The sequence below is a fragment of the Ipomoea nil genome, unplaced genomic scaffold (genome assembly GCF_001879475.1).
Source record: "Ipomoea nil cultivar Tokyo-kokei standard unplaced genomic scaffold, Asagao_1.1 scaffold2759, whole genome shotgun sequence".
In the NCBI taxonomy this organism is placed as follows: Eukaryota; Viridiplantae; Streptophyta; class Magnoliopsida; order Solanales; family Convolvulaceae; genus Ipomoea; species Ipomoea nil.
Genome location: NW_017619187.1, coordinates 1,201,098 through 1,273,186, shown reverse-complemented (window position 1 = coordinate 1,273,186; position 72,089 = coordinate 1,201,098). Strand labels below are relative to the sequence as shown.

Genomic DNA, 72,089 nt, shown 5'->3' with positions numbered 1-72,089 from the left:
TTTAATTTTGTTAAATAGAAAGACATTCTGATCTTTAATTTTTAAGAGCGAAATGCTCTTGTATTTAACGCAATTTCAATGATTTTTTTGATAGAGGACCAAAATTGGTCATGTCACAATAATATTAGGACCAAAAAAGGATACTCCATATTTTTTATAAAAAAAAAAAATTAAAAGTGGATTTTCACATATAAATCTAGGACCAAAATGGAATTAACTCTAATTCTTAAAGTAGACACATTTGAGTTGGAAAAAGAATGTGGAAAAGCTTTAAAGAAGTTTTTGTCCCAGTGGGAAGTGGGTTGACACCACTATTTATACAAGAGTCTTTCTAAAGTTTATTGAATTGTATAGTATATAGGCTCTCTCGTGCTCGCAGGTTGTTTTGTTGCGGCTCGACCCCGGTAACCATAATTGTGGGTGAGCCGTTCCCCGGCTCACACTCAACTAGAGTCGTTCAAATCTCGGGACAATTTGTCAGTTCTGGCCGATCATTGAGTCTTAATTTAGCAATTATTGAATTAATTCTAATTTTAAATTTTCGAATTAACTGACTTTATATCAGTTTTAAATGCCATAAATTAAATGCTATTATTTCTTCAACTCGTATATAAGTTGATTGTAGAGCAACAAATTTTACAACGAATTACACTACAAAAAAAAAAAAAAAAAAAAAAATCATCTTTTCTCTCTTGAAACTCTGCTTCTACTCTTTTCTTAGCATCCTGTGTTCATCCCACGCTATTGTTCGTTGGGTTCATTTGTTTGGTTGCTCAAACATTGAAACATAATACTTTTTATCCTGAGAAACCTAGGCTACAACACTCCTAACACTTTTGAAGAGTAACAAATAAAATTTTAAGAAAATAGAATTTTGCTCAACTCGTGCTAACCACTTGCACCGTATCCATTCGTCCTTCTTATAATTTCTTGTTTTTTCATAAAATAATAATCATTTTCCTAGAATTATTATTGGTTTTCTCAACCTTATTTGCAACAAGACTCATATAAAGACACATGGTACACCAACTACACTAAAATATATAAAGGTCTGGACTAGAACAGAAGATGATCATACAGGTTTACGATCCACACAGCTATGTGGATCACGGTCCAAAACGACATTGCTGAATTTTATGAGTTAAAATAATGTACATTATGAGTTAGAATAATATACATTATGTGTTAAAATAATGAAACTTTTAGGGTAAGATAATTTACATTATATTATGGGTTAGAATAATGTACTTTATGTGTTAGAATAATGTACATTATGAATTAAAATAATGAAATTTCTGAGGTAAGATAATGTATATTATGTGTTAAAATAATGTACATTATAAATTATAAAATTGTATATTGCAGCGGGTCGCGTGAAAAAAAAAAAAAAGAATTTATATTACGCGAAACAACGTCGTTTTTGGACCATGATCCACACAGTTGTGCTATTGGGTTTACCTACACCTATACTCATTTAGCTTTTTATAATCTTTTATCGGCTAGAGTTCACGTGACAAGTTTTATTTAAAACACACGGTAACGATTGAAGACTTTCTTATAGAATGAAAGAAAATCACATTATTATTTGATCCACGCCCTTAGATTGTGACAATAAACTTTAATTTCTATGGTTGAGAGTCATATAAGGACACATGGTACACCAACTAGACTAAAAAATATATAAAGGTGTTGACTAAATCCTCAAACCTAACGATTCCTCCACTGCCGGACTGCCGCCCGGCCTCTCACAAATCACATATATTATATTCTGTGTACCATTTTAAGCGTTTTTCATGTTTTATAATTACAGCCCACTTTCTGTCTTTAGAAGTGCATGAATTCTCACTATGATATGCTTTGACAAAGCCAAATTAATTAATGGTGTGGCGTAGTGGCCGCCATGATTCACACCTTTTATGGGAATATGGATTTTGTGATAAGGTGTAAAATCAAGAAGAAGAATATATATTTAGGTGGCCCCACCACAAATAATTACACAAAGAATATATATAATTAATTGTCATTCTTCCAAATATAATCAATGACAATCATGATTCATGAAGTGACGAGTCACTTTAGGCCAATTCCTGTATCTCTCGAAGTGAACGTAAATTAGTCGGATTAATTTAGACTCTAAGACATGAATGGAGAAAGATTCAGAACACTTCGTAGTTTATATAAAAAAAAAAATTGTCATGATTCATTAGAATTGATGTACACACTGATCAGTTCAATATTTGTCATTTAATTTTCTAGTGTGACATATTAGCAGCCACTACACAAATTTTTTTATGCTTATTGGGATCATTTGATCACTTCTATTACTCAAGTGTTATGTAATTTTATCATAATAAATTATAATTATAAGGATATCCTATTTTAGTTTGCTTAATTTTGGGCAATTAATTTGTCAGCCTCGACACCTGTTACGTGGTTGGCAAATGTTTTTAAGTCAAGATACTTAACTCGATTAGTCAAAATGTTAATATTACAACTTCATCTATCTTGCTAAATGTTAAGTACGTAATTTTGGTGAATTTTTTATTTTATTTTAGTATGAATAAGTAATTTAATATCGTGTATTTAATTGGTATATCATGTACTTTGGGGCATATATATATATATATATATATATATATATATATATATATATATATATATATATATATATATATATATATATATATATATATATATATATATATATATATACTAGTATTTCTTATGCGCGATGTGCAAAAAATAGGTGCCCAATATTAATGTTTTATATTAAAATTTCAAATTTATTTAAATTTTAGATAGTTAAATTATTGTAAATAATAATAATAATAATAATAATAATAATAATAATAATAATAATAACAACAACAACAATAATAATAATAATAATAATAATAATAATAATAATGTAAAACATTTTTATAAATTTAATATTTATATTTTAAGAAATAACTTACATATAACCCCAATATATAATGTGTATATTATTATTATTATTATTGAAAATAAGAAAATATATGGTGGATGCATGTGCATGGTAGCAATAGTGGAAAAGATAACGGAAGTTATAACGGTAGGGGTATGTTTGTCCAAAATATTGTATAGTACAACATTTATAGCATAATGTATCATAAAAAATAACAGAAAAAACGGACATAAATGAAGGGTATAACCTTTATTCACACTTATTATGTTTTTAGGTATTAAAAATAAAAAATAAAAAAGCAATATAATGCTCTCATTTTTTTTTTTCTAGAAAGTGACATTATAGTAAAAGGCATCTATTTTAAAAATCATCACTTATAATATTGTAGTCAATAATTTTGAAAAATAAAATAAAATAAAATTATAGCTGCCAAAGAAAGAAATTGAAAAACCATGCAGCGTAGCGTTTTGTTTACTAATAAAGTAAAATACTTTAATAAATTTGACATTACCCTTTTGAAATATATTGTTATAAGTTTTGAGACTATTATTTGTTCACATAATATATTTTCAATTAAAAACTGAATTAATGTTAAAAATTAAGGTAATGTAAGATTACTCAACCAACTTGGTTAGACTCAGTAACCATAATATTACAAGTTTGACTCCAAGCACTAGTAGTCTGTTGGCCTTCTTGATTTGAGTTGGTTAATGATGTTTTACCAATAGGATCACAAAGTATGGTTTACACAATGCACAAGATCAGGTAGTGGTTACTGTTTTGCCACACACAAACGGGTGAAATATGATTTTTGTACTAAAAATCACAAGTTTGAGTCTGTATACCTTCGAAGAGTGAATGATTTTTTTCTAACGAGAGACATCCGCTGTCATTACCCGATAATGTACTATTGCTCTTGTATAATAGTCTATAAACCACACAAGAGAACTAAACAACACTAAAAATATCTTATGTAATAGAATCAACTAAAAAAGTATTAACAAAAAATTGAATTTATAATCTTTAAGAGTAAAATGACGACTTTAATTTATTGGGAGGCCGGAGAGAGTAATAGTCAACAAGATCAAATCGGTGACGTCCAAATTTTGCTAAGAAATACGACGTCGGCATTGTGGATGGTTTGGTTTATGTTTGGTCATTTTCCTTTTGGAGAGCGTAGCCTAAGCTCTACGCCAAAGAAAATATAATGATAGTGACAGGAGCGTCAGGTGGTTTGATTTACTTGTTGCCCACTTTCCATGCCTAATTAATTATTTTGCCGAAGATGGTGGACGGTCGTGTTTCATGGGTCCATCCTCCAGCCTCAACCAAACCCCTCTTGTAGAAAAACCTTTTATATATATAAACTTATGACTCCATGACAACACATCCCAAAGAAAAGTTTAAGATCCATTCCAATTTTACATTTATAAAAATTAGAAAGATCAAATCAGATTTTAAAAAAATGCGGGATGATATTTTTATAATTATCTTTAATTTCACTTTGTGAACTTTAACACTTAAATATACATTCTTTAACAACTAAATATGTATTACTTAATAATTTTTTAAAAAATCAATGAAAAAACTAATTTTTAAATCTATATCGTGTTGCAGAATATATAAACAACATTTAAATCTATATCGTGTTGCAGAATATATAAACGAGATTATTTTCGAAAGAGCTCATGGGTTGCTCTCTAATTTTAGGTTGTGGAAACGACATGAATAAATTAGACACTTTTTTCTAATTTTTCTAGTAACTAAATTAGTACTTCATATTTGTGAAGTTATACCTCTTATTTTTGTACTGATTTTACACGCGCATTGTGCGAATTGGTTAATGTTTAATGTTTATATTTAAATAAATATTTGAAAGTATATCAATACAAGATTATATATGGGAAGTTCATACATAAGTAATTGAATGTCGAATTTGTTTATTTAAATATGTAACTCAAAGTATATGAATATGAATGCAAGATAATATAGAAAATTTATTATAATTGTCACTAAAATAAATGTTTGCATCTTTGTAAAATTAATAGTCTAAATACTTCGTCTAAAAACGATAGTCTAAATAAATATTAGTTTTGGTTTGAATTTTTCTAAGTATTCTTAATTCTATTTTGAGTTATATTGTCATTGTCTTCATCTTCACTATTTGTCCTCTTCCTTTTTGTTCGTGGTGTATTATTTGTAATTGGGTTACTGGTACCATAGATGACAACATCATGCAATGAGATTAGGATATAAGAACCTGTGAATTTTCCTTGTTGTGTATATGAATGAGATTTTAGTTGTATTATGAACTCTTGATCTTGCAAGTGTATGTTGATATTTTACAGTGGTAGTTTGTTCCCCGACATGATTCATGTGGAAGTATTGAACAAAATATTACGGTGTGTTTTTTTTTTTTTTTTTTTTTAAAACAAATTATTGAATTGATATTAACCTTCGAGTTAAATTGATTTCCACTTTGTGAATAAACTTTTTTTAAATAGTGACTACATCTTATATACCAAGTATTTTTTGTTGTGAATGTTGATGTTGATTTTGCTTGTAACCTAAGCAGGTTGAGTTTAGAAGATGAAATAAATTGTAAATTTAATTATATTAGTTCTAATATATATTTAATGAATGCACAATAAGTATTTTACATATAGGATAAATGAATGAATCAACGGTGACTATTTTGAAATTTCTTTATTTTTCTAGGTTTGCCAAATTGATTGCAGCATTGTTGTAGTCTCAGTATCTTTTCAATGCATCAAGTGTGTTACGATGTTTTGTTATCATACATTGACAGTTTTAATAATGAGTTTTAAATGTATCTACATAAGATAATGATATAATTAACATTTACATATTATTATCAACATAAAAAAAATACCAGTCCTTTAGGTGTACGTTCTGATCGGGGTTCATTTGATTCAACCATTATTGTTGAATGAGTTATTGTGGATAAAGAAATCCCTAGTTTAAGGAATAAGATGAGATAAAGTAGTAGAATTTTGGACATTTTAAATATGATGTATTCCAAAGATATTACGAGGTAGTTTCCCGTTCCAATTTGTTGGGTTATTTGAATACTCTTTTTGAAAATTAAAATCTGAATAATCTGCAGAACCATTCATTTCATTTAATAATGTGGCAGACATCTTTTTTCTACCTAGTATAGGCCTAATTTTATTGGTTCTTATTAGTATAGTAGATAGATAGTAGATAGTAGATAGATAGATTATTAAAAAGGGAAAGAGAAGATTAAATAATTTCAAGCGTATAGTTTTTCTCTTTAGAATATAATAATATAGAAAATTCTTAATTAATATTTTATGATGGGAAAATAATTTCTAATCCAAGGGCTAGTCCACCATATCATATTTGTTAATGTTTTACTTGATCAACAAAACTTTAAAATATAAATAATATATCCTTGCCCGTAGCAAGCTTCAAATGTTGATTATTACTTGGTCGTATTTGTTTAGTAATTACTCCACATCTAGAGGTGCTTTAATTTGTCAATTTTCACAAGAAATGAATCAGCTTTGAAAGGATAAGTATTAGTAGAGGTTATGTTGTTTGTCTATACGACATTTTTTTTTTTTAAATTATATTAACTTTATTATAATGTAATATCTGTTCATAACTACTTTATCTATTTGTTCATAACTATTTTCTCAACCTACTGAAGCACAGAGAGTCAATAACACATCCACTGAGTCTCAAACCCATAACCTTCCAGTGTCTATACATATTGGATGCGGTTTCTTGCCTAGTCTCCTGAAACTAAAATGAAAGTGAACCCATTCGTTTTCACTTTTATACTATATTTAATTTTTGTCAAGATTCAAATTCAAAGTTTAATAATTAATAAATAGTAGACTATTATCTTTTTTTTTTTATTACTACTGACTCTGTTAGTATGTTATAATGTAGTATATGTTTATAACTATGTTCTTAATCTACTGAAGTACAAATAGTCTCGGTGCCACTAGATCACAAGGTCATGAGCTAGTAGACTATTATCCTATTTTTTTGGAAATAATGTTATTCTCTTCTTCTTTTTTTTTAATCCAAATTCTCGATCTCGTGGCTAAAGTACGTGGCGGTAGGTCATAATATATAGATATTATTAGTTCAAAACATTTGAATATTACTTCATATTATTCTTCATTTAGGATTCAGGAAATTGTTGTAACTTTTGATGATATGTATGATGATGTTGGAAGGCGGATTATCTTTCCCGAATCAATTATAAGCCTTCTATTCCATTTAGTCCGAAAAAATAAAAATGACAAAGAAAAGTCTGGTTATTAGTTACTTTGTTGCGAGTTTGTGCTCGTTTCTTTGTGGATTAGATTTATTATTTATGTCTCTTTAATCTTTTTGTTTATTGTAGTGATTGCAATAAATTCCTTTAATGATTTTTTTTTTTTTTGAAAAAAAAAAAAAGTATAACTTGTTTAAATCTAATCACAACCTGCACTATTCAATTTTGGATCGATAAACTAACAAAACTGAAATAATTGCACCAGTCGATCAATGATCAAATTAATTTAGCCGGGTGGTTGATTTCACTGAATTAATCAAAACATTTATGTATTTAATGGAGTTAACCAAAATACACTATTAATTTTATAACCGGACTAAATTAATTGGAAAAAAAAAAAACAATTATCAGGTCGAATTCCAAAATAAATATTTTGCTTTTGTCATCCACTTCACCAAACTAAAAAATCCATTATATTGCTAATTGCTGCAAATCATGATAACTCAATACTGGCTAGATCTTTGTTTATTACGCACAAGGAGCACCCTCACTTTGAAAGATTGCTCTTATACTGTCGCTGGTGAGACTTGGTCCCCAATCATTGTTATTAAACTTCACTCCTATGAGCAATTGAACTGCCAATGTGACAAATGAGGATTTCAATTAACTAAATTAATCAAATGAATACCATTTTTACTCTCCAAACACCATTTGACAATTTACCATTGGAGCAATTTAGGATTTCAATTAATAAAATTTATAATTAGAAGAATAATGAAGTGGTCAAGTAGCTTGTAACTCAATGCCATCTATGTGACTCTTTCAAATGGGGATCACATGTTTAAATTTCAGTGATAATATTAATTCATTATACGTTAATAGATTAAAAAATATATATATAAACAAATACTGCATTATAATTGAGTCAAAAGTACTAAAAAAATGGTGAGAATGATTTCCCATCATTGTCCTTATGATAGGCTAAAGTTTTGAAATGTTGAGATAAGCCCCATATTTAAGTAGTCAGTTAATCATAGCCACCGGAATCGAAAGTAGAAGAGATTTAGTGGATGGTGAGGTCAGCAATTAGCAACGGAAAACCAATCGTTAAAAGCTAAATGAAATCAAACTTATTTATTATCTTACTCCAACACATAATGTCTACATATATTATTACCATTGAAGAATATATAATAAAAGATATTATGTATACACTTTAGGGGTGGAGTCAGAATTTTATTTCAGTAGAAGCGGAACACTACAAAAGAGATAGTTTGAAAAAAATAGAATACAAATATAACAATAAATATTATTGGATATGGGCTAAAAATAAAACATATCAAAACTTTATATGAAATTGTGTTGAAGCAATAGACTCACTATTAATAATAGTAAAAAGCCATAAAAACTATGCTTAGGCCTATAAAGATTTGAACCCCAAACCTCATCCAATGTCAAACACACCTAACCAGCTGAACTAAGTCATCTATTATTAACATTTGTTTTTTTTGAAAGGTCAACCCATGGGTTGTATTTATAGATAAGCTGAAATAGCGTCGGGTGGGATATCATTCCAATACATAGCTGTATCAAAATGGAAAGCCGAAGCTGCTAAACTATGTGCTAAATAATTCTGCGATCTAGAAATAAATTGAACATGACAAAAAGTAAAATTAAGAATATGGTTCCTGCATCCATCAAGGGCATAACCAATATACGATCTTGCCAATTGATATGGTGGTGTCAAATATTTATGTAGCGTCTGGCAATCCGTAAAGACCTCAACAGATTGTACTCCACGGTCACGTAGCCAAGATAGGGCCTCCTTGCATGCATATGCTTCTGCCATTAGTGGGGAATAACAATATGGTAGTGGCGCTGCAAATGCTGCGACAAAATGACCGTCCTCTCCCATAAGTACCGCATCTACCGAAGCTGAATTGGTACCATCGTGATATGTTGCGTCTATGTAACATTTGCTGTGTGGATTTTGTTGTCCCAGTGACTGATTTGGAAGGTGTCGCACGGCAGTATTGGGTGCAACGTTTTGATTGGCAGGTTGAGGTATTGTTGCCACGGCATTTGGATTGCTTAAATAGATTTGGCGCCATGCATTGACAGCAGCTTGGATTGTAGCCAGCATTCTCCTCAGGTGAGTGACACAACCGTCCCATATCGCTCCGTTCCGGCCTCTCCATAGGTAGTATAATATTGCAGCTGCGTAGAGAATTCCATCCGAGTCTAGAATATTCAACAATTCACCAAACCATTCATAAAAAATATTTGTTATAATATTTGGTAATGGTAGGTTTGATTGTGTCCAAATGGCTCTAGCATAATCACACAAAACCAATGCATGCATAATATCTTCATTATCCACCCCACACACGGCACACAATGGACTAACATCCACCCTTTTAATACGCAAGTTAATGGTAGTGGGGAGAATATCACTTATGGCTCTCCATAAAAAAGTTCTCCACTTAGGCGGTATTTTTTGCTTCCACAAAGTGAGCCATTTATTAAATCCCGTGTTCATACTATTCTCATAATTTCCAACAATACGCCTGTACCCATTCTTAACCGTATAGCAACCATTGGGGTCCCCATGCCAATACCATAGGTCCTCATATTCCTGAGACACAGGTACTTTCAAAATTCTTGTCACATCATCAGGCTCAAAAATATCAGTAAGTAAATGATAATCCCATGTTCCTGTCTCCTGGTCAATTAAGTTAATTACTTTAGCATTAGCCAGCTGGGGTGGCATTTCTGTTTGGATCATGGGATCCTCCTTATCTTGTAATCAAGGATGCTTCCACACAGAGGTGGAATTTCCATTCCCAATTCTTCTTCTCACACCACTACAGACAAGGCTTTTTGCCGCCATAATACTTCGCCAACAATGACTGGGATTATTCCCCAGGTCTGCTTCCATAAACGAAGTTCTAGGATAGTATCTTGCTTTATAAATTTTTGAGACCAATGATTCCGTGTTGGTTAGCAATCTCCATGCCTGTTTTCCCAATAATGCCACATTAAAAGCTTTAAGATCTTTAAAGCCCAGTCCACCATACTTCTTAGGGAGACATAACTTATCCCAAGCTTTCCAATGTATTTTCTGATCAGTTCCAGAACCCCACCAATACCGATTCATAAGACGCTCAATGGCAGCACAGACAGATATTTGTAATAAAAAAAAAAAAAAAAACACTCATTGAGAAGGTAGGCATAGCTTGAGCCACACTTTTCAATAAGATCTCTTTACCTGCCTGTGATAATAATTTCTTATTCCAAGATCCTATTCTCTGCCGGATCTTATCCTCAATATAAGCAAAGGCTGCTTTCTTGTTTCTCCCAATAAATGCTGGCAAACCAAGATATTTTCCAAAGTTAGGAGCCTGCATTACTTCCAACACCTGTGCCACATTATCCCTTTCCTCATTAACCGTATTCCTGCTAAAACAAATACTAGATTTCTGAAAATTGACAACTTGCCCCGACAATTTTTCATATAATGATAGACAGTTCTTTATCTCAATAGCCTCTTGAATGGTCGCTTTAAAAAATAGTAAACTATCGTCAGCAAAGAAAAGATGTGAAACAGCGGGCACCTCGTGCTACCCTGCATCCATGTATAAGGCCCCTATCTTGTGCTTTCTGCAATAATAATGAGAGACCTTCTGCACAAATGATAAACAGAAAGGGAGACAGTGGATCACCTTGCCGTAATCCTCTAGTTGGTATAATTGCCTCACTCCTCGTTCCATTCACTAAAAAGCTATATGAAACAGTAAAGACACACATCATAATAAGTTCAATCCACTTCTCATGGAAACCCAGCGCCACAAGCATACCTCTCAAGAAAGGCCATTCCATACGATCATAGGCTTTTGCCATATCCAATTTCAGAGCACTCCAACCCACTACTCCACACTGTTTCCTGTTTAAATAGTGCCCTATTTCCGAGGCAACCAAGATATTATCCGTAATCAATCTACCATATATGAATGCACTTTGTGACTCAGATATAATACCATCCATCAGGGGTTTCATTCTCTGCGTCATCATCTTGGCCATAACTCTATATATTACATTACTGAGCGCAATCGGTCTAAGATCAGAGACCAACTCTGGGGCATCTTTTTTTGGTATTAACACCACATTAGTGTCATTAAGTCCATGGGGAAATGAGCATGTATTCAAACAATTAACAACAAAATTCGAGACATCCCCACCTACAATATCTCAAAAATTCTGATAAAAACCTGGATTCATTCCATCCGGGCCGGGTGCCTTATCAGGAAACATTGAAAAAAGGGAGACTTTACTTCTTCAACTTCGAATGGCCGAATTAGCCATTCATTATGTGATTGAGTGATCCGTGGCGTAACATTACCAAAAATAAGGTTTCCATTCGTAGGATTATTTGTCGCAAAGATTTGCTTGAAATAGTCCAACACTACACCTATCATATCATCACCCTCCACCCACTCCCCATCACCATTCATAAGTCTATGCAAAGTATTTTTCCTTTTTCGATGAGAGGCGTACCTGTGATAGAATTTGGTGTTCGCATCTGCATTCTTGAGCCAGTGTTGCTTGGTCCTTTGCCTCCAGTATACGTCCTCCTGAATCTCTAGTCTAGACAAGGACTCCTCCAGCCGATTGTATTCAGCTAGGGAAATTGGATCAGTACATCCCCGCAATTGCTCCTGCCCCTTATTAACATTTGTTTGTTTTCTTATACTTGTACTATATATACATATATATACATACAAGGGTTATATATGGGGCGAGGGTGGGGGAGGGAGGGCAGCTGCCCCTATGCTGCCTCCGCCCATGTATACATGTGCATGGTAATAATAATTAAAAAAAAAAAACAAAAGTTATAACGATAGAAATATTTTTGTCTAAAACAACTTATAGTACAACTTTTATAGCATAATGTATAAAAAATAAACAGAAAAAAAAAAAGAACATAAATCAAGGGTATAACTTGAGTTTGAGACTTATTATGTTTTTAGATAATTTGACTTTTATGAGGCATTTGGTTGCAAGAAGGAAATTAGAGGAAAAAAATTGCAATGTCATGGAAGATGAATGGTGTGGGAATAGAATTACTAGGAATTTTAATTCAACTGTTTGGTATCCAAGTGAATTGAAACTTGAAAGGGAATATAATTATTTGGCGTGGGATAAATCCTACTATTTGATTTGTAGGAATAAAATTACTAGGAATTTTAATTCAAAGTGTTCGGTATCCATGTGAATTGACAGGGAATCTACATCTATCTACAAATCTAATAATCTACATCTACAAATCTAATAAGAGCCAATAAAGTTAGGCCTTTGAAGGGAACAAAAAAAAAAATGTTGGTGTAATTGTTAGTTAAATTGAATGGTTCATATTATTTTGATTATAGTATCTTTTTATGATTTTTCTTATTTACCTTCTATTATATTATTTTATTCCCTTAAATAATAATGCATTCTGTTAGAATAAACTTTAGTAATGGAATATTTCGTTAACTATTTATTGTTCTTAACTTACTCATTAACTTATATATAAAAAAAATATCTTAGGTTCGAATCGCATCCCAATCAGAGTTGGCATAATTGTTAAACATATACTACGAATATGTTTTAAAAATACAATATAAACTTTGGTCAAATAATTAGTCCGACTAAATACATTGCATTCAAAGTTGAGCAAGATTATAAATTAGGAACCTTGAAAATCATTTTCTTACATTAAAAAAATAAACAAATTTAGGTTAAGTTTTTTATTCTTTTTTTCGCTTAATTAATCTTCTTTTGATTATTTAGAACAAGACTCAATATCTCAATTATGTTTTGCATTATTAAATGATTTAGGTCATTATGGTATTAATATTTTTTTGTATGTATTTCTATAATGGTGCAATTGTATATTACTTTACAAAAATTTTACTATTATTTTTTTATCAGATAAAATTGTTCTTACATCATTGTCAGACTTGCGCGACCTAACTACAAAGTTGTTGATCAGAAGTACAACTACACCTAGACTCTAAAACGGTAGGACCATTTTACAAAGAATTGACATTGTTGACATCTCATTGGCTCCAATTGAACAAGTTTACACATATATCATTCTTAGCATTTTATCAATGCATGAAAATTTCTGAAGAAATTTTTAAGTTAATTTTTACTATATCATTATAACAATATTTATTGTAACAATATATTTCGAATTATTTATTATCATCCTCTATTGACAGCAATTGTAGCAATTATCGTTGACAAACTCCCAAAATAATTTGTCTCAACAACGAATAGAAATAAAAAAAAAAAAAAAAAAAAAAAAACAATCAACGGCTTGATTGTTGCGGATGAAATGTAAGTACCCCACTTTATTAAAATTTATTCATTATAAAAAAATATATTATTTCATTAGTTATATTATCTTTATTTTCTACAATTCTAAGATTCCTTACCAATTCATTAATTAATTATTAATTATAGGATGAAATGTAAGTACCCCACTTTATTAAAATTTATTCATGATAAAAAAATATATTATTTCATTAGTTATATTATCTTTATTTTCTACAATTCTAAGATTCCTTACCAATTCATTAATTAATTATTAATTATATTCACTACATTGTTCATGAGTTATACCAACTATATTAATAACACACACCTAGTGGGACTCGAACCCACAATCGCTTGATTAGAAGTCAAGCGCCTTATCCATTACGCCATAGGTGCTAATTCATAAATTAAAGTATGACAAAGTAAAATGTTTAGTAGTGTAATAACTCATTGAACCAAAATTAATATTTATTTAGACTATCGTTTTTAGACTAAGTATTTAGACTAGCGTTATTACAAAGTTGTAAACATTTATTTTAGTGACCAATTATAATCAATCTCTCATATATTATCTTGCATTTATACACTTTGAATTACTGATTTAAATAAATAAATTCATCATTCAACTACATATGCATGAACATCTCCTGTATAATATTGCATTGTTATACTTTGAATTACTTATTTATAAATAATCATTGAGTATTATCTCATTCACGCAATTCGCGTAAAGAATTAATAAGTAGTATAAATACCAAAATATCCATACTTATTATAACACTAGTTTTACACGCGCGTTACATGATTAATTTAATGCCTAATATTTATATTTAAATAAGTAATTCAAAGTATATCAATGCAATAAGCTTATTACATATAAAATAATTTTTTTCAAAAGCTGATAAAAAAACTGCTTTGAGCAGCTTTTTAAATTTTAACATTTTAAAGCAATAAGCTTTTACAAAAAAACTAATTAATCAGACACGTATATTGATTGTTTAACCAAATCAAACTGCTAATAATGATTAAGTAAGTCAAAATTAATTGATAAATTAATTATATTACTAAACATGTTGATTAAGTACATTGTGATTTTTTTGAAAGCAAGTAAATTGTGATTAAAACAATTAAAATGGTTTACTATTTAATAAAAAATTAAAAATAACATTAAAAAAGTAGTATGATTTTAATTGTAGGACCTTGTCAAATTAAATAGAGGCTAATGAATGGGTGAGGGCAAAATCGTGCAGGCAAGGAATTGGAGGACAGAAAAGAAAGGGACACGTCACACTATGGAGTATGGACTGTACAAAATCTGGAGAGGTGGTGGACCAACTATTTGGTGCGGTACGGTCAAATTAGATTTGGTATTTTCTATTTAAAAAAAAAAAAAGATTTGGTATTTTCTATTTTTTTTTAAAGATGATTTAGATGGTAAGATTTGCAAAAATTGTAAGCATTACAAATTTGACAAATGCAGTAGTGGATAGAGAAAGTGCAAGCTTTATGGCTTTAATCTAACTTTTTTTAATTAATTAAAATATTATTATATTATATTATATTTTGAATGTGAGGTGAAATGATATAAAATTCTTATTATAGATCAAGATCCACCTTACATTGTGTGTTATGGTCTAAAAATTATATGTCTACAGTTAATATATTATGTGTCTTTAGTTAATAAATTATGTTTAATAAATTATGTATACGTAAATAAATTAGAGACGCACAATTTGTTAACTACATATATATAATATGTTAACTGTAGACAGATAATATGCAATTAACATATTATGTGTCAATAGTTAACAAATTATGTGCCTTGAATTTATTTACAGTCCCATAATGTGTTAATTGCAAACATATAATATATTAACTATAGACACATGATCTGAATGTCATTTTAGACTAGGATCCACAATGTAAGTTAGACTCTGGTCATGGTATAATTTGCCGGAATAGTAGGGTTGTAAAGAATATTGTGGTGTATATGAAGATTTTGTTACAAATGAAGAGAATCAGTATATTTTTTGAAGGTCAATCTTGCGATTGTATTAATGAATCAAAGCCGAAATAGCGTCAGGTGGGATAGCATCCCAGTACATAGCTTGATCCTGTGTAAATGCTAACGAAGCTAAAGTATGCGCATGTAAATTAACCTGTCTAGAGATGTAATCCAAAGTAATACGATTAAATAAAGACATAAGCGTTGTGCATTGGTCAATTGTGACCCCAACGTAGGAATGGATCTGCGTGTGATGGTGCCGGACAATCGTAGTCAATTCCATGCAATCCGTGAGTAAACTTACTGATGTGTTGTTCCGTTCAAGTAACCAGGACAGTGCTTCCTTGTATGCCTGGGCCTCCGCCATAAGTGGTGAAAAGTAAATCGGTAATTTGCCATTTCTTGCTGCTACAAAAGAGCCATCTGGCGCTATTATTAACATGTCGTACGTAGCCTCGCCTGTGTCGTGTCGGAAACCCGTGTCCACATAGCATCGTAGACCACCCTCCCCTGGTTCGGTTAAATGCTCCGATGCCGCTGCCGGCTCGGTACAGCTGGCCTGGGCAGCGCCGTACGCCTGTAGTGCTACGGTTGCTGCTCTGGCTAATTGAGAATCAGTATATAAGAAGGTTTTGTTGAGGGAATTTGAGAAAATTTAAAGCGTAATGTTAATGTTTAGATACACTCCAATGGCCAAAATGCGTGTCAAACTCAATTATTATAAATAAAAATGACTATGACGTCCCTAAATAATTTGAAATTTTAAAATGCATTATTAATATTAACATAAATTATTAGTGGTGAACTAAAATTGCTACTTTACATATTATTAAATGAAAATTTGTGTACAATAATAATTCATGAACTGAGTCTATATTATATGTATAATTAATAGACTAAAACTGTTATTTCTCTTTAATATAATATAGATATAGATTATGTGGTTTGTGTTATTTATTTATTTTTATTTTTACAAGTATAATATAATATAATTACAATTTTAACATTAAATATCAATATTTGGCACAGAATTCTTCACATCGCGCCTATATATATATATATATATATATATATATATATATATATATATATATATATATATATATAATTTATTTATAGTGTGTAAATACTAAATACTCCGTATAAAGTAACAAGACGTCCGTGATGACGATGAATCTGATCCCCAGAATCGTCTCAAGCCACGCGCCTCAGTCGCCATCACTTTCTCTCTCTCTCTCTGTTTTTCTCTCTCTAACTTGTCTCCCTATATAAGCCTTCCAATCTTTCTATGCTCTCTCCTCATCTCAACGGTAACCAACGTTTCTCTTATACGACGTCGTTCGTAAAAAGGAAAATCAGTCTTACTTTAGTTTTGGTTCTGTAATAATGGAAGCTATGAGTTTCAAAAAGAGAGTTCGCGATGACTCGGACGAGTTGGCTTTTAACTCGCCCGAGGTGAAGCGGCTCAGGGAGAACCTCTTGGACGACCTCGACGATTCGGAGTTTAGCGCCGCGAGTCAGGATCTGTATTCGTTCATGAAGAGCTTCGAAGATGAGATTACGGCTTCGCCGTTGCCGGCGGCGGAGTCAGTTTCCTTGGCGGATGATCTGACGGCGGGACCCGGCTTGTCCCGGCCGGATCTCGGCTTCCTGTTGGAGGCTTCCGATAACGAGCTTGGCCTGCCGCCTCCGACGGCGTCGCCGAGTCGGGTGGAGAACGAGTTGAAGACTCAGTTGGTCGGAGTTCCATTGGAATCTATAGAATTCGGTGGCGGTGGTTCGTGGGGACTGGAAGAGCAGATACCGAGTTGTGACTCGTTCGAGTTGGGAATCCTCGACTCGGAGAATTTTGATTTCAGCGGCGGTGAATATGTAGCGCTAGACGGTTTGTTTGATCATTCGGATCTTGCTTTCGGGTCATCGGATTTTCTAAGATGACCCGGTAGCTTACCAACCCAATAGAGCAGCTGCTACTAGAAATTTGTAAAATATTAATTATTTTACTTCAAAAAATGTAGTGTATACTATAAGATAAATATACAGGGCCGGATTTTAGGCTGTGCAAGCTGGGCGACCGAACAGGGCCGCCAATTTTAGAGGGGCCCGAAATTTTAGAGGCCAAATATTTAATATTTACCTAGCTAGTTTAGAAATAAAAATTAAAAGTTTTTAATTAAACTAAAAAGGTATTTTAAAGAGATGATAGTAATGTGTATTTATTATATTTTAATTTGGAGGTCAAAAGTTCAAAACTCGCATATGTTAGTTTTAAAAATTATGATTTTAGAGGGCCCCAATTATTTACCAGAACAGGGCCACAAAAACCTAAAATCCGGTCATGTAAATATACTAAACAAATACTCCGTATTTGATAAAAAAAGAAGACTTTAAATTTGAACATAAATCAATATCTATGGATATATTATTCAATTCTTAAATCATGAATGACGATTGACGTTTAAACAACTTACAATTAACACATAACACAAAGACACATATACATGCTTTACCATTAAAAAACATGTAACGTGAACTGAATAATAAACGGTCATCATTAAAATTAAAATTCAAAAACAATGTCCTATACTCGTATATGACCAAGCTCCACGATATAAGGATTCAATCATTTCGCTGTGAGCACGTGCTCACCTTGCATGGTGCACATGAATCTATATCCATAATTTCTATACCGTAGATTCATAATTTTTAAACTCTCGGTTTAAAATTTATACTTTAAGATTCATAATTTTTAAAATCGTAAGATCCATAATTTAAATAAGTAGATTCATAATTTCTATACTGCACTGATTTGTGAAAATATGGTTCAACAATTAGAATCTAAAGTATAAATTTTAACTCAGCAAAATTCTAGAAATTATGAATCTACACCATAAAAATTATATGAATCTATAATATAAAAATTATGGATATAAATTCGTGCCCACGTGCTCACAGCATAATTTGTCATAATCAATCGTTATGCTGTGCATCCGTATGCACCATGCATGGTGCATACGGATGCCTCGTTTTATTAAAAAACGCGCGTCTCCCCTTTAAAAAAAATTCAGGTTCGATTCCCAGCAACAACATTATATTGTTCATTCATTCTGGAATTTTAGTTCATACATTATGGAATTATAGTTCATTGATTATGGAATTATAGTTCATCGATTATGGAATTGTAGTTCATTGATTCTGAAATTTTAGTTTATAGATTATGGAATTTTAGTTCATTCATTCTGAAATTTTTAGTTCATAGATTAGATTATGGAATTATAGCTCATCGATTATGGAATTATAGTTCATCGATTATGGAATTATAGTTCATCGATTATGGAATTTTAGTTCATATGTTGTTGTTGGGAATCGAACCTGATTTTTTTTTTTAAGGGGAGACGCGCGTTTTATTAAAACGACGTCGTTTTTGCATCCGTATGCACCATGCATGGTGCATACGGATGCACAACATAATTTGCCCTTCTTTGACAATGAGTGGTTAGCAAATAACGGATTAACGATATCGAATTGCTTTAACGATTTTAATCAATAGATTGTATCATCAGTTTGTAAAAAGATATTTGATAAAATTAATTGTTTAAGATTAATAATTAACATATAAAATGACTTATAAAGACATACTAATTATTATTATTATTATTATTATTATTGTTATTATTATTATTATTATTATTATTAAAATACTTTTAAAAAATAAAACATAAGGAGAGTTGCGTTGACTCCGTGGGAGAAATAGTAAGGGAGCCTTGAGACTCCTCTAAAAGTAGGGTTGTTAACGAACCGAACATAAACGAACGAAGGTTGTTCGTATTCGTTTATTAAGAATTTTGGAGTGTTCCTGTTCGTGTTCGTTTGTTAAGACTTTTGAAAATCCTGTTTGTGTTCATTTGTCAAGCATTCATTAGTGTTTGTTAACGTTCGCGAACGTGTTTGTCAACGTTAACAAACACGTTCACGAACATGTTGGTTTACGTTCATTAGCACGTTCGTGAACCTTTAATAACCAAACACTTGTACATGTTTATGATCACAATTCGTTCGTGATCAAGAAATAATCTACGTTCATGTTCGTGAACATTATTAAACGAAAACTAAACGAGTTTGTTCACGAACATTATTAAATGAATACAAACGAGCTTGTTCACGAACATTATTAAACGAACACAAACGAGCTTGTTCACGAACATTATTAAACGAACACAAACGAACTTGTTCACGAATATTATTAAACGAACACAAACGAGCTTGTTCACGATCTCTTAGCAAACGAGCATACAACTGTTCAAGCTATGTTCGTTTATTAACCGAGCTCTAATTTTTGTTTGTTAATGGTTCGTTTACCTTAACAAACGAATATAAACAAACGCTAAACGAACACGAACACGAGTATTTAGTCGAAAGCTCGATTCTCTAACACCCCTATATAAAAGGAACCTCAAGGCTCCGAAATTTAATTGCTTCAATTGCTTGCCCATCTTTTGATGGGCAAGCATTGAGGAGCTTAATGGCTCCTCATTAAAAGAGCCTTGATGGCTCCTCCACTTAACAATTTCACACTTGCCAATCTCTCTATGTAACATCAACTTAACTACAACACACTATATATGGGCTTGTTTGGTTATCAGCGGTTAGCGGTTAGCGGTAGCGAATTGTATTAGCGGGTTTGACCATCGAATTATATTAGCGATTTGTAAAAAACGTTTGATAAAATTAACTGTTTAGATTAGCGGTTAACATTAAAATGACCAAAAGAGTAATAATAATAATAATAATAATAATAATAATAATAATAATAATAATAATAATAATAATAATAATAATAATAATAATAATAATAATAATAAAATTAAAAATTTAAAAAAAAAAACTAAAACTAAACATCGAAATGTAAAGTAAATGGCGGCGTTGAGTAATAAAAGGGGAGCTCAACGCCCCTTATTCATTTCAGACCATCTGATGTCCCACATCATATCGGATGGGCAGGAAAAAAGTAGCCTGAGGCTTCTTTATTTAGAAGCATGAGGCTTCTGTTAAAATTATTAAAGAGTAAATACTCAAAATGGTCCCTCGACTATAGCTAAATTCACAAATTGGTCCTCGACTTTCAATTTCAACCAATTAAGTCCTTAACTTTGCAATTTTGACATGATTTGGTCCTCCATCTATTTGACTGTTTGTTGACAGTGATTGATGATCTCCAGAAGAACCTTCAGCTCTCGTCGGAGCACGTGGAGGCCTCCAGGTTAATGTTGCACTGGTTCGGAAACACGCCGTCTTCTTCGCTCTGGTACGAACTCAACTACATTGAATCCAAAGGGAGGATGAAGAAAGGCGACCGGATTTGGTAGATTGCTTTTGGCAGTGGATTCAAATGTAACAGTGCAGTCTGGAAATTCAACCGGAACCTTAAAAAACCGACGATGGACCATGAAATTAGATATATATCCTCAAAAATCACAGTCAACAAACGGTCAAATAGATGGAGGACCAAATCGTGTCAAAATTACAAAGTTAAGGACTTAATTGGTTGAAATTGAAAGTCGAGGACCAATTTGTGAATTTAGCTATAGTCGAGGGACCATTTTGGGTATTTACTCATTATTAAACAAAAAGTTAAAAAGAAAATATAGAATTAAGGGTGTTTTGGGCAAATTCGCTGCTACAAACTGCCATTTACCAAACATAGTTTTTAGCGTGTCAAAACGCTGAAAACAACGGATCCGCCAATAACCAAACAAGGCCTATATATCTATTGTCTGTTAAGTTTTATTTTTGTAAAAGGTTTTCATACGCTTCCATATATTCTGATTCACTTTTTTTTTTTTTTAAGGAAGGGGATACCCTACATATACATACTATATGCCTCAAATGAGATTCGAACCTATCACCTTCCATATATTCTGATTCACTTTACTTATATGCAGGGCCGGATTTTAGCCTGTGCAAGCTGGGCTACCGCACAGGGCCCCCAATTTTAGAGGGGCCCCAAATTTTAGAAATCCAATATTTAATTTTTACCTAGCTAGTTTAGAAATAAATATTAAAAGTTTTCAATTGAATTTAAAAGGTTTAATGAAGAGATGGTAAGAATGTGTATTTATTGTATTTTAACTTAGAGGTCAAAGGTTCGAAACTTGCATACATTAATTTTAAAATTTGTGATTTTGGTAGGGCCACATTTATTTAATAGAACAGGACCACATAAATTTAAAATACGGCCCTGCTTATATGTATGTATTGAATTATTGATTAACAAAAATCATACAAGTTATATATATATATGTGATGGGCCTGAGTCAATGCCCAAGGTGATTAGGGCTTAGGGCTTTGTTAATGTTTTATCACAATTTCTCTGTAATACCAATTCATGATGATGAGCTTGGTCTGCTAAAAATCATCATTGGCATTACTAGTGGGAAACACTACGAAAAATGCATACTCCTAAACCAACTCGACCTAAAAGGAAAAAAAAAAAAAAAAAAAAAAACTTTTTTTTACAGCTCAACAATTATTGTACCCATATGGTGAGATCAAAGAGCCATTGATCCCAAGATTTGCAAGAGCCGCTTACCAACATGGAAGAGGGTTTTCCTACTCTTAGGATCAGGCCACAATAGTGTTGGGATTATTATTACATCCGACTTACATCACTTGACTTGGTAGGCGAAGGAAAACAAGATTGTTAGTATTGAAGAGAATCGTTCCTTCAATCCTTAGCCTCTGCCAAAGTCAACATTAATCTGTGATTCAAGTATTTCATTCTCAATTGACTTACTATACAATAACAATTATCATAAAACTCGGTATAATAGCAAATGAAAAACAAAATTATGAATCTACGTTTTCAAAAAAAAAAAATTATGAATTTACAGTATGTATAGAAATTATGGATCTACCTCTGTGTTCACCATGCGCATGGTGAACACGTTTCCACAACATAACTATCCATTGAACCACTAGCCAAGCATCTTATGCTTAGATGGCACCTCCTCTGTAGCTCCCCTTGAGGGAAGGTCACAGGATCGAACCCCGATGATGAAGTATTGACTCTTTAGGCTGTAGTAGTTAGAAAAAATATAGAACAGATACTATCTTGTAATAGAGTCAATAGTACTCAAAAGAATAAAAATAAAAATCCAACCACTTAACAACCTATTGATTTATGTTGGGGTCAATGTTAGCAAACACCAACAAATTGGTAAACTTATTTTTAATCATTAAATTTAAGGGCTTAATTACACTTTCAAGTAAAATTCAAGGGCATATTTAACCATTTTTTTTTTTAATTTTTTTTTTTTATTTCCACCTAATTGCAATGCTTGTAGGCCCAGTTTGGTAAATGACTGTTAGTTAATAGTTGTTAGCTGTTAACTGATTGGGTTAATTAGAGGGTATAACTAGTTAATAATATTATCTGATTGTAGAAAGGTGTTTGGTACATTAGCTGTTAGCTGATAGCTGTTTGGTATAATTTCCTTTCTCAAAAGGCTAATTGAAAAAGTTGCTTTAAGCAGCTTTTTGAATTTTAACATTTTGAAGTTACAAAAAGCTAATTAGCCGTTTCTCATCCCTCTCCACCGCTACCGGTCGTTACTCCCTTATTTTTGTACTGTTGTTTCCTTTTGCTTTGTTTTATTGGTTTAATTTTGTTTGCAGTTTCTGTGTTTTTCCTCTCGTTGTTTTGACGAGTTTCTTCATCTCGTTTACTTGGTGAGTTCTTTTTCATAAAGCGTGAAACGATAAAACTGGCATGGTCATTGCGTATGGGAATCTCATCCTGGGTAACAAACATGATAATGAAAAAGACTCTTCTGAACTATGATATGCAGTTAATTAAGCCCGATGGAGATATAGTCAATGGATAGAAGAATGGAAATAGATACTCAGGTGGTGTGCAAGACTATTTAACCAATATTAGTCTTGGGTACGTCTGACAAAATCTTTAAAGAAGCTTTAAGTTCCTCCAAAGAATTCAGCTTCAAATTTGTGAAACTGTCTGCGAATTAAGTTTTCTGTAGCATTGCTAGGGAAATTGTTTCTATGTCTGACGGTAATAATGTTCCATAGATTGTTATTGTAATCGTTTCAGCCTATGATTAATGAATTAGCTTCTTTGTTTAAAAAAAAAAATAAAAAATAATTAACTAAACACTTATATTAATTTTTTAACCAAATCAAAAAGATAATAGTGATCAAATAAGTCAAAATTGACCTATAGACTAACTATTTTACCAAACAGGGCCAAAATTAGCCAAAATAGGTTTTTTTTTTTTTTAGTAATAAATTTAATGTTGTTGTTGTTATTATTATTACTAGTAATTGTCCCATGCGATGCATGAAAAATAATAAGATCATAATCTTTTTAAAAAGGTTAATTAAAATAGTTATATAAATAAAACACAAATGTATAAGTGTTTTATTATTGAGAGGTAAATGTATAACTGTTAATATATACAATAGCAATATTAGCCATGGAATTATTATTATTATTATTATTATTATTATTATTATTATTATTATTTTGGAAAATAAAGAGCTAGTTCATTAATCATAAGTTGAAACAGTTACAATAAAGATGATAGAATGATAAGACTTTCTTTACAGTCAGACATAGAAACAACTTTTCTAGCCATGCTAAAAGAAACTTGAATCGCAAACTGTGTTACAAGATTGAAGCTGAATTCATTGGAGGAACCTGAAGCTTCTTTGATGTTAATGAGCTGGCTATCCAAGACTGACTCTGTTTGAGAAGTCTTGCATACCACCTGAGTAACTATTGCAGCTATTCTGTCCATAGACGATATCTTCATTAACCTGAACTGCATATCATGGTTCTAATCTTCTTTGTTGCTTAGGATGATATAAACATAAGCCATGATCAATATAATTAAAACGTTTCACCTTACTGAAAAAAAGAACTCGCCAAAGAAAACGAGAGAGAATAACTTGCCAAAGAAGCGGGGGGGAAATAACTTGTCAAAATAACTGATGGAAAAGTGAAAAATACAGATCTTTAGATAAAAAACATAACGACACGCCTTCTTATGTCAAGAAAACACCACAGCTTCTTGTCCTTGATCAAAACACAAAACTTCTTGTCCTTTTTCAGAACTCAAAGCCTTCCTTACCTAGATTCAAGAAAGAAACACGGACACAAAGCCATCTTTTCCCTTTTTTGTTGAAAAATAAGTGTTGACAATGGTACGGGGCTTCTTGATTAGATCTGGTGGTGGAAGTTGAGAAACTAAAAAACAAAATACAAAGGAACTACGGAAATATGAAACCGCTGGCCAAGAATAGAGTCGGCCAGAGGCCGACGGTCACACTACGAAGGAACGGTGAGTTTTGGGAGGGCAGAGAGGCAGAGAGGTTTTTTTTTTTTTTTTTTTTTTTTTTTTTTACAGTTGACGGTGGTTTGGAGAGTTAGTAGCATTAAATATGGAAATATTAATTACTCACTTACTACTCAATTTAATGGAGTTAGTAGCATTAAAAAAAATTACTCAATTTAATATATAAATTGTTGAAACTATATAATATTTGGTATACTGAAAAAAAAAAAAAAAAGAGGCTTTAAAGCCCAGATAAAGACAACCCAAACTTACAGCCCAAATACAACCAGCCCATCCGACCTAGATACAAATATCAACCCTAAACCTTAAGGCTAACATTATCCCTGCAAATCCCTCCCACTCTAAAAAATAGGTCCCATTTTCACATCGTCTAATTTACAAATCATCTACTATTCACACTACATCCCTACAAATCTAATCAACTTTCAAAAGTGGGTCCATCATATTAATATAATATTATTAATTATAATAAAATATTAAAAAGTAAAGAAAACAAAATAAATAAAAAGTACAAAAGCTGCCAAAAGCAAAATACTTAGTGTACTCCTATTTTATACACTCCCAACATATACTCTCTCTCACATGTTTTTGATGTAGGCACATTTCTGTGAACCCACATAATAAAAATTAACCAATCCTTGTTTGCCACCTCAGAAAGTACAAGCAAGGGAGTAGAATTTGGGAGTTTGTAGAGTAGAACTCTTTGCAAAACTTGCAAATTTGAAAACCCCTTTCAATTATAAAAAAAAAAAAAAAGAGAAAGATAACATCATCTTGCCAATCTAAAATTGGCTAGGATAATCCCAGCCTAATCTTCTAATTCCTAACATTTCATCTTCTACATCCGATATTCTGTCGTCTCTCGTCCATGGTCTGCTTCTCTGACCTCCGACGCCAACAATCTCTTTCCTCTCCATACCTCACTCACAATCTATGGAGGATGCCCTCACTCCTGTCACCTAACATCAACCTCGCCAGATGCCCGGCCACGCCCTCAACCTGTCAGGAAAAAGGTAATACGTTATTTTTATTTTTTTTTAAAAATTTTTTATACTTGTAATTATATACTATTAATAATTCAATAATATGTTATTTAATTTTTGTATAAATACTACGAAATTTGATTTTCTTACAAAATTAGGATGGAGGCTTCATTCTGAAGAAGATTCTCTCTGGATACAAATAATGAAGGCAAAGTACATGCATCACAATAAAGATCCCCATACATGACAGCTGAAACCTGGGTGTTCAAATGCTTGGAAAGGAATTGTTCGTACATCTCCAACATTGATCAAAGGTTTGCGAAAACATGTTAGGAATGGGACCAGTTAACTGACAAGATCCCAATGGAAACTTTAATTTAGCTGCAGTATTAGCTGCGAAGATAGCTGGCTGCGGAGCACTCGCTAGGGACGATGCAGGCAGATGGATTAAAGGTATTACGTAGAAGTTCTGTAGAAACAGAGAGATTGCTAACCATAACAATATTTGTACATGGTAACTCAGTACAGAGAAGGTAAAAAAACAGAAGTTATCACACTTTCTGTTATAATGCCTATGATTGTTCTCATGGTGCGGAGACTGGAGATGGCTAACCTGAGAGGCTAGGAGATATTGAGGTATTGAGAGGGCAATTTTACAGCTGTTTTCGGATGGTTATTTTTGAAGCCTTTCGTTGTTTGTGGAGTACAATGTCTGACTATACCACCATTTATACTATATTTTATAATTGTTCATTATTAATTCCATTGGAGATTGAAGAGGCATAAATTGTGACTGTGGATATTCTCCACTAAATGTACAAATATTTTTATTTTTTTGAAAATTGATCTAAGATATGATAAATAAATGTTATGACTGTGTGGATTCCCAAATTATTAATTACTCCATATTAATTAGTAATAATAATCAGTTGTTTGCTTGTGAATGAACACTCACGTGCTGGCTGCAATTAGCGCCAAATTTGTGATTCTGCTTTATTATAATAGAAGATTATTATTATTATTATTATTATTATTATTATTATTATTATTATTATATACATTTTAAAAGTGAATTAAAATATATATAATATATAGAAAAATAGTGATAAATTAAAAACGTAGTAATACACCACTTTTGTTAGGAGTAGACATGATCGCGGTTCGGTTCTGATTCTGAACGACCCCGTTCACGATTTTAAAAAATGATAGACCAGTATTAGGGGTTTAAACTAAAATATATATATATATATATATATATATATATATATATATATATATATATATTTTTTTTTTCTATTTTTAAATAGTCAAAATTTAACAAATATTTTTATTTTTATTTTATATTTTTTATGATTTGTAATCTGAATTGACTGATTTCGAGCCAGAATCGGAGGTTCCAATTCTCAATTCTAATAAATCAGAACCAGAATCGTCTTCTAGTTTGGTTGTTACAGTATTTGATTCGGTTCAAATCGTACCGTAATCACTGTTAGTTAAGAGTTAAACTTGTAACAACGTAACTAAAAACTTAATTAACTTGGATGAGATTCTGACTATATAATTAAGGAATAAGGTTCAAATTGGCCACTGAACGTAACATGAAATTGCAATTAGGTCACTGAACGAAAAAACAGTGCAATTAGGTCACTAAACACTCCAAAAATGTGCAATTATGCCATTGAACACTCTAAATGTATACAATTTCACCGAATAACAGGTTACCTGCTTACGTGGCAGTTGAGTTGGCATTTTTAATAATTTTAAATAAATTATTATAATAATTAATTTTTTTTTTAAAAAAAAAGTAAAACGACGGTGGCCACCCCGTTGTTGTTGTTGTTTTTTTTTTTTTTTAATTATTATTAAAATTTATTAAAAATTATCTAAAAATTATTTAAAATGTCAATTCATCTGCTACGTAAGCATGTAATCTGTTAAAATTGATGGTAACCTGCTATCAAGTGAAATTACATATGTTTGAAGTGTTCAGTGACCTAATTTGACCAATTTGATGCTTATTTCTATAATTAATTTTGAATGTGAGAAAATATTGCATACTTGCGGATAACTTTAGGCATTATATCTATCTTGCTCGGCAGACTACAATCCTTTCCTTCTTATACCATCCCAACCTACCTCCCAACTACTCTCTTTCTCTGTTTTTACTTCACGCGCTCCTCATACTACACTTTTACTTTCCCTACTCGTCACGCACCCTGCATGCGCGTGGCACTTCTTTTCAACACAACTGCGAATTGCCCGATCAAATAGACTTTAGGTTCACAGTTGTAATCCTTGCTTGTACTCTCGGGTTTCTTCGTCTCCCTTCGATCGAAACGGTGATCCAAGTTTTCGGAAATAAAGAAAAATATAGAGAGAAAATATGAAAATTTTCGTGAAGACTCTAAAGGGTACTCACTTTGAAATCGAAGTGAAACCTGAAGATACGGTAATCTAATTTTGTCACATTTTATTTTATTTTATTTTTTAAAATTTTCTGATGATATATATGTGTGTGTATGTGCAGTTGTGTTTATGTGGTTGATAGGTTCTGGAGTTGAATTCTTTTGGTTTTTGATTGTTCTTAGTTGAATTGCTTGAGAGTTAGGGTTTTTGTGGATGATTAGACTGAAGTAAATAAGTAATGGGTGTGTTGGTATAGGAATTCGGATCAGTTTCGTTGAATTATAGCGTTTTTAGGATATTTGGATTCTTTATGGATTTAATGTATGGCTAATTCATGGAATTAGCTTGTTTAATGTTGGTTTTTTAGTGGGACAAGTGAATTTGAAGTTCATGGACTGAGATTGGGGCTTTTATAGTTTTTTGATTGTTTTGTGAAGTTTTTCCTTTTTTCTTAATTTTTGTGTTCCACTGCTTCTAAACTGAGAGAAAGCTGTGGTTTATCAATTTTTGATTTAGGATATTAAAGATATTTACACTTAAGTTTGGCATTCATGTTGGCATTGGAATCTGTACATTGCATATGGTTTATGGATCAGGATCTCTCCTGAAGTTTGACTTTTAACTTTTATCATGTCATACTTATCTTTCTTTCACAGTTTTTGCTTGCTCAGTGTCTAATTAACCTAACCACGCTTATATAAGGCCTTCATTAAACTCATCTTATCAGACTCGTTATGCATGACTTATTAACACTTTACATGATACGGTTGATAATTTGTGTTCTTCACTGATACTACCACTAGCTAGGGAAACTAAAGCTATTTAGGTAGGTGTCAAAGGTAGTGACTAGTATGTGGAATCTGTATAATCATAGTTAAATAAGGAAATGCACAGGTATAAAAGCTATTGATAGACAGTTGATGTTAAAGGATTTTGACTTGTGAGAGGAAAACTTGAGTAAATGTAGTTGCGGTCTAAATGAGGGAAAGGTATGAAGAGTCAGTAATTATGATGATGTGATTTAGGCATTATGGCTAGATTATTCACAATGACAGTGGTGGACTGGTGGTTGAGGCACACTTGCCCAAAACAATTGCTTCATCGCTAAAGCGATGAAGTGATTGCCAGCGACAAGTCTTCGCTTCGGCAGATATGCACTAAAGTGGACCAAAGCTAGTGAAGCAAAATAGTTGGTAAAGGTAACGCCTTTCTATAAAAAGGCGAAGTCAACGGATCATCACTGAAAAATTAGAGCTAACATAAGATTACCTTGTACACTATCTTCTTTTTTCTTCATCCATCTTCTGCCACTTTTCTTCTTCTGCAATGCAGTTCACTGTTCATGTCTTTTTCATCTAGTTTTTTTTTTTTTTTTGACATTTTCTTCTCACTTCATCTCAGTCTCTGCGGGTTTTCTCTGATGAATGCACTGGGAACTCTCTGTAGGCAGAGGGTTATACCCCTTTGTGGAATCTCTCAAGTGGGGGGATATTTCATACTGCTGGTCTTGCCTGAATCATGATGTTAAATGTTATTTCTAAGCAAAATTTGGCTTTTTAGGTTGCTGATGTCAAGAAGAGCATAGAAACTGTTCAGGGATCGAATGTTTATCCTGCTTCACAGCTGATGCTTATCCACCAGGGAAAAGTTCTTAAAGATGGCACCACATTGGAAGAGAATAAAGTTGCTGAAAATAACTTTGTTGTGGTGATGATGGCAAAGGTAATTTTGAGTTCTGTTATTAATGTTAAACTGTAAACCCATTCTTTTCTTATTCTTTTATGTGCTTATTTATTTATTTTGTCTGTGGTATTTTAAGACTAAGAGCTCATCTGGAGAAGGCTCAGCATCGAGTACAGCTACCACTAAGGTTTGGAACACTATGTTCTCTTTTTTTTACATCTCCATTTTCTCTGTGCTAGCTGTGAGTAGTAACAGTATTTTGCTACTTGCTTCGACTGAAGTCTAATTCTTTTACAATAAAGCGCTTAAGGGGCATTGTGATTTTATCGGTGGTTAATTTTCTCCCCCTTAGGGCACAGTAGCTTCTACTTTTCTTTTCTTCTTTTGTTGTTTTATCCTATTTTATTTTGTTGTGATCAATAAGATAAAAGATCTTATTATGACTTGCTAACAAGTAACAATGCTTCTACTTAGTGTGACAACTTTATCACCTTTGTTGACACTGCAGACAATTGCACCTGCTAGCTCAACTTCTGCATCAACAGCTCCAGCTCCAGTTCCTGCCTCAGCTCCAGCTCCAGTTCCCGCCTCAGCTCCAGTTCCGGTTGCTGCCCCAGCTCCCACTCCGGCACCAACTGCTGGGTAAATCTCAATCTTCATGTGCTGGATATCGGTTTTTATTTCATCTATATGTATATATCATGGTTGCAGTATGCGCTAGGCGCTAGTCGGGCAGCTCGACCGCGCCTAGCACCTAGGCGGAATCTAGGCGGGTGTCAAAAAAACAGTGGCAGACTTGCAGTTTGACAATTTTAATGAGGCTGTTTTCGCATTCAAAAAAAAAAAAAAAATGAGGCTGTTTTCAACATTAAATCAAATAACACATCCAAATAAATGAAATAATGATAATTCATAAGTCATAACATCAAAACAATATTAAAAATTAAAAATACTCAAATACTTCAATCATCCAAAGATTCAAAGTATCAAACTAGTCTACGGGTGTATATATGTCATATTATATATATCTATATATATATATATATATATATATATATATATATATATATATATATATATATATAATAATAATAATAATAATAATAATAATAATAATAAAATTAGCAAGGCCAAGCTGATCGAGTTAACTCGACCGAAATGGACAAGTTAACTCGGCTAAGTTAGACGCTTGGCGGCCAAGTCGACCGAGTTAGGCGCTAGGCAGATGCCTAGGCGGCCGGTCACCTAGACGGGCGCCTAGGGGGGAAATCGCCACGGTCTAGGGCCCCTAGCGCCTAGGCGGGGCCTAGGCGCCGCCTAGACTGATTTTTGCAACAGTGGTATATATATCAAACTTGTGAATGAATTGTCTGATGCATTCAATATGCAGGTCAGGAGATGTGTATGGTCAGGCAGCTTCCAACTTGGTTGCTGGGAACAACCTTGAGGGAGCAATCCAGCAGATTCTTGACATGGGTGGGGGAACCTGGGATAGGGAAACTGTTGTTCGAGCCCTTCGTGCTGCTTATAACAATCCAGAGAGAGCTGTTGAATACCTGTATTCTGTAAGTCTCCTCACCCTGTTTTGATTTTTGCATGTGAATATTTCTGCCCTCTTGTTTCTATATGCACATATTAGAGCCTACAACATTACAGTTTAATTGGATTACTGCAATATTCTTTTCAGGGCATCCCTGAGTCGGCTGAAGTTCCTCCGGCCGAAGGAAACCCCCCTCCTGTTCTGCAGCCTCCTAACCAGGCAGCTCAGCCTCAGCAAGCTGCACAACCGGCACCTGTTCCGTCTAGTGCACCGAATGCAAATCCTTTAGATTTATTCCCCCAGGTATATTGAAGATGCTTTTATGTCTATCCTCTGTATAGTGGCTTCTAACCTTTTCTTTTTGCAGGGTCTTCCCAACATTCCTTCCTCCAACGCTGGTGGAGCCAACACCTTAGAATTTTTACGCAATAGTCAGCAAGTATAATCTGTTACTCTTATTCTACTTTTCCTATTTCTCATGCTCTCCGTGCTTGTCACCTATCATTCCTTCCTCATGCTAGGAATAAAGGAAAACATTAGCTAGCTAATGCTTTTTTACTACTATTTTGTTCTCAGTTCCAGGCCTTACGAGCAATGGTTCAGGCCAATCCACAAATCTTGCAGGCATGGCTTTCTCTTACAGAATTCATCTATTAACTAGTTTATTCATGAGGCTAAATATATATACGTGTAATTTGTGTTATGTTTGGCAGCCCATGCTTCAGGAGCTGGGGAAGCAAAATCCTCATTTGATGAGGCTCATACAGGAGCACCAAGCTGATTTTCTTCGTCTTATCAATGAGCCAGTTGAAGGAGGAGAAGGGTACTTTTGACTATTATATTAGCTTTTATATTTGATGAACTCACTCTCTGTCTACAGACTAATTGTTCTTCTCTTGATTTTAGCAACATATTGGGGCAGCTTGCTGCGTCAATGCCTCAAGCTGTACAAGTAACTCCCGAGGAGCGTGAAGCAATAGAACGTGTAAGTGGTTGCGCTTAGCCTTGATTATGCTTTCTTTGATTTCCTCTGGAGATTCTTTTGATGGTTTTCGTTTTCCTTTCGTCGGGGGTGTATGGATGGTACTTCACACCTAGCTGTGTTAAACCTTCATTTGGATTGTTATTTTATGCTGCTGATAGTTTTTAGCAGTGTTGCAAAAATCGCATCGGCGCCTAGGGGCTAGGCGGTCGGCCTCCTAGGCGCCCTAGGTGGTCCCCAGGCGCGTTGAGGGCGCCTAGCGATTTTTTCAACATTGGTTTTTAGAGCCTCCTCCTCAGTCCTCTAGGCACCAACCACTTCAATAAGCCTCATGAAGTGAAATTATTGTGTGTACTTATTTACGCACTTTTGCAGCTTGAAGCAATGGGATTTGATCGAGCACTGGTGTTAGAGGTATTCTTTGCATGCAACAAAAACGAGGAGCTAGCAGCTAACTACCTCTTAGATCACATGCACGAGTTTGAGGATTGATGTGGGAAAATAGAAATGTTGAGTCGGACCAATTTCGTCTGTGGGCACAGCATGCATGCATAATAGCCGCCATTCACATCGTGTCAAGTGCTAGATAAGAGGGACATTTGAAGAAAAAGAATGTAACTATGTTGTCTTTGTTTAGAGTTTTAATCTCTCAGCCCCACCCCCTGTGTTTAATTTGACGACTTGCAGTCTAGCGCATTGATATGGTTGGAACTATATAAGCGTTTTTAGTTTGTAGGGATATTTCTACTCGAAACTCGACTTTAATGTTGGACTCCGGAGTTTGCACAGATTGCTTTTATATGCACTTTCAACATTTTTATCGTTTTATAACCTATTATTTACAAGTTATTTCTCTCTCTCTCTCTCTCTCTCTTGCTTTTGGATATTGAAAAAGAAAACAATAAAAAGGTCATTAGTATGCTGATAGCCTAATAGTATTATGTGATAACATTCACGAAGTAGTTATATTGCCAATAAATTTAGGCCGCTAACGAACAATGTAGGCCAAAGCTTAGAACAGAAGATGGAACTACATCATGGGAAAATAGTTCAAAGCTTTAGATGGTTTAACTACATCTTAGATGCATTTGTGGCCAAACAAACACTTCATGGTCGACATATTTACGATGAATGTTGTATTTTAGACATTAAATATCATTACTTGGTATTGTTAAAGTCTGTTTGTAGAGAATTACAAGATTCTCAAGATTTGTGGCCAAATCATAAATATTTATTGCCTTCCTTCAAAAACTTTGACAAAACTCTGTAAATGTCTCTCCTTGCACCCAAAGGAAAAAAGCAAAAGAAAAAAAAATAATGAAAAAGTACACAGGATACATTGTAGCAAAATATTGCTAGAAATGAAGAACCATTATCTTTCAATCAATCTTTCTTTTCTAAGCCCAAATAGTCTGGTTGGCATGGCAGTAAAAAGATACTTGATCAGTCTCTATACTCACCATCTACATTGTCAAACTGTCAGGGTTCTCGACAATCTTTGAAAACGTTTGAAGGAAGGCAGCCAAGTCAGCACCGTAGATGATTCGGTGATCAGCTGTGACATTTACCTATAATTTTTTTTTGGCATTTCAGTTCAGAGTAACTTAAAGAAAGTAGCCATGACATAATGAAATCTTAAGGCATATTTGCATACAAAAGTAAAATAAATTGGATTGAAACAAGGTGTTTAAATCATGTTTTCCTAACAAAGTATGTCAAAGTTTTCTAGTTCTTGACTTCTTTGCATTACAGCTGTAATTTCTCTTTACTTTAATTTTAATTCAATCGAGTCCCACGACTCCCACCCCATCGTGGGGCGGTTCGAGGCTGACCTGCTATCTTCAGCCCACTTTGACACCTCTAATTTTTTTTTTGTCAGGCCGGGACCCTAACTGTAGGAGACACCTTTAAGCCCGTACCATACTCAGACTAATCCCTGTTCGCACCGGGCCGGCCCAATTAGGGGGCAAAGTGCTGGCCAAATTGGTTTTTCCATACGAATGGAAACCGTTGGAATGGATTGGCAGGGGCAAGTCTGTAACCTAGGGAAAGGTAACCTTTATCATACTATAGGCTTACTCTCATCCACCCAATATTAGTTGGTCTAGTTTAAGTACTTAGCGCTAATTTACAGGCTCACTTCCACACTTCAAACCCACGTATTAGAACCAGAAGTGGCAGTAAAAGTTATCAAAGAAGGTAAAGAGTAATTGATGATAATACAGATAGACAGATAGTAGACACATACCAGCATCCTGTTTTTGACGCTAAAGAATCCGTCAGCATCAGTAACAACAGTAGGTTTTGATGCTCCAACAGCCATAATAGCTCCCTGAACACCATTAAGTTGTTTAAAATTAGCTGCTAGTTTGTACGGGCATAATAACTTTCATGACCACAAACCAAAACATTGCTGGATATTGTTCTAATACCTGGCCTGGAGGAAGAATAGCATCAAATCTATCCACACCAAACATTCCCAGGTTTGATAATGTGAAAGTCCCTGAATTAAAAACAATAATAATATCCAGTCGGTCATGTATTAGCAGATAAAATAGTAAGTTGCCGATCAAATGAATCGCAGCAGGTACCTGTACTATACTCGTGTGGTTGAAGTTTTTTAGCCCGAGCCTTCTCTACCAGTTCCTTCCACTTTTGAGACAACAAATACAGGTCCAACTACACCATCACAAGACACTTCATAAGAATTAACAATAAATTGAACAGCTTTCTCAGGTGAATTATACACGATCCAGCCAATGTAAATCGATTAAAGTTTCTGCTTTTGAATTGAAAGAAAATCGCGTACCTTGTCAGCATCCTCAAGTACAGGGGTTATCAATCCGCCATTAATAGACACTGCAACAGCAATATTTATGCTGCTATTGTAAGTAAAACACTTCCCGTCCTTGCAAGTTGCATTCACAACCGGATGTTGAGCCAATGCCATCGCTGCAGCTTTGGCTAACAATGCGGTCATAGTGACTCCCTTGGACTTAACCTGATATTCATTCAATTCCACATGATCTCAAATCTCAATATCTAATTCTGATAAACATGAACCATATTGCACTCCTATTGAACTTAATAAATACACTTACTCTATCCCATTTTACCTGTCCTATTTACGATTCATTGGTCAAACAAACTCTTCCTTCTTTGTTTATTTTCTTTAGTTTCTAAATATATAAATTTTGTATACTAATACTAAACTCAATATTATGAAAAATTAAATTAAAATACCTTAATTCAAGCCTAGCTAACCGAACCGAATCAAACACATAAAATGGACCAAAGAAAGCATAGATTTCAAGAAATAAAATCAAAGAACTAAAAGAACTCTGAAAACCAGTAATTTGAAGCAATGTACCTTCGCATAGAGAGCATCAAGGGCATCAGTAGAAATGGGATACCCAACACGAAAAGTGGGTACAGAGAGGCTATCTAACATGTTCTTGGAAACCGCAGCCTGCATTGCTGTGAAAGGGACGACTGTCGAGCCTGGAATCTCAGGATAGCTTGATGGGGAAGTTTTAGCAGGGGACGGAGCAGCAGGAGCGGCAGCCTGAAGAGGCGCAGCGGTGCTCTTCTTAGGTGTAATTCCGGCAGCTTTCTCTACATCCTCCGCCGTGATTCTCCCGAAGGGCCCAGTCCCTGCCACTTTATTGATGTCAATTCTGTGTTGTTTTGCAATCTTCTTCGCATACGGTGTTGCAACTATCCTCCTCGGCCCCTCCGGAGCCGCCGCAGGCGGCGGAGGTGGAGCTGCAGCTTCAACTTTGGGAGGGGGAGAATCAGTGGAAGCCTCAGTACTAGGCGGAGCTGATGAGCCAGAACCAACGGATAGGGCTTTAGCTTTGGCCTCAGCGATTTCGTCCTCAGTCTCGGCTAAAAGCCCGATCGGAGCCCCGACCGGAGCTGTCTCGCCGTCGTTAACAACAATAACTGCCAAAATGCCATCATAAAAGGTCTCCACATCCATATCCGCTTTGTCCGACTCAACCACCACAACCGACTCGCCTTTGGAGAGCACATCGCCCTCGGACTTCACCCACGAAACGATCTTGCCCTCGGTCATGGTGGAGCTAAGCGCCGGCATGAAGATCTCGCGGATCTTCGATTGAATAGCAGGGAGGCTGCGCCGCCGCATTCTGGTAGGAAACGCCGCGGAACTGAGGCGCCGGAGGGGCTGAGCAGAGGAGACGGAGGAAGAGAATGAGAGAGCTGGAGACTGGGATTGAAGGAGCGACGCCATGGGAGAGTTGTGGGAAGGGAATGCGAAGCTCCGGTGAGTGTTAATTGCAGTATTGGTGAGCAATGAGAAATTGGTATATGGAGAGTGAAGAGGGAAAATGGGGGCGGAGAAGACGAGGGAGACTCAGTTTGAGCAATCCGCCAGTTGTGGAAATGTTAACAAAAATAAAGTTCGTTGGGCTAACTCATGAAAACTTTTTTTTTTTTTGGGTGATACATTAGTTTTCATTGTTTATGACTTTATGCGGAAAGAAGTAAATTGCCAGTCAGGAGTTTCATTACCTATTATTGATCTAAGGTTTTTCAATGACCATTCAAGTTTTTAATGAGATATTGGACCAAGCACTAGTGCTCGAGCAAGGTTTTAGGGTGGCCAGTCAAATTGAACTAGTCTCGTAAAATGAATTTTTTCTTTCTTTAACACAACTCAACTTGTAAACTAATTTAAAATAAGTTTATAAGCATAAAAACAAATTATATCATGAACCATAATTCACATTGCATCATGAACCACGCTTCATTATTATACTAGCTACTATAAGTTTAATTATTAAAAAATGTCATTAATTATGATTTATTATTATAACAATAACAACACGTTTGGTTCACGGAATGAATTTGGATGGAATATGAATGTTATTCCATAAGAAATGAAATATGTAAGGAATAGAACATGAATTGTATTATATTGTTTGGTTCGCTGGAAGAATAAACTTTAGGAATTGTATTCCAACGTTTGGTTGGTTAAAGAAATAGAAACAGAATATATATTTAAAAGACATAAATACCCTTATACAAAATAATAAGAATATTATTATTATTATAATTATAATTGAGAGCTTAATTCCCATAATTCACGAAAATCAACAATTGAGAGCTTTGGAAGATTCACGAAAATTCCCAGAATTCGTCGTTGGTCCCTCTTCCGACAATTCAAGAAGGCGATTGTGGAACGGATAGCATGGCTGGGGTCGCCTCTTCACCGCGATCCATCGCAGATGGTTTGATCAATAATCGACCGCCGGTGAATCTTTCGGACGTTGCTGCGCAACCGGCGTCTTCCTAGCGTACAGAGGCGGAGGACCAACAGCGACCGCCGGTGATGGCATTGGCTCGTCTGTGGCTGTAGTTTTTACCGGTTTGGGTTCAATTCGACAGCCCCTAGTCGGAACCCTAGCTCCGGCTGCCGGTAGTTCACTGGCTGTTACGGTTGTGGGTGTCGCGACTTCCCAACCTGCGTTGCGTTCGGAGGCTCCGTCTGGTAAAGATGGTTCCGGAGTAGTCTCTAGCGTGGGCAGGGGATTGCAACGAAGATTGGGAGATTGTGTATTGGCGAAACGGAGAACATCCATGGCGGCCTGGGAGTGGTCAAGGGTAAAAAAGAAAATATAATAAAAGACCTATTTTTGAGAACTCAGTAATAGGTTAATACCGGGGGTGGGGGTGGGGCAGTAATAGGCTAATAGCTAATTCCCCTGTAGAGGGAACAGGAACATTGTTCCTGGGAATACAAATGGTTACCAAACAGAGGAATAAGTCTATTACTGGGAAGCCATTTCAGACCTATTCCGTGAACCAAACAGCCCATAAGGGGAAATGGTCAAATAGGCCATCGAATTTTAATTGAAAAGTCAATTAGCCCTATAAATTTTTTAAAGGTGCAATTACACCCATCAACAATTCATTTTGACGCAATGAAGCCCCCAAAAATCAGTTAATCATCCTCCCGCAAAATTTTAGGCAAATGTGACTATTACTTGAAGAGTGGAGAAAGAACCTATGGGGTGATGAACGTGATCTCAATCAGGGGTGTTAGCGAACAGAGCTTTCGGTAACTACTCGTGATGTTCAGGTTCGTAAGTGTTCGTTTACCTTTAATTTAGAGCTTAGTTCATAAACGAACAGAGTCTGAACAGTTGTAGACACGCTTGCTAAGAGCTCGTGAATAAGCTCGTTTGTGTTCATTTAATAATATTCATGAACAAGCTCGTTTAGTGTTCATTTAATAATGTTCACGAACAAACAGTTATAGTTGTGTTGTTTGTTTGGTTATATTTTGTGAACATAGATTTCTTCTTGTTCATGAACAAATTATGATCATCAACATGTACATGTGTTTGGTTATTAAGGGTTCATGGACGTGTTTACGAATATGTTCGCAAACGTTAACGAACATTAATGAATGCTTAACAAACGAACACTAATGAACGCTTAGCAAACGAACACAAACATGATTTTCAAAAATATTATGTGTCAGCAATTATCAAGTCAAATTCTGTATCTATAGTTGACACATTCTGTACTGCAGTTGATAGTTCTGTACATGCAACTATCATATTAGTTTACATGTACATAAAATGTTAACTGTAGGTACATAATGTGTTAACTGAAGATACAAAATTTTTGTATTAGGATTCACAGCAATATGAAGCCTGGTCCATGGTATAACAATTTACCTAGGACAACTTGTTAGGATACAAATTTGTTAAACATATAAATAAACATCATCAAAATCTTTTAAGTACACTTAATAGAAATAATATCTAGCTAGGTGATTGTGGATTCAAAATTTGTATAATTTTTGGTACATATGGTGGGGATGATATAGATAAAATTCGAATTTAATTAGATCTATTGTTAAAAAAAGAAGTATATATAGCTAGCTTACCAATCATCTAAAATGATATTTGCAAGAAAAGAATAACCTGGTTATTGCAGATTTGCAGGAATATTGTCTTGGCATGTTGGGGTTAGTTGTGTGTTTCTTGGTCCATTATTATAGAAAGCCAGGCAAGAGAAGTTAAGGTTGCCAATCCGAGGCCGTTTCTTTACCTTAACACATTCAGATTCCTTATTGAGACACAGCCATATCTTAATGTCTTTCAATTCTGTGACCATTATTTTCAACAAAATCCTAACTATAAAACCTTCCCATTTCCATCTACTTCCTTTATATTATTGTGAATCAAATCAATCACCCTGTCGTTAATCTGGGTTCTTCTCAATCCTCCGAATTAATGCCTAGTCAGGTAACGATACTATGATTTCATGGTTTCCACTTCTTAATGAGATTAGTTCCTTCATCCTTCTGATCTATAACTAACCTAAATTTGGGCTAATCAATCATTTTTTGTTTTTTACTGGTTTCACGATAATAACAGGTATGTTGCATGGAGATGAGGATTAATCTGGACTGTCCAGCTTGTTGCAAGAAAATGAGACGAGTCCTGCTCAAAATCAAGGGTAGGTACCCTTTAATTTGCTCATACCATGGAGCATTAACGTTGCATGCATGGGGTAATAATATTTTTGTTTTGTAACTTTTTGAACAGACCCGTTAGTCTAATGGTATTACTCAAGTCTCAAGGGGTCTGCTGAACCCATCAACGGGTTCAATAGACTGGTTAAATAGACCATTGATCCAACGGTACTACTCAACAGGTTTGTTAAACTTGTTGAGGAGCCTGTTGACCGATCAAATTGTCCTTTCTTATTTATTTTTTGCCTTTAGAGTGTGGATTTGTTCTTTAATTTTAGCGAATGCATAAGTAAATCTCAACTGTCTAATCCCTAATCTCAATAGTTTAAATCAATTTAATTCATAGGTTCTAGCCTAAGAGGTGGTTCACAGTATTTGGCATTTGGTTTTGATATGCAACTAAAAGTATGTTTAATAAGTTTTATTTCTTTATTATTATTATTATTATTATTATTATTATTATTATTATTATTTTATTTTTTTATTTTTTTTTTTACATTTTTTTGAAGAAATAGAGACGCATATGATAGAGAGGCAAGAGTGCAGAGTATGCGTGTGTGGCAGATTCGATCCAGCAGAAGTAGCAATAAAGATAAGGAAGAAAATGAAGCGTAGAGTAGAGATAATTGATGTTCAGCTATTCAATAACCAGGAAGAAGAAGAAGAAGAAGAAGCCCAGCAAATGCAAGCCATCGCTCAGCCTGCGTAAATAGCTTTTCTTATATACATATCAATGGTGATTGGTTGGTTATAGCATTTCATTTTATTTATTTTTTTATATTTTTTTTTCATTCTATGTAGTTTATTTATTTATTCTTGTACTAATTAATTAGTGTGAAGTCTAGACTTTACTTGGGTGATTGTCTAATTTAAAAGGAATAAGGGTCAAATAGGTCATCGAACTGTACCAAAAAATGCAATTAGGCAACCGAACTTTAAAAAGTTACAATTGGGTCCCTGAACTAACCAATTTCATTCAGTTAGTCCAATTTGTAAGTTTTTCAAATGGTTAACAGGTCACCCCTAATTTAAAATATATTTAAAAAATTATTATTATTTAAAATATTTTTTTTTTTGAAAACATTTAAAATAATTATTAAAAAAAAAAAAGAAGAAGATATCGTCTCGGGGACGAAAAAACCTTCTACGTCTCTAGCTGGAGACGAAGAAAAGTTATCTTCGTCTCCATGACCGGAGACAAAGAGTTTCTTCGTCTCTGGCCGGAGACGAAGGAACTTTCTTCGTCTCTGGCCAGAGACGAAGAAATTATCTCCGTCTCCATGGCCGGAGATGAAGAAGGATTTTATCACAGTATAGTCTAAAGATGACGTATAGTAGATGCTTATATCATCAAGCAGCAAGGATGTATAACTAACAACAAGAGTTATTCAACACAACAAGACCTTGAGGGTGATAACATTAAGTACAACTCAGGTGTCCCTAAACGTTGCACACGCCAAGGCACATTTTCGCACACACCACCGTAAGTACAACTCCGATGTCCAAGAAAACAAACGCGTAGTACTATTACAATCTTCTTCTTTAAAAACAAACCATATATTTGCCTACACGCACACACATAATAACAATTTAGGTTGCACTACAAATAAACAAAAATTTCAAATTGCCCTCTAGGCAAATTTGCACACGCCAGCTCACACACACACACACACACACCAACGTAAAATAATTTTTTACATTGCTTCTGCATTCTTAAATTAAGTTTTAGTATATATATCAAAAAACGTGGATCATTCATGGTCACACTTAGTAACAATTAGTTTTACCCAAAACCCAAATTCAACGAATAAAAAAAAATTATAATAACACCGTCATGTCAAGACCGCTTTTAAATAACTCGCACCCCATGTTGCACATATACGCACACACCACCGTACATTACCACTCTGGTGACAACCAAGGAATAGTACATTTACAATCGTTTTCTTAACAACAAAGCATAAACAAAAAATCACGCAAACACATATTATTAATGTTCGTTTTTAAAAAAAATAAAAAATAATAACAATGCCCCCATCCCTAAGCTTTGCACACGCCGAAATACATATTCGCACACACCACCGTAATTTCAACTCCGGTGTCCAAATATAAAAAAAAAAAAAAAACCAAAAAAAAAACAACACGTAGTACTCTTACAATCTTCTTCTTTAAAAGCAAACCATATATATGAATTCACGCGCACACATATAAACTATTTTCTTCAAATTACACACACAAAAAAAATCCATTCATAAGAAATGCACACGCCATACTACACACACACACAGTGACGCACACACCGTTGCACATAATCAACTATAAACTCATTACATACTTTAGACACGTTGATTTTTTTCTCAGCTCTCAATACAAATTATTACTAGTTATTACCTTTAACATTCCACCTAATATTATGCTCAAGATTTCAATTGAATCTTAACCAAAAATAAACTCAATACTAGAATTACTTTTTAATCCTTATGTTTTCAAAATGTCCTTAATTAGTTTAAAGGAATCTTTCAATTTAAATCATCCATGAGAATGTGTTAATAGATGTAATGAGATTTCATGATCTCATATATCATGGTGGTCTCACTCAAACCGCAGCATATATATATATATATATATATATATATATATATATATATATATATATATATATATATATATATATATATATATATATATATATATATATATATATATATATATATATATATATATATATATATATATATATATATATATATATATATATATATATAGACACACCTACACATGATATATTTGTTGGGTAATATGGTGGAAAATCCCAAAATAATAATAATCCTACAGAAATATTAATATTATATGGGAAAACAGAAAAATTGGGAAGGAAAAGGTTGAGTGTTTGGGTAGGGATTTAGCACGAGTTCGAACACGAAGTTCTTTTCCTTAAAACCTTATTTGCTACCTCCCACAAGTGCTAGGAGCGTTGTACCCTAGGTTTCCCAGGATAAAACGTGCCACGATTCCTTGTTTAAGCACCTAAACAAGGAACCCGGCAAACAAAACAAAGCTGGAACACAGATTGGCTAAAGAAGAGAGAGAAGCAGAAGTTTTGAGATGAAAAGTTACTGGAATTCCCTTGTTTCTCACTGTGTGTAAAATGCTACTGCTCTACCTCTCTTTATATAGGCATGTTGGAGTGATAGCATTCAACATGGCCATTAAATTGGTGTTAAAACCAATTGTGTAACACCTGTAACGGTCACCACTAAGTAGGATTAAACTCAGAATTTAAAAATTGGAATTAAAACAGTATTAATTCCGTAACAGATGAGTTTAATCTTCTGCACTTTCGGGTTTCAGACCGTTGGGGTGCACGAGAGTGTGCTGTGGTACACCACGAGAGTACACCTCTCGTGCTATGGTGCAATACGAGAGTACACCTCTCGTGTTCACCGTTGCACGAGAGTTTTGCTCCCGGTGCACCACAACCTCTCGTGCTCTCTGTAGCACGAGAGTGGTGTTTTCGGTTTTGGCCGAGCCATGCACCACAACCTCTCGTGCTCCAGAGAGCACGAGAGTGGTGTTCTCGGTTTTGGCCGAGCCAAGTGACTATAACAGAAGTTAGGCATAACTTAGCCCGCAAGGCCAGCCCATTTTCGGAAGACATTCGTGCCCACAGGTGCCGGACGCACAAGAGAGCCTCTATGCTATACAATTCTACAAGCTTGAAAAGAGCTCATGTATATAAGGGGGGCAAATCTTGTTTCCAAACCAATGTGGGACTAAGTCCTACATTTTCCCTTCATTTCCCAACTTAAATGGGTCTACTTTGAGAATCAATATCTCATTCACCCATTATCCGTTTTGAGCGTACAATATATCAATCTCTTCGTCTTACTACGAAGAATCCGAATCCACTTTGACCCGACCCAAATCGGAAGTGGACCCCACTGATAATTGTACCACAAAATAGCCACTTAATATGCCATTTTAAGCTAATTTTTCCAACAATATTTAATTCATGGGCAGCTATTGACGATCATTTGGCTATACTAAATTGTTTCATTTGTTTGTGACATGGGAATAAAATATATATTATCAAAGACTTGAATTACATTGGCGGTCAAAGCTAAGTAATTTAACTAAAGTAGCTTTAATTTACCAGACCCAGACATGGGAAGAAACATTATTATTACTGGTTAGTTGTATATATAGATGACATCAAAAGAGTTGAAAATGCAAGAAGATTGTTAGAAATACTTATTTCTTAACATTAAAAAAGTCCAATGGAAAAGGTTATGTGTTTCCTAAAGGAGGTTTTACATTCTTAAAAAAAAATTTATTCCTAAAAGAAGGTTTTACATTCCTAAAAGCTTTTTTTTTTTTTTTTTTTTTTTTTTTTTTTTTTGAAAACATTCCTAAAGGGTTTTTTATTTAAGGAAGTTTTCCATAGCTCTAGAAAAAGGATTCTCATCACATTTATAAATACGTTGAAAAATTCTAGGGATTATTAAAGTTTTCTAGTCAGTCTCCATATCGTCTTAAGGCATACAGATCAGGGAGGAGGTGAAACATTCTTGATTTATTCAATTTAGAAATTACATCTCCAATAATGGAATCAAGTAAGTTCTATATTTTCTATTTAATCAAAAGTTTATGATCATGAATATTGTTTAATTAGTTGATTAATTTTATTTACATATGATTCATTGTTAATTGTGCTTCCGCATTCAAGTTATAGCGTCAACTGCAAGAGAGAAAGAAAGCTGTTTAATTTGTGTTTATTTCATTCTCCCAAAGGCATGGAGTTTATGATAAGCAAAGTAGCACAACGTGTGGGAAACCACGCGAGCCTGATTGTTGGGATCAAGGATGAGGTGTTAGAACTGGTGAGCGAACTGAGGTTGTTCAAGGCATATCTCACTCAGAACGAGAGGTATAATGGCAACGCTGTGGTGAGAGACGACGTGTTGTGGAAGATTCAGGAATTGGTATACGATGCTGAAGATGCCATTGATAAATACATTGTTGAGCAAAGGAAGCACAGAGCCAGACCGGTCCTCAAGAGATGGGCGAAAAAAATCAGTTATTATATCATGGTTAATGGTGCTGCCAAGGAGATCGAGAGGATTAAGAAAAGGGCCGAGAAAATGCGTCTAGACTATATATGTTTATTGATCTATATAACATTGTTAGTTTTAATATTTCTATCTCCATTTGTAAAATAGAGATTTGACAACATTAGAGATTTATTGCAACAATAGAATGTTAGGGAATAAAATCGTTAGCAAGGAACAATTAAGGGACTAAAATTGTGTTTTTATCTTTAAAAAAAATGTAATTTATATTGTGGACCGTTGTTCAATATACAGGATTTTACTTCATAAAGTATAGAATTCATGTTCATAATGCACAGAATTATATAGCTGAGGACACATAAACACTTAACATAATATACAGAATTCATGTTCGTTATATCGTGTTTATGTGTATATGTATTATGAACATGAATTATGTATCTTATGAAGTCAAATTCTATGTATTAAACCAGGATCCATTGTAAAAAAAAAAATTGCCTAATAAGAAACTGGGCTATTGTGTTGGCCCGCTACCCCGCCCTAAAAAAAAAAAAAAAAAAAAAAAAAAAAAAAAAAAAAAAACTATATCTTCATTCTCCAACTCCAATGAACATCTATTAAATGATTAATTACTTAATTAAATTTATTTTACAAATGGAATATCAAAACTAAATAAGATTATAATTAAGGGAGAAACATTTAAAAATACTAAAATATATATGTACTAAGTAAAATTTCAATAGAGTTTAATAGTTTTGTTGCTCCGATCCAGAGGTTAAAACTGTAACTTTTTTAAAAATTTAAGGGTTTATATTTGCAACAGTAGAATGTTAGGGAATAAAACCGCTAGCAAGGAACAATTCATAGACTAAAATTGTATTTTTACTTTAAAAAAAATTGCCTAATAAGAAAACGCGCGTCCTACTTAAAAAAAAAAAAAAATCGATTTCCAGCAACAACATTATGTTATTCAATTTTTAGTTCATTCATTATGGATTTTTAGTTCATTCATTATGGATTTTTAGTTCATTCATTCTGGATGTATAGTTATGCAATTCTGGATGTATAGTTATGCAATTCTGGATGTGTAGTTATGAAGTTATGGATGTGTAGTTATGCAATTCTGGATTTATAGTTATGAAGTTATGGATGTGTAGTTATGCAATTCTGGATTTATAGTTATGAAGTTATGGATGTGTAGTTATGCAATTCTGGATGTATAGTTATGAAGTTATGGATGTGTAATTATGCAATTCTGGATTTATAGTTATGAAATTATGGATGTGTAGTTATGTAATTCTGGATGTATAGTTATGAAATTATGGATGTGATGAAATTATGAATTATGTTCAAATTGAATAAATGTTTTGTGCGCACGGGCATTTGATCATGTCTGAGCCATTGATTTATCGTGATTTACATCTCTCACAATTAAAAAAAAAAATGGTGCAAGAGTATCAAATAACATCTTCAGATATATGGTTTCTCTAGAGCATCTTATTACTCTTTGTTGTTGGTTTTTTTTTTTGTTTTTTGTTTTTGTTTTTGTTTTGTTTTTTTCCAAAATAAAGGTTGAATTGGCATCTATCTATATGGTTGTAGGCCGGGTTCATATATGGAACTTTATTTGGATGCTGCGTTTAATTTTCACCGCATTTACAAAAATATCATCGCGCTTTTTTTTAAAAAATTACATCTGATCCGTTAAATTTGAAAACGTGGACAGTTGCAATTGATTCTCAGTTCTTTCCTGGACATTTGTTTTCACCTAAGCACACCCCTATATATATATATATATATATATATATATATATATATATATATATATATATATATATATATATATATATATGAGCAACATACTTTTTACCCACAATAATGAAATCATTTGATTTTTTTTTTTTTAATTTCCATTCGTTGTTAAGGCAAATTGTTTAGAAAATTTGTCAATAACTATAGCTACAATTGCTGTTAATAGCGGATGATAATAAATAATTCAAAATATATGTTAGAATAGATATTGTTATAATGATATAGCAAAAATTAACTTACAAATTTCTTTAAAAGTTTTCATAAATTGATAAAATTATGATGTGTAAATTTGTTTAATGATTTTTTCTTATTTACCCTTTATTATATGAACCATTCATTTTAAGAAAACAATTATACAAACATTTTTTTATTTCAATTAAGGGCCTAACATTATTGGTTGTTATTAGATTTGTATGTAGATGTAGATTGTAGATTTGTAGATGTAGATTGTAGATTTGTAGATATCAAAAGAGTTGAAAAGCCAAGGAGGTTGTTAGAAATAATTATTTCCTAACATTAAAGATGTATAATGGAAAAAGTTATGGGTTTCTAAAAATGTTTTATATCCCTAAATAGATTTCTATTCTTAAAATGAGATTTCACATTCCTAAAAAGTTTTCTTTTCCTAAAAGGAAGTTTCCATTTCTCTTAAAAAAGGTTTCTCACCACATCTATAAATATCTGAAAAAAACTCTAGGAATCATTAAAGTTTTGTAGTCAGTCTCAGGGAGGTGATTAAGGTATACAGGATAAGTAAGTTCTATCTTTTATATGAATCAAAAATTCATAAAATTCATAATGATGAACATTGTTTAGTTGATTAATTTGATTTACATGCAATTCATCGTTAATTGTGCTTACGCATTCAAAGGTAAGCCAAGACTGAAAGAAAGAAAGGTGTTTTAATTTGTGTTTATTTGATTCTCCCATTAGAAGACCGAGAAGGCATGGACGCAGTTATGGAGTTTCTGATAAGCAAAGTAGCACGAAGGGTGGAAGAAAACCCGAGCCTGATTGTTGGGATCAAGGATGAGGTGTTAGATCTGGTGAGCGAACTGAGGTTGTTCAAGGCATATCTGAGGTGTAATGGCAACAACGCTGTGGTGAGAGACGACGTGGTGCAGAAGATTGAGGAAGTTGTATACGATGCTGAAGATGCCATTGATGAATACCTTTCTGAGCGATGGAAGCACAGAGCCAGACCGGTCCTCAAGAGATGGGCCAAAAAACTGAGTCATTATATCATGGTTAATGGTGCTGCCAAGGAGATGGAGAGCATTAAGAAAAGGGCGGAGAAAATCCGTCTAGATTATGCCCATTGCTCACCATACTAGCAAGCCGGTTAGAATCTAAGATTGATGGAGTTGTAATACACATACATAGTCACATCAAATTATAATTAACTACCTAGTCTACTATATATATGTTTATTCATCTATAACATTTGTTAGTTTTGATATTTCATCTCGTCTGCAAAATAGAGTTTTGATAATATTCCTAACTAATTTTTTTTTTATTTTTTATTTTTTAGTTGCGGCACCAATAGTCCCTTTTCTCCTTATTACATGACCTTGTTAAAATCATATTTTTTTTAACATTTTACAAATGAAATATCAAAACTAAATAAGATTATAATTAGAGAAAAAACATTAAAATCAAGGGTTTTGTAGTCCAATGGTACCATGTTGTTCCTCTATGTGGGAGGTGATGGTTCGAGTCTCAATGGAAGCGTTTGATGTAATTAGGTATCTCCCTCTATATAGCTTAAAAAAATAATTCAAAAGTACTAAAATACCCATGTACTAAATATATAAAATTTCAATAGAGTTTAATGTCTTGTTTATATCTAACAACCATGTTTTGTCATCTTGTTATTTCTCAACCAACTTCATTTGCTGACTATATATATTTAATTCATGGGCAGGAATCGACAATCATTTGGCAATACTAAATTGTTTCATTTGTTTGTGACATGGATGGGAAGAAAATAAATTTATTAAAAAAAAAAAAGTAAGAAGAACCATTTATATATGAATTTCACTATTTAAATACACTTACTAAACAATTATCAAATCTTGTGGTTTAGTGGCACCAAATTGCTCTTTCATATGAGAAGTTCTGGTGGGGGAGGTATTGATTGCAACATATGTTCACGGTTCTGTAAAAATTGTAATTATTTTGTAAAATCAGAGGTACCACAATAGGTATCAATTGCGTGCCACCAGCCACTGGTCTACCGGTTCGTGAACTAAAATTCTCCGGAGCACCATCATGTGATCTTGCAATTCCAATGGAAACATCATTTCCAACGTTGCTGCCATCAACTGGCGCGACATCTCGGAATGTGCAACATCATTGCCGTTCCGACCATTTGAATGTGCACCACAAGCAACATTCATGGTTCCAGCACTCTTAAAATCCATCTACTTGTTCATCCAAAAAATAAGGTTTTAAGACTGTAGGAGAATAGTGAACCAAGTCGATTATTTTATATTCTGAAATATATATATATATATATATATATATATATATATATATATATATATATATATATATATATATATATATATATATATATATATATATATATATATATATTGCTTAAAAGCATAATCCCATGAACCGAAAGAGGAGAAAAAGAAGAAGAGTAGTTAGTACGAGTCGAGCGAAACACTCTTTCCTTAAAAGAGGGTACGACGCGACTTTCGTGAAAAATAGCCTCTATGCTATACAATTCAATAAGCTTTAGAAAGACTTTTGTAAAAATAGTGGTGCAAATCCACTTCTCAAACTAATGTGGGACAAAAGCTCATTCTTTTTTCCCTTCATTTTTCCAACTTAAATGGGTCTACTTTGAGATCATCAATATCTCATTCACCCATTATCCGTTTTGGGATAGTTATGCCATGGAACCGTGTTCACCATAACACGGTCCCAACGGTAACAATGCACCATTATTTTTTTTTTCCTTAATTAATCGCGCGACTTTTCTTCTTCATTTTCACATTTTGCGGTTTCACTTCCTCTTCGCGCAAGCTTCTTCAACATAATCTCATAAAAAGAAAATTCATAATTTCATAACTGCACATTCATAAATCCATGCATGTACATTCATAATTGCATGAATTTATGAATGTGCAGTTATGAAATTATGATTTTTCTTTTATGAGATTATGAATTTTCTATTATGAGATTATGAATTTTCTGTTATGAGATTATGAATTTACAGTACATTCATAATCTCATAACAGAAAATTCATAATCTGACCAAACGCGCGCCGTTAACACCACATTAGCAATTTTTTTTTTTCCCGTAAAAACGGCACCGTTTGGATCTGTGTTCACCATTCATGGTGAACACGTTTCCAGGGCATAATTTGCCTCCGTTTTGAGTGTACAATATATCAATCTCTTCGTCTCACTACGAAGAACCCCAATCCACTTTAACCTGACCCAAATCGGAAGTGGATCCCGTTGATAATTGTACCACAAAATAGCCACTTAAAATGCCATTTTAATGCTATTTTTCCAACATTTTCAACTCCATTTTTCTCAACACAAATGGATACGGGTGGGACAATCGGCTTGTAGATTTAAGGTTATTCCATACACAAAGCCAATGATCGAACTCTTGACGTTTGGTTAAGAATGGATGAGTCGCTTTCACTCAATCACGCCCTCCAGATTTCACTTAGAAGAATTTGAATCCACTTTAATCCGACCCAAATCAAAAGTGGACCCACTAAAAATTATACCACAAAATGGCCACATAAATGTCATTTTAAGCCATGTTTTTCAACAATCTCTCACATGAAAGAAAAATGATTTCTCTGGACTTGAAAATGACACAATAGTGTTCAATGGACGACCCCTACATAGGATAGGAGGTAGGTGTTACCGTTTGAACCTCTCTTTGTGAAGAAATATTTACTTTACTAGTTGTCTTAGAGAACGTGATGTTTTAAAATGATATTATCGTTTGTGTAAATAATAAGTGCATTAATGTTTATGTTATTACCCATATCTAAACCTCTTGAGTGATAAATGCTTTAGTTTTATACAAAATATGCCTTAATTCCTTTATTTATATCATTATGGCATAAATTATATATTTTAAAGTACCAAAAATTATAAAAATTAAATATTATTTTAATAAAAATATTAGATAATTAATTCTTTAAATTATTAAATAATATTTCATTACTCCAAATTAAAATATAAAAACAATTGAAAAATCCTCTAAATGAATATTTTTCCACCATTTCAATAGTGAAATTTTATCTTAATAATTAAAATAGTAATAATTATTTATTTTAATTTTTAAAATAATATTGGCAAATTGGAGCAACTTAGATCTTTTAAATACATAGTGAGTTGTACGTCACATGGGCTATACTGCAAGTATTATCAAAGACTTGCTCAAATAATTGAGCTAAAGTCAACTTTAATTAAATTATCCAAAAAGTTGTAGTATGATGTAATGTTACATGAATTTGATCTATGAGGTACGTAGTCGAAGAAGAACGACAATATAATCTTCTTACACAATTTCACAATTTTCATAAGAATATATTGGTTATTGTCTTGTTTAATTTATATCTAACAACCATGTTTTGTCATCTTGTTATCTCTCAACCAACTTCATTCGTTGACTATATATATTTAATTCATCGGCAGCAATCCACAATCATTTGGCTATACTAAATTGTTTCATTTAATTTGTTTGTGACATGGATGGGAAGAAATTAAATATATATTATCAAAGAGTTGAATTATATTGGCGGTCAGACATGGGAAGAAACAAACATTATTATTAGCTAGTTAATTAGTTGTTGTATATATATAGATGACATGCATCAAATTAAAGGATCAGAGTTGAAAAGCCAAGACTGAAGAAATTAAGAAAGAAAGCTGTTTTAATTTCATTCTCCCATATATATATATAGTAGCTCAGAATGGACACAGTTGTGGAGTTGCTGATAGGCAAAGTAGCAGAAAGTGTGGAAGAAAACGCGAGCCTGATTCTTGGGATCAAAGATGAGGTGGAAGATCTGCTGAGCGAACTGAGGTCTTTCAAGGCATATCTCACTGAAGCATCCAAGAACAACGAGAGCTGTAATGGCAACGCTGTTCTCAGAAACGTGGTGCAGAAGATTCAGAAAGTAATAATCGATGCTGAAGATGCCATTGATAAATACCTTGTTGAGCGAAGGAACCACAGAACCAGACCGGTCCTCAAGAGATGGGCGGAAAGATTATGTTATTATACCAAGGTTATTGATGCTGCCAAGGAGATCGAGAGCATTAAGAAAAGGGCGGAGAAAATCCGTCTAGATCATGTCCATTCCCTCAACATACTCCAAGCCGGTTCAACAAATAATCCTCACCCCGCGGTTCTCCAGGTATCTATGTCCTCCAACTATACTCCATACTCTTATTACACTCTACTTCTCCCGTCGCTATGCTATATATTAATTGAAGCATATATAAACTTTAGAATACTTTGTTCTTGTGGTTAATTAGAATCTAAGATTAAGTTGGCAACAGAACTATTTAACTCTTTTATTAAAATTTTACTTAGTACATAGATACTTTAAAATTTTATTATCTTTTTTCTTGATATATAACATTGTTAGTTTTGATATATACACGTGTCCCCTTCAAATATCCTATAAATACCTCGCTAAATGCCGATAGGATGGACTTTTCCCAATTCTATCTCTAGAATACTTACATGCTCGGGAACCTCTGACCTTCGGTCTTAACTACCCGAGCTACTATATATTAGCTACACCATAACTATTATTCAAATACATATACCAGAGAGCAATTACACAATGAGGGACTCTTTTACCTCGGCATATATCTTGCATACATTTTGCGCTTGCCAGTGGTGAAGGTCCACTTGCCATACTCCCAAACCATGTTTTCCCCAACCTTAGTCTTGAGTAGAGATGGGAAGAACGGTTTCGCAGCGGCTTGGGAGCGGAAGATCTGCCCGATCAGTCGCTCAGGATGGGCCACAGCATCCTCAATAAAAGTAGGGGGGCTTGTAATCAGAGACAGTTATGTCGACTTTCTGCTCGGCAACCTTAACCTTCTCCTCCAGGTCAATGACTGTCTTTGCCTTCTGCTCAGCCTCACTGACCCTCCTCTTCAGCTTTCGGATTTTAACATCCCGACGAGCTATGCTTTTCGGTTTTCGATTCCTTTTCGAAAAGCCACTCGGCTGCCTTGGTCTGACAGAAGAGATCGGCCAACGTGCAGCTCAACTGTAGAATAAAAAGCAAGTTATTAAAATTCAGGCAAATTGTTGAAGGTACCAACTTAGGTTTAACTATTTAAGAACAAACTTGTAAGAGCTCCCGAGCCCCCCGCTCACCGACCTTGTTAGTTGACCAGTCCCAAGTACTCTCAAACTTCTGGCAAAAAAGCGCTGAGTTTGTCCATGAGGGCGACACTGCTAGAAATTATGTAATTTCCGACCACATGAAAGTGATCTTAAATCAAGTTGAAAGCCTTGTTCCGAACACTTTTGGTATCCGGAAAAACCTTTATTGCTATTTCCGATCACTTTTTGCTTTCAACTTGATTTAAGATCACTCTCAGGTGGTTGGAAATTCCATAATTTCCAGTAGTGCGACCAGCTGATTCCCCTCGCTTAGTAATGCACTTATGATTGGAGTATGGTCCGGATACCTGGTTCTCTTTTGCTTCTTGGTCGGGGTCGCCTCCTCGACCTTGGGGACTTTATCTTTGCCCCGTTTACTGGAGGCCTAGGGAACTTGAAGATAAGAACCCGTTTACGGTGGTCATGGGCAACCCTGAATGAACTGAGGTGGTGGCCTCGGAAACAACAACATATATTCTTCCCGCCCAAGGCAATCTTTGGGCGAGCGATTCGGTGAGAGCTGGCCTCGAACACTTTGTCCAAGCCCATATCTGCAAAACTGAGCAGGAGTGTTAGCGAATTTCTTTAAGAATAGTGTCCGTCCTCCTGATAAGTGAAAAGAAAATGAAATGTCAGGTGTTAGACCTCCTACAGCCGGAACGCTCTCTCGTGGATCCACGACCATCGTGATCGTGTTAGACCCTAGGATGTATTTCTTCTCGAGATTGTTGCAGGGCTCTTACAGGTTAGCCGTGGTGTAGTCCTCGGGAGTCTTGAAGACGCGGTAGTCGTAGAACTCCGCGGAAATGACCTCGGCATGGGCATTTAGCGAGCGGGTCGGTGTCGGGCTGTTACGCCTCCGAAATTGTGAACTCCAAATGTTGGGGGCCTGGAGGTTCCGTTTGTACCTGAGGGAGAAGAACTGGTTCTTCCACCCTTTGTTGTTGTCCGGTAAATGGATTATGCTACAAGCCTACCCTTTGGCTTGGATCATGAGGAATCCCCGCCATGCTTTGGTGGAAGGGCTCAGACCGAGAACATGAACTGGAACAGCTCTAGAGTGCAGGGTATTCGATGTTGGGCACAAATTTGAGGTAAGCACGCAATGATACGGTGTGCGTTTGGGGCATATTTGATCAAGAAAGACCCTATAATATTGGAGAAAGGCTGACAAAAAATAGGCTGAACGTGAGAGAGATGGTTGCTTTTAACGAATTAAGGTGAAACCATATCCAATCCTCTCGGTGATGCTCGATGACATTATCGAGGCTGCGCCGTGTCATAGGTGGCTCGACTGTCGAGGAGGCGGGACAAGTCTTGAAGCTCAGATAGGGTTAAGAGAGGCTCGTAGGTCTCGACCTGCTCGCTGTTTAGGAATTTGTGTTTCCCACTAGAAAGAGTTGGAGCACGTATCTAAGGAGATGAACCAGGAGTTACTTAGGAAGCAGTATGGCTCGGGGAAGGGTAAGGGTGGTCGGAGGATACTCGGATTGATGGGCCGACGTCTTTCCCACGAAGAAGTCTTGGGAGGCATAGGCCTCACGGTTACTTGGTCAGCAGTACAGTGGCGCTTAAGGAGGCCTCTTGAACCTACGTGAAGTGCTCGACCTCTTCAATGGCGGTGTCATATGATGAATCCGAGAATGAACCGACCTCAACCATTGCATCGTACTCCCTGACCGACACGTTCTAGCTGTCCAATTTTGACTTTATCCCTCTAAGAGGGAAATACACTTAGAAGGGTAGCTAACCGAAACTAAAGCTAAGAATATAACAAGAAAGGAGAAAACCCTAGAATGAAAACTTATTGAATGATAGGAAGCGAAAATTTTGATCTCTTAAACTGCGCTCAGGATGCGTCTGATGCTTGACATGAATAAGCAGCTCGGGAGACTCTCGAATTCACGCGAAGCAAAGTGTGAGTTTTGGCTTGCCGTAACGTTATATTTATAGGCGGGTAAATTTGAAATTTGAACGGATCCCTAAATAATCATCCTCAGTGGGATGCGTGGCAAGCAACTGGGCATGAACGGTGGTCCACAAGGTACACCGTAAACCAGCGCTACACACGTACAATATCGGCCCGGTTAAAGACCCTTTGGACACAAATTCCAATCATATTTTATAGCCCGAGCACCTTAGAACGTCTCCCTACCTTGGGGCACGGGCTAGGGGGCTACTTGATAGGGAATATACCCGCGTACCGACCTTCTTGTACTAAACACCTTATCGGATCTGCCCCCACGCATAGTAAGGATCTCTTCCCGACCTAGCCCGACCAGAAGAGCGTACTCAACCGACCCGACCTAAAGATTAGGCCTCTAATTAGCTTAATGAGCTTCTGCTCTTAGCCCTTGGTGCTCGGTCTCGACCCGAATGCTCGGTTGGGGCCCTGAGCCTTTGTGATTAGCCCTTAAAGATGAACGTCAACAATAAATATCCTATAAATATCTCGCTAAAGGCCGATAGGAGGGACTTTTCCCAATTCTATCTCTAGAATACTTACATGCTCGGGAACCTTCTACCCTCTGTCTTAACTACCCGAGCCACAATATATCAGCTACTCCATAACTCTTATTCTAATATATATACCCGAGAGCATTTACACCACCAATTAAAAAGTACTAAAATACCCATGTACTAAATAAAATTTTAATAGAGTTTAATAGTTTTGTTGCTCTAGGGTTAAAATGTAACTTTTTTGAAAAGTTAGTGTTTATATTGCAACGATAAAATGTCAAGGAATAAAACTGCTAGCAAGGAACAATGAGGGACTAAGGGGTCGTTTACTAACTTGGAAGAATGGAGGATTTTCCAGAAAAAGCGAGAATTAGAGAAGTGGAAAAATGGAGAATGGAAAACTTGTTTACTAAAATCTTTCCTTCAAATTTACATTCTATCTCCATTCTCCACTTTTTCACTAAATTTGGAGAATAGATAAACAAAGTTCTCCAAATGGAAGAATGGAAGAAGGTGCACGTGAACAGTGCCATCCCTTAAGGTCTATGGATCGATTCCTACAAATGACACATTAGCAATTGATTATTTACCATTTTTGTTTTAATTACTCATTATTATTATTACAGTTTTTACTTCCCATTTTGTGCTTTTCACATTCAAAATTATTTTTATTATTATTTATTTTTAGTGTTTTTTCCTTTAATTATTATTATTATTATTATTATTATTATTATTATTATTATATTATTATTATTATTATTATTATTATTATTATTATTATTATTATTATTATTTTGAGTATTACGGAGTATTATTATTATTATTTATGTACTAAAATGATTGAAATAGTTATAATTATCTAGAAATATGTTTTTTTATCAATTTTTGTTACCTTTTATACATTTAGTATTAGTGTATTGGAATTTTTTTATTAAAAAATTAAATTTGTAAAATAAATTATTATTATTATTATTATTATTATTATTATTATTATTATTATTATTATTATTATTATTATTATTATTATCTTTTTCATTTTCCTCCTACTTATATACACAAATTTGTTGTTGTTATTATTAAATTATTACTATTATTATTATTAAATTATTACTATTCTTATTATTATTAAATTATTATTATCATTATTACTATTATTATTATTAAATTATTATTAAATTATTATTATTATTATTATATTATTATTATTATTATTATTATCTTTGTTGTAGAAATATACAAATACTATATGGGATGATTGTTTTTAATAGAATAGAAAATCAGAAAAATAAAAAATTGGAGGAATGGAAAAATGGAAAACTGGAAGAATGGAGAAATGGAAGAATGGAAAACTGAAAATGGAAAAACAGAGAAATGAAGTAAACGACCCCCCAAAATTGTGTTTTTCCCTTAAAAAAGAATTGCCTAATAAGAAATCGGGCTATTGGCCGGGTTGGTTCGCTACTCCCCCCTCCAAAAAAAAAAAAAAACAAACAAACAAACAAACAAAAACCTACCATATCTTATTCTCCAACTCCAATGAACATCTATTAAATGTTTAATTAATTACTTAATTAGATTTATTTGGTAGGATTAAATATTTAATTACTTAATTGTTTGGATTTGAAGTGCTTAGTGCTTAGTCACTTAATTAACTTTTAATTATATTTATTTGTTTTATGAAATGATAAATTTATTTCTTTTATATACCTAATTTCTATGCGCTTAATAGTTGAATTGCTACAATTGGGCTTTTAATTATTTTATTTGACAACAACGTATTTTTATACTTTTTTTAAATAAATATAGAAATACCATTATTTTACTTTTTGATTATTTGTGTTTTAAACTCTAATTTTAAGGATTTAAAACCCGACCAAAAAAAAAATGATAAGTCTGGACTGATAAACTTGACAACCCAACAGGACTAGCTAGCTTGATACCTAGTAGGCTGCTTGATTGATATCCCTGCTAGTACGTAGCCACACCGTTTATATATGATTCATGATAATTATTTAATAATAATAATTGGATTGTGAAAATATAGCTAGGGTATAATATACTCCGTACTAAATTGCCTGTGCGTTAATTTGATTGAAGTGCAACACTTATTGCCATGTTAGTTCCCTGACCTCATTTTTCCTGAAATTGTTAAAAGGCTCCTGTGGTGGAAGAGGATGAAGTGATAGGGTTTGATACAGAGGCTAAAATTATAAATGATCGTCTTACTGAAAAGTTAAATGATACAATGGTCATTTCAATTGTTGGAATGCCTGGATTGGGCAAAACCACATTGGCCAATATGGTATTCAAAGATCACAAACTTCATTATGAAAGTTTCACTCATCTTTGGATTCACGTATCTAGCAACATGAATAGGAGACAAATATTCATGGACATTATTAGTAAATTAAACAAGGAAACCCGTGGTTGCAAGCATATGAGCGATGATCAATTAGCCTCGAATATCAAGGAGTTTTTGAACGACATCAAGTATTTCATTGTGATGGATGATGTATGTTCCACAAGGGATTGGAATCATTTGAAAATTGCTTTTCCCAACAACCAAAAAGGCAGTAGAATATTGGTAACCACGCGTACTTTTGAAGTGGCTAATCATGTTGATTCTAAAAATGCTCCACACGAATTAAAATATTTAGAGCTTGAGGAAAGTTGGGAGTTATTAGAAAAGAAAGTTTTCCGCAAGGAAGCTTGTCCTAATCATCTTGTATCCACTGGGAGAAGCATTGCAAAGAAATGCAATGGGATACCACTAGCAGTAGTGGTGATTGCTGGTGTCCTTGATAAAAACAGCACAGCTGCGAAGTGGGAAGAGGTGGCTGAAGATCCTTTTCAATTAATCAATCAGGAAAACCAAAGCTACAATGAACTGGTATCACTGAGTTATAATCAGTTGCCTAACCACACAAAAGATTGCTTCCTATATCTTGCAGCATTTCCAATGGGACATGAAATTCCCGTTCGGAAATTGATTTGCTTGTGGATTGCAGAAGGATTTATTCCTTCGTCCTCCCACAACATGGAGGGCACTGCTAAAATATATTTGAAGGATTTTGTGAATAGGAATCTGTTGATGGTAGTGAAAAAAACCGCCGACGGTGAAATAAAATCTTGCCGTCTTCCTGACACATTGCACGAATTTTGCAAATCCGAAGCTATGAAGAATAATCTGTTCCATGAGATTGATGGGACAAGAATAGAAGGAAATGAGAATTATCGTCGATTGTGTATCCGCTCCAACCTTAGAAGCTTCATAGATTCAGAGAGCAAGCCATCTGGTGAGCATATCCGCTCTCTTTTAACATCTACCAAATATGAAATTCCAGAAGAGCACTTGGCAACTATCCCAAAATCCTACCCGCTTCTAAGAGTGTTTGATGCGGAAGAGCTCAAATTTGAAATATTGCCAAAAGAGTTTTATGAGCTATATCACCTACGCTACTTGGCTGTCACAACTGACCTCAAACTCTTTCCAAAATCATTCACCAACCTATGGAACACCCAAACTCTTGTATTCAATACCTCCCAAACTAGTGTTGAAGTTAAGGCTGAGATATGGAGGTTGACAAAACTAAGGCATCTTTTAGCCAATGCTTCTTTGAAATTTCCTACTCCCAAAAATTGCAGAGACAAGTGTGAGGATTTACAAACTCTTTCCTCTATATCACCTAAGAGCTGCACAGAAGCTATCTTTGACAAGATGCCCAACCTTTTGAAAATGGGTGTTCGTGGGGATTTAGTAGAGCTTCTGGAGATGAGGAGAGGAATTTGCTTGTTTGACAATATTGGAAACCAGCTGCATAAGCTGCAAAATCTGAAGCTTGTTCATGAAACTGCCAATGCTCAGGGTAGCAAATTAAGGAGCTTTCCGCGGGCCGAAAAATTCCCGGCCAACTTAAGGAAGCTAACTTTAGCCAACACATCCTTTGAGTGGAAGGACATTTGCATATTGGGATCCCTGGACGGGCTGGAGGTCCTAAAGTTGGAGGAATTCGCGGTGAAGGGGGACTCTTGGGAACTAAACAACACTGTTTTCAATAGTCTCCAGTTCTTGCGCATTGGGAGAACCGACTTGGCATACTGGACTGCTAAGGAGACTAGCTTTCCAGCACTGAAAAAGCTTTACCTCTTACACTGTACAAACCTTAATGCACTCCCACTTGCCTTCAAGGATGTGAAAGCTCTTAAGTTTATGGAGTTGTATTGTACCAACAGAAACGCTGCAACTTCTGCAAGAAAGATACAAAACTTAAAGCCTGAAGAGCATGGGCTACTTGAGCTCTCCGTCTATCCTCCTGATCACTCAGCTCAACACTGATAGATCGATCGATGATGCATTAACAAAGAGGTCAGTCAATTATTTTGTTACTTTTAATGTTCTCTAAATTAAAGCTATTATTATTTTTGTTGTTGTTGTGATTATTATTGTCTTATATTGGTGCAGGAGTATCGAATAACATTTTCAGATGTATTGATGGCTCCTCCGATCGATCTAATGAGCGCATCTTATCACTATATATATATATCTTTGTGGCACTTTCTTTAATTTGTTCTTCTTTTCTTCTCTTATTAAAATAAAGGCTGGCATGCATGTATGCATGCATGATGCATCTGTGCCATTGTACGTAAGGTTTCGTGTGTGGAGTGCTTGAATCTGAATTCCTGTGTGAATGAATGGTTTTCATCTTTCTCCTAAACATTTGGTCCAGTAGTCCATAATCCGGTGCAAACTGGTCTTAACCTGGGAACTACTAAAGAACTGCACGGCAACTATTATATGATTGCACCGCAAGGCCGGTCTCTCTAGGCATGTCTGTGATCGTGTAATCATGTAATAATTGCAGTGTAATTCTTCAATAATTTACAGATTGGCACGTTAAGATTGATTAGCACCTGATTACAAATCGGTCAAGTATGTATCTAAACTATTCCAGTTTTAATTTGCCTGTATTTGGTTTTCTTTTGGGCTTGTAGCTAGCCACTATCACAGTTTAAAATTGTTGTTACAATGTGTTCACTTGAATGTTTGAACTCCCCAAGCTTTACAACTAATAATAAGGGATATTTTTCCTTTAAGCTAAGCGATTCCAGAAGTAGAAACATACCACACTACACCAAGATTTTCAACTTTTGCTATTCCGATCCATACTATTATTACTTGTCAAATTAAAACAAATAAACCAATCAAGAAAATTAAGGATTATCAGACTGAGAAATCTAAACTAAAACTCGCTCCTTTAAAACTAAAAACTTTCAGAGATTATGCGGTCATCAATTAAGCAATTACAAATGTACAGAGCAATCCTTTTTCAAACTCATACTCAACATATACAACCCAAACTCATACCAATTGATGAGTCTTTTAATTAACTCCAACCAGTGCACAATATAATCAAGAATTATCACTCAATTCCTAACACCTGTAACTATACTCCTCTAAACAAATCAAGATGCCGATCGAGCGATGTAAATCACAATCAAAGTAATTAATTAAAGGGAAGATTGTAATTTATGTCCCTAACAAATATGTCAATTATCAATGTCACCCTTGAATTATCAGTGGTGTAAATGTTGCCCCTCAATTTTCAAACGTGACATATATTGCCCATCCCCTAATATGAAGAAGGAGTAAAATTGTTGTCGACGGAAGGAGAACAATCGAAGAAAGAAAAATTGAGGAAAAAAATGTGGTCTTCGAACAAGAAAGACGACGTGTAACCACATTTACACCACTAATAATTCAGGGGAGGGGCAATATATGTCACGTTTTGAAAATTGAGGGGTAACATTTACACCACTAATAATTCAGGAGTAACATTGATAATTGACATATTTGTGAGGGACATAAATTACAATTTTCTCTTAATTAAATCAAGCATTGCATTTATTACAGAAATTCATTGACTATAAGCTTCCAACATTAGCTAAAGTTGGTCAAAGTACCTATGGAGTCCCTGTACTATAGTGTTTTGTTCAATTTAGTCCTTGTACCTTGATTCTGATCAATTTAGTCCCTCTACTTTAAAAAGTGGTAAAATTAAGGACAATTGTCTAAATCTCATTACGAACATGGTCGTAATTATTTATTTTGGACGTACTAATTTAATATATTGGTGGTAAAAATAATAAATTTTAAATATTTACAAAGTAATATATGAGTAGGAATATAAATATCATCAGCGCCACGTAACCTAAGTTAACGATAATATTAACATCGTTAACTATTGTCCTTAATTGCACCACTTTTGAAAGTACAGGGATTAAATTGAACAAAATAAAAGTATAAGGACTAAATTGAACAAAACACTATAGTACAGGGACCTCGTAAGTACTTTAACCGCTAAAGTTGTACAGAATTTAGTTCTTTTTTTAAAAATAATTGTTAGTTGACTATTACAAATTGGGTCCTAATGGTAATTTCTCATCCTTCATCCCATTTAGATGATTCATTCTTCTTCCCCTTATTAACTTCAACCATGCATAAATAAATATTTGACTAACCTTCATTCCTTAAGGGGTTGAAGTTGATTTGGGTACGAAGGTTTGCATTTCTGCGAGGATCTTAATGAGCGGAAGAAGAAAGAATCATCCCAAATTGGATGAAGGATGAGAAATTACCACTAAGATCCCATTTCTAATGGTCAACTAACAAAAATTTTAACAAAGAACTAAATTGTGTAAAATTATCAAAGTCGATGACTAAATTGAGCACAAGAAGTCATTTAAGACTAAATTGAGCACAAGAAGTCATTTAGGACTAAATTGAGTAAAGCTACTATAGTCGAGGACTATATTAGGTATTAACTCTATAAAGTCATATTTATTGTTGTTATTATTATTATTAATTAATTAATATAGAAGTGTTAGTTAATAAGGGCAAATTTAGAATATAAAATGTAATATTAAATTACCTAGCTAAGAAAACGAAGGTTATATTATCTTGAAATATTGCATCCACATCAATTTTGGAGTAATATAACATTTTCAGGTAATATAATGACATGAACTAAACAAGGTCAAGGTAATATCACATTGCCATACTTACATTACCTTGGTAATTTTATATTACTTGAACCAAACACCCCTTACTCTTACCGTTATTATATACTTTCACATTTAGCTTTCAGTATTATTTTTGCTACAATTGGAGTACGACTTGTGAAGAGTATAATGAATTGATTATTTATGACTTACACTGAATGTATATATAGTACTTTACAGAAGAAATTACAACATAAGCATAATCAAAGGCTAAAGAAAAGTAAATAACAAAACCATCTAAAAACTAGTTTAAGCTATGTGTTTAACATGTCCCCGTAATATAGAGGATCCGTCGAAGACTCTAGCTCCAATCTTGGACCGAAAAAGTTGAAAAGGCGCACAACCCAACGGCTTCATGAGGATATCAGCGAGCTGCTCTTTAGAGGAAATATGATGAACAACCGAAGCACCAGAAGTCACCAACACACGAACAAAGAAATAGTCAAGGGGCAAGATGTTTCATTCTAGAATGGAACTAAAGATTTTTGTAGACATATGTAGCACTAAGATTATAACATAACAAAATAGGAGAGCCGTATAGAGGCACTCGTAGCTCCCGCAAAAGATGCTGAACCTATAGAACCCCAGCAGTAACATTCGCAAGGGCATGGTACTCTACCTCAGTGGAAGAACGAGAAACTGACTTTTGACGTGTTGACTTCCAAGAAGTAATGTTACTACCAAGGTACAAAACATATGTAGTGGTAGAACGGCCCAAAGTACTTGAGCCACCTCAATCAGAATGAAAAAAAAAAAAAAAAAAAAAAAAAAAAAAAAAAAAAAACAGTAAGCCAAAAGGAAGTAATACCTATGAGAAGCTTCCCATGGAACAATGTCCCCTTAAGGTATCGTAGAACACATTTCGCAGCAGACCAATGAGCCGCAGATGGTGCATGCATAAATTGTGACAAACATGAGCAAACGAAACATCTGGATGAGTAATGCTTAAATATTGCAACATACTAATAAGCAGATCAACAATTGTGGAAGAGTCAATGTTGGCAATATATGTACTGTTTTGAAAATTTAGGAACAATATTTACATCACTAATAATTCAGGGGTGACATTGATAATTAGCATATTATGGAGGGGCATAAATTACAATTTCTATAATAGATAGATACTTTGAAAATTTTCAAGTTGCAAGCCCATATCAAAACGTTTTAAGGCATAAAATCAAAATTATAAGAAATATGTTGAATTTATAAATTCTTAACGATATTAAGCCCATAATATACATTACCATTTGTAAATTAAAATCTTACAAATCATAATTGCCTAATTAATCTTAATAAAATGCACTTAATGTAAGAGTTAATTCCACTAGAGGTACGGTCCCTTGTCTTTGGTGTCAATTCCAAATTTAGTCCCACACTATCATTTTTGTCATTTAACATCCCAGGCTATTTTTTTTTCTGAGACACTTTTAGTCCTTCTCATGACTTTTCCTATTTTTAGTAAGGACATTTTTGTCTCTTCATATTTTTCTTTTGTTATTTTTCTAGTTTCAACCGGTATATTTGTTTAGGACTTTATTAAAAATCGGTTGAAAAATATCATTACTAAAAATCATAGGTTACCTAAAGTCCTAAACCAATTAAACCGGTTAAAATCAGAAAAATAACAAAAGAAGAATATGAAAAGACAAAAATGCCCTTACTAAATATAGGAAAAGTCATGAGAAGGACTAAAAGTGTCCCAAAAATAATAGTCTGAGATGTTAAATGACAAAAACGATAATCTGAGACTAAATTTGAAATTGTCACTAAAGACAAGGGATCTTTAGTGCAATTAACTCCGTAATGTAATTATATGATTAAAATCATCAAAATAGTATGAAAATATAACCAATATTCAATAATTCATACTTAATCAAATGGGCTTGAACATTTAAAAATCATTAATTTTAAAGATCAAATAAATTAAGAATACAATAATGTCAATAGTCAACTTGGCTAGAAACATGTTTTTTCAAAATTATTCTCCAAATTACAATTAATAATTAATAATAGAGTTAATTCCATTAGAGGTCCTTTGTCTTTGGTGACAATTTCAAAGAGTTAATTCCAACAATGGTCCTGTGACTATAGTGATTTTCCAAATTTGGCATCATCTTTTAATTTGGATGAATTAAACCCTTGAATTGACTATCAAAATCGTTCCACCATTAGTCCTTCCGTGAACCTACCGTTAGTTAGATGTTAAGAACAGGGCTAAAAGTATCTATTCATATGTTGGGTCTCTTCTTCCCATTCGTTCCAATGGCGGCCCATTCTTGCCTGTGAAACCAACTCATCTTTGCTACCTTCTTTTAGAATGCTAAATATATCTAGTTAATTGTATGGGCAGTATTAATACTGAACCTTTGAAATTTTCATCTCAGGTTAATATTATTGTGGATATTAACTCAGGTGAAACCAACTCATCTCTGCTACCTTCTTCTCATTAGCTTTCACTGATTCGACAAGGGAGATGGCCGCAGAGTTAGTAATTAGGACGTCATTGGCTTCATTTATTCTATTTTATCTTGCAAATTTTTATGTTTATCAGGTTTGAGAATTGAATTAAAGATAAGTCTTTTTTTTTTTTTTTTGTCTTGATTAGTAACTGAAGATTAGCTTTATTTGATAGGGAATCATAGCTCTTTGCTTCTTGTTAAAGATATGATGCTGCAAAAGTTTTTCTTGGTGAAAATAGCATTGTAATAATAATAATGTAGAATTATTGAATGTTCTATCTTGGGACTATTACATGTTTGCAGATAGTTGTAGTGTAATGGTGGGAATAATTTCCGCAAGTCCATACTTAAAACTGTATTTCATGAGAAGATGGAAAGAGAACAGTGCCATTGAAGGACTACCGCAACATTGGAATTATGGCTAATATTGATGCAGGCAAGACGACTACGACTACACGAATCCTCTACTATACTGGTAGGAACTATAAAATTGGTGAAGTACATGAGGGAACATCCACAATGGATTGGATGGAACAGGAGCAGGAGACGGGGATTACTATTACTTTTGCTTGTTGAACAAACATTGGGCAGCCATTGGTACGAATGGGAAGAAGAGACCCAGCATATGAATAGAGACTTTTACCCCTACTCTTAACATCTAACTAACGGTAGGTTCATAGAAAGACTAATGGTGAAACGATTTTGATAGTCAAGGGTTTAATTCGTCCAAATTAAAAGACGATAACCAAATTTGGAAAATTATTATAGTCAGAGGACCGTTGCTGAAATTAACTATAATTTCAAATTTAGTCACAGACTATCGTTTTTTTCATTTAACATCTTAGACTACTATTTTTTTGACACCTTTTGTCCTTCTCATGATTTTTCCTATTTTTAGTAAGGGCATTTTTGTCATTTCATATTTTTCTTTTGTTATTTTTCCGGTTTCAATTTCAACCGATTTAATTGGTTTAGAACTTTATATAACCTCTTATTTTTAGTATTAGTAACCATACTTTTTAACCGGTTTTTTAGTAAAGTCATAAACCAATTAAACTGGTTGAAATCAGAAAAATAACAAAAGAAAAATATAAAGAGACAAAAATACCCTTACTAAAAATAGAAAAAGTCATGAAAAGGACTAAAAGTATCCAAAAAATAATAATCTAGGATGTTAAATGAAAAAATAATAGTCTGAGACTAAATTTGAAATTGATACAAAAAAACAAGAGACCTCTTGTGAAATTAACTCTTAATAATACTATTAATAGCAACACATTGCACACAAACTAATAATTTGCAATACAAAGCCATAAAAATAAAATAATACAATTAGGAGACTAAATATAGAAAAATAATTGTCAAAATCGAAAGCCTTTAAAACATTTTCAGATTTGATTTTAAAACTTAATAAAATTTAAAGTTCGAAAAATCATTAATGCCGAAAAAGCTATAATGAAAATCAACAAGTAAAATTCTGATACCAACGATATAAATATAATCTAACATGAATTGAATAATAACTTAATTACAAGAAATCTAGCCTGAGCGGAAGGAACATTAGAGATTGAAATACCTTGTTATTGATATCTTTTTAATTGTGTTAGCTCCGGAATGGTAAATTATAAGGAGAAAGTTAGACATTTTGTTGCACACTTAACTTATGTATTTTCTTAGTGAGAGTACTCTAAAATTGTATATACTATAAATTGTATGTCTATATATTGTGTATCCTATTTCCCATCAATGCAAGCAGAGTGTTAGATAAACCAACATCAATACATTTAGTTCTACCACAATACAAAACCAAATGAAAATCAGAGAAGAGCAAATTAAAAACCGAGTAGAATAGTTCAAATAGTTATACAAATGTTTAATGATGAAAAACATTTCACACAAAAACTCAGAACTAAGCACACCAGCCAACTGAATCCCAGATCTACATATGAAATCGTATGATCATATATATATATAGATACATGCCAGACTTTATTTTAGTAAGAAATTAAAGGAAAACACGAACAAAGAAAGCGCCACAACAACCATGACAAGAAGCCTTGGATCGAAGCAAACATACATCTGAAAATGTTATTTGTTACCTCTGCACGAATTTAAAAGAATATTAACAATAATAACTTTAGAGAACGTAAAATAACAAAAACTAAATAAATAAATGAGGACAGACCTTTTCATTGGAAGAAATACGCAAATGCATCATTAAAGTTGTTGAATTCAGTTATCTGCAGGAGGATAAATGGAGAGATCAAACCCATCTCCTTGCTTTTGTTCTCGGATTGTTCTTGCAGAAGCAGCAGCTTTTTTGTTGGTACAGAACAACTCCATAACTTTAAGGCTTTTAACATCCTTGAAGGCGAGTGGGACTGCCTCAAGGGATGTGCAATGTGAGAGGTAAAGCTTGTTGAGTGCAGGAAAACTACTCTTCTCACAAGTCCATTTCACCAAGTCCGTTCTCCCAATGCTTAAGAATCGGAGACTCTTAAAAACAGTGTTATTTAGTTCCCAATACTCCCCCTTCACTGCTGATTCTTTCAGCTTGAGGACCTCCAGCTCGTTGAGGGATCCCAATACACAAATGTGTTTCCAATCTATGGAGGTGTTGGATAGACTGAGCTTCCTAAGTTTTGATGGAAATTTTTCATCCCGAGGAAAGCTCCTTATTGTGCTACTCTGGTCATTGGAAGATTCATGCACAAGTTTCAGATTTTGCAGGTTAAGCAACTTTCCAACATTGTCGAATAAGCAAACTCCTCCTTTGCTGTCAAGAAGCTCTACTAAATTCCCACGAACTCCCAATTTCAAAAGGTTGGGCATCTTCTCTAGGATGGCTTCTGTGCAGCTCTTAGGTGATATGGGGGAAAGAGTTTGCAAGTCTCCACACTTCTCTTTGCAATTTTGGGGAGTAGGAAATTGCAGCTGAGCATTGGCTATGATATGCCTTAGTTTTGCCAATTTCCATATCTCAGCCTTAACATCAATAATACTTTGGGAGGTATTGAACACAAGAGTCTCCATGTTCCATTGTTCTGTGAATGGCTTTGGAAGGATTTTGAGGTCGGTTGAGACAGCCAAGTAGCGCAGATGGTATAGCTGATAGAACTCTTTTGGCAAAATTTCGAATTTGACATTTTCCACATCAAAGACTTTGAGAAAGGGGTAGGCCTTTGGGATAGTTGCCAAGTGCTCTCTTTTAACATCTAGTTTGTCAGATGCTAGAAGAGAGCGGATATGCTCACCTGATGGCTTGTCCTCAGAAACTATAAAATCATTAAGGGAGGAGCGGATGCACAAGCGACGATAATTATCATTTGCTTCTATTCTTGCCCCATTTATCTCATGGAAGAGATAATTCTTTACAGCTTCATCCTTACAAAACTCGTGCAATGTGTCATGAAGGCGGCATGTTTTGATATCACCATCAGCTCTTCTTTTCACCACCATCAACAGATTCCTGCTCACAAATTCCTTCAAGTATGAGTCAGCTGTTCGCTCCATGGTGGAATTGGATGGAGGGATAAATCCTTCTGCAATCCACAACCGAATCAGCTTCCAAACAAAAATCTCATGCCCGATTGGGAATGCTGCAAGATACAAGAAACAATCTTTTGTGTCGCTAGGCAACTGATTGTAACTCAATCTTAGTATATCATTGTAGTCTTGGGTTTGGCGATTGAGTATTGGCATAGGATTTTCGGCCACTTCATTCCACGATGAGACTTGGTCTTTATTGAGGACACCAGCAATAACCACTACTGCTAGCGGTAACCCATTGCATTTCTTTGCAATGCTTCTCCCCGGGGCTTCAAGATACCCAGGGAAAGCTTCCTTGCGGAAAACTTTCTTTTTTAATAATTCCAAACATTCCTCATCCTCCAAAAATTTTAAGTTATGTGGCTTGGCATAAGTATCTGCATATGTAGCCACCACATTATTGCGTGTTGTTACCAATACTCTACTCCCATTATGGTTATTAGGAAAAGCAATTTTCAAAAGGTCCCAATCTTTCTTGTGCCAAACGTCATCCATCACAATGAAATACTTCCCGCCCTTCAAATATTCTTTGATACTCTCAGCTAAAAGTTCCTCCGATACATTCTTGAAATCATCAGTTTGCTTGGTAAACCTACTTATAATGTCCATGAATATCTGTCTCCTATTCATGCTTCTAGATACGTAAACCCAAAGCCGAGTAAAAAACTCATATTGAATATCACTATCATTGAATACCATTTTAGTCAATGTGGTTTTGCCCAACCCAGCCATTCCGACAATTGAAATGAAAGTCGTATCTTTTGATCCTTTAGTGAGAAGTTCCTTTATAGTTTTAGCCTCACCGTCAAAACCTACCACATCATCTTCTTCCACCACGGGAGCCTTAAACAATTCCACAAGAAAATGAAGTCAGGTCAGGGGACTTACATTATATTGTAATAACTATTATTAGATAACAAGCAATTTAGTGCTGCTTATACATGATCGGAGTCAGAAATTTTGTTTATTGGGACAAATAGTTAAATATTTACCCATGCATGAACATTTTGTATATAATATTGCATTTATATACTTTCAAATACTTATTTAAAAAAATCCATTGAGCATTATCTCATTCGCGTAAGAAAACTAATATAGGGATAAGGGTCAAATAAAACCTTCAACTATAGGTCCAAGTGCAATTAGCCCCTTAAACTAAAAAGAGTTTCAATTAGACACTTTTACTTATCATTTTTTATGCAATTAAGTTAATTAATCGGTAATTTAAAAAAAATTAATTAAGATAAAAAAAATATTTTAAATTCAAATAAATTAATAAAAGAAAAAAAAAATGAAATGCCTCCGGCTATGGCTTCCCCGTCCAATTGAACGGAGAATCTCCATCTAATTGCTAGCTTCTCCGTCCAACTGCACAGAGAAGTAGGACGGTTCTTCGTCCAGTTGGACAGAGAAGCAGGCTATAGCTTCTCCATCCAAAAATGAGAGTATGAAACCAGTGAAGCGAATAGTCGAATAGATACCTGGAGGACTGCGGGCTGATGATTATTTAGCGAACCGGCTTGGAGTAACTGGAGGGGGTGGGCGTAATCTTGACGGATTTTCTTGGCCCTATCCTTAATGCTTTCGATCTCCCTGGCAGATAGATTAACCTTGGTATAATAAGCAGCTTTTTCCGCCCATCTCTTGAGGGTGGGTTTGGCCTTGTGGATCCTTCGCTCAACGATATATTTATCAATGGCGTCTTCAGCATCCCTTGCAACATTGCGAATACTCTGCTCCACTTCTACCAGCACGGCGTTGTCTCTCCAGTTTTCTTTCTTGCCTGCTTCACCCAGATATGCCTGTAACGACCTCAGTTCTCTCACCAGATCATCCACCTGATCCTTGATCCCAAGAATCAGCAACGCGTTTTTTTCCACAGTTTGTGCTACCTTGTTTATCAGCCCATCTACAATTGTGTCCATCTCTCTCTCTCTCTCCCTCTTTCTTTCTTTTTGAAAGCACTCTCTCTCTCTCTCTCTATGATATATCTATATAGATCTTCGTTCTGAAGTCTTGCCTGCCTTCTTGGCTTTAATTTTCAACTCGGATCCTTTGATGTAATTAACATCTCATGGTATTTGGTAAATAGCATTAGTTGATTGTAAAAATTTGTTTGTTAAATTAGCTAATATAGCTGATTACGTATAAAATGACTTTCTAAAATAACTTATCTAGAATACTACTTTGAACAGCTTTTTGAATTTTAAAATTTTAAAACAATAAGTTATTTTATACTTGGTTATCACATCATAAGAGTGAAAGTGATAGAAATAGAATCTAGGAGTACATATCAATGATTTTATAAAGTAAAATCTTACACACACATTGTTTTACAATTCTGAAACCGGAACATTCTTGTTTCAAACCGAAATAATTCCAATTCTGGAATTCCTTCAACCAAATTCGGAACTGATTATATTGCTCTGGTTCTAGTTCGATTCTAGTAGTACAAGGTTCGGTTCTAACCATAGTTCGAATCCACCGTGATCATATTTACCTTCTGGCCAGTAGACTGTAAACTTGCGAAAAAAAAAAAAGAAGACTTTGTGAATTTCATCTTTGACTCAATAATTGAGGTAGAATTCATGTAATTGACTTATTGAGTCTTGAGGTAAACGACAAAAAAGGAAAGTGTAGATATTATATTAAATGGGCCCGCCACTCGCCAGTCGGGTACACTAGGAATAAATGAATAACGCTTGACTAATTATTAATGGGAATCTATACTTCTATACTACTAATAATCTATATATATCTATATATCTCTCTCTCTCTATATATATATATATATATATATATATATATATATATATATATATAAAAGTAAAATCCTCCTATTCCATTTTCCCGTCCAAATTTTTGTAGTCAAATTAATTAAATATATTTTATATTTTATTGGTCAAATACTTAATAAAGCTTATTTGGTAAACAAATGAAAAATAGAAATCTAGTAATATCAATATTATGAATTAATTAGGAATAAGATTAATTAAAAATATTAATATAATGAATTGATTAGGAATATCAATACAATGAATTGATTAGGGTAATACCTTAAATAAATAAATATACTTTCTTTTTAAAAATTTTTACAAATTTATAATTCTCATATTTTTCACCTATAAATACAGTGAGTTGATGACTACAAAAATTATAAGTCTTCATTTTATATTGCATCTCTTTTTTTCCACTAGGTCTTCAGACTTGATCATTCAGTTTAGCAGCGTTTTGAAATTAACGGTAGG

The 72,089-nt window shown here is 34.0% G+C and overlaps 5 protein-coding genes and 1 non-coding gene across 8 annotated transcripts; 3 read left to right on the top strand and 3 right to left on the bottom strand.

Annotated features, from left to right (window-relative positions):
• Positions 1–13,882: 13,882 nt before the first annotated feature.
• Positions 13,883–13,955, bottom strand: TRNAR-UCU. Its single transcript has one exon. It is a non-coding gene; the product is annotated as a tRNA-Arg (tRNA).
• A 14,105-nt stretch (positions 13,956–28,060) lies between these two features.
• Positions 28,061–33,357, top strand: LOC109156798 (ubiquitin receptor RAD23c-like). Its single transcript, XM_019304646.1, has 11 exons — positions 28,061–28,367; positions 29,885–30,046; positions 30,144–30,194; positions 30,516–30,649; positions 31,398–31,572; positions 31,695–31,850; positions 31,915–31,986; positions 32,124–32,171; positions 32,261–32,370; positions 32,454–32,532; positions 32,905–33,357. Exons 1-11 carry the CDS (start codon positions 28,302–28,304, stop codon positions 33,019–33,021), a joined length of 1,170 nt encoding a protein of 389 aa, XP_019160191.1. The 5' UTR covers positions 28,061–28,301; the 3' UTR covers positions 33,022–33,357.
• Positions 33,358–33,763: 406 nt separating this feature from the next.
• On the bottom strand, positions 33,764–36,979 carry LOC109156797 (dihydrolipoyllysine-residue acetyltransferase component 4 of pyruvate dehydrogenase complex, chloroplastic). The gene is made up of 6 exons (XM_019304645.1): positions 35,900–36,979; positions 35,339–35,530; positions 35,121–35,208; positions 34,962–35,032; positions 34,778–34,861; positions 33,764–34,097 (listed from the first exon to the last, which is right to left on the bottom strand). Exons 1-6 carry the CDS (start codon positions 36,782–36,784, stop codon positions 33,993–33,995), a joined length of 1,425 nt encoding a protein of 474 aa, XP_019160190.1. The 5' UTR covers positions 36,785–36,979; the 3' UTR covers positions 33,764–33,992.
• Positions 36,980–39,677: 2,698 nt separating this feature from the next.
• LOC109156799 (heavy metal-associated isoprenylated plant protein 6-like) lies at positions 39,678–40,916 on the top strand. 2 transcript variants are annotated; one of them, XM_019304648.1, is made up of 3 exons: positions 39,678–39,812; positions 39,945–40,026; positions 40,558–40,916. In XM_019304648.1, the coding sequence occupies exons 1-3, from the start codon at positions 39,801–39,803 to the stop codon at positions 40,749–40,751; spliced, it is 288 nt and encodes a 95-aa protein (XP_019160193.1). In that variant the 5' UTR covers positions 39,678–39,800; the 3' UTR covers positions 40,752–40,916. The 2 variants fall into 2 exon arrangements, with proteins under 2 accessions (XP_019160193.1, XP_019160192.1); XM_019304647.1 differs by having other exon boundaries at positions 40,552–40,910.
• A 10,956-nt stretch (positions 40,917–51,872) lies between these two features.
• LOC109156795 (putative late blight resistance protein homolog R1A-10) lies at positions 51,873–60,870 on the top strand. Of its 2 annotated transcripts, XR_002050114.1 has the most exons (4): positions 51,873–52,325; positions 57,930–60,144; positions 60,240–60,494; positions 60,699–60,870. XR_002050114.1 is itself a non-coding variant. In XM_019304642.1 (3 exons), the coding sequence occupies exons 1-2, from the start codon at positions 51,879–51,881 to the stop codon at positions 60,108–60,110; spliced, it is 2,628 nt and encodes an 875-aa protein (XP_019160187.1). In that variant the 5' UTR covers positions 51,873–51,878; the 3' UTR covers positions 60,111–60,140; positions 60,237–60,418. The 2 variants fall into 2 exon arrangements, 1 of the variants encoding a protein (XP_019160187.1); XM_019304642.1 differs by lacking the exon at positions 60,699–60,870 and having other exon boundaries at positions 57,930–60,140; positions 60,237–60,418.
• A 6,266-nt stretch (positions 60,871–67,136) lies between these two features.
• On the bottom strand, positions 67,137–70,845 carry LOC109156796 (putative late blight resistance protein homolog R1A-10). The gene is made up of 3 exons (XM_019304644.1): positions 70,323–70,845; positions 67,478–69,684; positions 67,137–67,393 (listed from the first exon to the last, which is right to left on the bottom strand). The coding sequence occupies exons 1-2, from the start codon at positions 70,764–70,766 to the stop codon at positions 67,525–67,527; spliced, it is 2,604 nt and encodes an 867-aa protein (XP_019160189.1). The 5' UTR covers positions 70,767–70,845; the 3' UTR covers positions 67,137–67,393; positions 67,478–67,524.
• Positions 70,846–72,089: the final 1,244 nt, after the last annotated feature.

Bases quoted from the DNA above. Each gene is read 5' to 3' on its own strand.
- LOC109156798 (XM_019304646.1), top strand. From the start codon at position 28,302: ATGAAAATTTTCGTGAAGACTCTAAAGGGTACTCACTTTGAAATCGAA. The intron at 28,368-29,884 runs GTAATCTAATTT...TTGGCTTTTTAG, and splicing joins AAGTGAAACCTGAAGATACG to GTTGCTGATGTCAAGAAGAG. The intron at 30,650-31,397 runs GTAAATCTCAAT...TTCAATATGCAG, and splicing joins ACTCCGGCACCAACTGCTGG to GTCAGGAGATGTGTATGGTC.
- LOC109156797 (XM_019304645.1), bottom strand. From the start codon at position 36,784: ATGGCGTCGCTCCTTCAATCCCAGTCTCCAGCTCTCTCATTCTCTTCC. The intron at 35,209-35,338 runs GTACGCGATTTT...GTGATGGTGTAG, and splicing joins TACTTGAGGATGCTGACAAG to TTGGACCTGTATTTGTTGTC. The intron at 34,098-34,777 runs GTATGTGTCTAC...AAAAAATTATAG, and splicing joins GCGTCAAAAACAGGATGCTG to GTAAATGTCACAGCTGATCA.
- LOC109156799 (XM_019304647.1), top strand. The intron at 40,027-40,551 runs GTAGGTACCCTT...ATTTTTTTGAAG, and splicing joins AGTCCTGCTCAAAATCAAGG to AAATAGAGACGCATATGATA.
- LOC109156795 (XM_019304642.1), top strand. From the start codon at position 51,879: ATGGACACAGTTGTGGAGTTGCTGATAGGCAAAGTAGCAGAAAGTGTG. The intron at 52,326-57,929 runs GTATCTATGTCC...AATTGTTAAAAG, and splicing joins CTCACCCCGCGGTTCTCCAG to GCTCCTGTGGTGGAAGAGGA.
- LOC109156796 (XM_019304644.1), bottom strand. From the start codon at position 70,766: ATGGACACAATTGTAGATGGGCTGATAAACAAGGTAGCACAAACTGTG. The intron at 69,685-70,322 runs GTATCTATTCGA...GAATTGTTTAAG, and splicing joins ATCAGCCCGCAGTCCTCCAG to GCTCCCGTGGTGGAAGAAGA.